Consider the following 54,511-nt stretch of genomic DNA (forward strand, 5'->3'; position numbering starts at 1 on the left):
CATACATCCAGGATGTGAATGTATTCACGTCCTACAGAAGGGAACCAAGATGGGCGGACTTGCTTCAGCCTAGCTCGGATGGCTAGGTTGGATCCAACCCAAAAAAAAAAAAAGGTTGTTCTGCCGCCAGTCAGCCCCGCTCGATTGAGTCAGGTTAGACCTATTTCAACCTAGCCCGGATGGTTAGGCCGGGTCCAGCCCATTTTATATTTAACAATATAATAATATTAAAAGAAATAAAACTTCAAATTTTTCAAAGAGCATTTTAAACATATTTGTTATATTATTGCATATTTTTCTATTGTGTTTAAGTTTTGTTTGATTTGCTCCCGAGTGAGAATAACCAGTTAGGTTACTAAACTAATCATTATGGAATTGTAATCAATATCATATCAATACTCTTGAATTGGTGGTGCGAGGGATACCAGATCAACACTAGGTTAGCTCATAAGCCTGTAAAATATGGTTATAAAAGACTCGTTCCTTGCTCATGTAGGTATGATCAAATGGTGGATTGGGAAAGATCAAGCTAGTCCTGGGGACTGAATGTAGACAAGGTTAAACGAGGATAAATAATTGTATTTGATTTCTTTATCTCTATACTTTTTACTTGTTGTGTTGTTTTTTAATTTTATTCTTATAAATTATTTAGCTTTACTTTTGCTTAACTAGTGGTTCTCAATTTTATTTTATTTGTATGAACATTTGTTTTACTTTTTTAAAAAGGCCTATTCAACTCCATCAAGTATAGTTTTAAGATTCGGCCCGGGTTCCAGGTTTTGATAGGATCACCGGGTCGGCCTGGTCAATTCTTTTATTTTTAATCAAAACAATCGTTTTAGTAAAAAAACAAAAAAAAAGTCAACGGGTTTGCAACCAGGTCTTGTCAGGTCGTCGGGTCAACCCGCTGGGTTAGCCAGGTTACACCAGTTTTTTCTTCCCCTGTTTTTTCTTCAACCCGGGTCGACCTGTCGGGTCAAGCCGGGTCGCAGGTCGACCTGCCGGGCCAGGCCGGGTCTTGGGTCGACTTGCCGGGCCAGGCCGGATTTCAAAACTATGCCATCAAGGCTTGACTCTTGGTCCCACATGCAGGCTCGTTTTAGGATTGAAAGGTTTGAGGTGTTTATAGACAAAAATTAGGGCAACCCTTCATTAGAATATTTGGTTAGGAATTTTAGGTATTCTAGGATAGATTTAGAATAGGGCAGTGTGGGGTAAGGATATACTAGACCTCCTTCTCTTAATTTTTCTTTTTCAATAAATTTTTTTGTTTTGATTTTTCTTTATAATTTTTTTTAGCTCCATCATTTTTCTCGCTCGCTCTTCCCCCCCCCCCCCCCCCCCCCCCCCACCTCCCTTTTCTTTCTCTATTTTGTTTTCTCACTACCTGCCTTAAAATAAAGGAAATATGTGAATGTATTAAAAAAAATCACAAAATTGCAAAGTATTTCAAGAAAAAATAAAGAATTTCCATATATAAAAGCCTTTTTAGTAAATTAAATTAGTAAGAGGATGAATATTATATAGACAAAGAAAGTCGTGTATGGGTGTTGCCGAGGCGGTTATTTGTGTGAAAAAGATAGGATTGTCCCGGAACGCCATACTCGGCCCCATGCATCCATAAACAGTTGTTTTGTTATCTTTCAGATTTCTCCTTTCGTCCACACGATAAAAGCTTCTAAAATTTAAGATGCTGGCTTCGTTGTGTCGCCATTGTCGCAGCTTGCGCCAGCATTTTTCAGATAAAGGAAATAAAAATTGACTACACTTACTCTGGATAGTCAAGAGGACAAGCATGAACCTCCTCTTGATTTGGAGAAGAAACCAAAAGAACTTTTTGCAACAGCACCCTCGTCTTGATATTGAGAATTCAAGACAATGGTAAGATGTTCACCAGCAATGGCCGGCCATATCTTCCCATTTCATGATCTTCACATGCTTTGATTGTAACAACTCATTCTTTAGAGCATCGGCTGTGGGTATTCCGGCCTATATTGTCGGCATTTAGCTCTCTTGCATGATATGATTAATAATATTTTAAATGAGTCGAGCTGTTCGTGAGCCATTACAAACAAGCTTTCTTTAAGAAAATGATTCAAGTTTAAGCTAAGCTAGGCTCAACTCTTTAAGATTCATGAACGGGTTTTATTAGACTCTTAACAAGCTCATTTTAAAAAGAACGCAAATAACTTAATTTGTAAGCATGTAAAAAGATTTAAGGAAAAAAAATACACATAATTAGATTTCATTAAAAAAAAAACACATTGATAGGTATTTAATGACATTTTTACGATGAAATAAAATCTAACAATAAATTCACTAATTATATTACTAAAAGATGCATGTTTAGTGGAGCTTCATCATATCTTCTTCTTTTTCTTTTTCTTTTCCATTTCTTTCCTTTTTATCCTTTTGATTTCATCCATTTTTTTTAATTTTATCCTTAAATGTTTTTTAAAAAGTCATTTGATTTGTCTTTGAACTGACTAAATTGATTAATCACATCGGAACAACCCCCACATTGTTTAATTTTAAACACGATTAGATAAAGAGTTGGATCTCTTGATATTTTCTTGTCGGTAGATCAGATTGTCTTTGAATCTATCAATTCGAGTGCGTCAAGTCAAAACAACTCTCACATGGTTTAATTTTAAATTCAAGTTAGACAAAGAGATGGATAGAGGGATCTCAAAATTGATCCATCAAATAGGGTTTAATAAATATGCTAAATAATTCTTTATAGCCAAGATAGTTTTTGTTACTGTGAAAAAAAATAATTGACCCTTCAATCTGTCCCTTTCTCTATCGTGATCTCAGCCACTCCTCCTTATCTGCCACGTCCTCAACCACTACAATCTCAACATCATCGTGACCAACCACTACAATCCTTCAAAACTAGTAATTGAAGCCTCTACCCCCATGGTGATGAAGATGATAGCTCCTTCTTCTTCTATGCTTCCACTTTTATAAGCAGCAACAACTTTAGCAGCAAACCCGTGCGTCACTAAAAGGACCACCAGCCAGCAACACCCTCAACCCAGGTAACCTTCTTCATCTCTTCCCTCCTACGCTTGTTCTTCTTTCTTTCTCATACATGTAGAACGTGAATTAATTCATTTCCTGCAGAAGGTGACCAAGAAGGGTTGAACCCGTTTCAACCCAGCCCGGATTACAGGACCAAGTCCAGCATAAAAAAAAGAGAGAGAGAAAGGATGTTGGGCCACCAATCAGCCCAACCCAACTAAGTTGGGTTGAACCCGTTTCAACCCAGCTCGGATGGCTGGGCCAGGTCTAGCCCAATTTATTTGTAATAATATAATAATATTAAAAAATAACATTTTTCAAATGGCATTTTAAAAATATTTGTGGGTCCCCCACATGTTTTTCCAACAATTTTACATAATATCGAGCTGTATATTTACACTAGAAGATACAAATCCGATATTAAAAATACCTGATTTTCTCTGAAAGTTAAAAAAAATCAAAAATTTCAAAAATAAAATTACATTTCAAAAAAACAAAAAAAATGTTTTATTTTTCTAAGAAAATGATTCAAGTTTAAGCTTAGCTAGGCTCGCCTCTTTAAGATTCATGAACGGGTTTTATTAGACTCTTGAACTTAGATATGAAAACAAGCTCATTTTAAAAAGAACGCAAATAACTTAATTTGTTAGCATGTAAAAAGTTTTAAGGGAAAAAAAATACGTATAAGATTTCATTTAAAAAAAAAACTTTTTTAAGTATTTAATGACATTATTATGATGAATTAAAATCTGACAATAAATTCACCAATTATATAACCTTTTTATACTAAAAGATGCATGTTTAGTGGCGCTTCATTTTTTTTTTTTTAATTCTGTTTTTTTTTCATTTCTTCTCTTCTTTTCTTTTGATTTCATCGATTTCTTTTTTAATTTTATCCTCAAATCTTTTCTAATAATCATCTAAATTACTTTTAAACTGATTAAATTGACTAATCACATCAAAACAACCCCACATTATTTAATTTTAAACATGGTTAGGCAAATAGTTGGATTGAGAGATTTTTTTCCTATCAATTTTATTTTTTTTTCTCCTTATATTTTCTTGTTAGTTGATCAGATTGTCTTTAGACCTGTCAATTTGACTGGGTCAAGTCAAAACAACTCTTATACGGTTTAATTTTAAATTTAGGTTAAGCAAGGAGTTAAGTAGAAAGATCTCAAAACTGATCTATCAAGCAGGGTTTAATAATAATGCTAAATAATTCTTTATAGCATGAATATTTGTTATTATTGTGAAGAAAACAAAATTAATTCAACTCATAGCATATCCTGGAAATTATTATGTGTGGTATGAAGAATCATGCTAGATGTAATTATATTTTGTACAAAATTTATAAGATATACTAAGTTCATAAACCTTTTCATGATATTGGTTCTTCATTAAAAAATAATTTTTTTATTAGTGTTAGGTTTCAATGGATGGTTTTAATGTATGGCAGTTCCTTCATCTGCTCAGAGGTTGAATATCAAACTTATAGGTTTTCGTATAAATTTTAATTATAATTTCAAATTTATACATATTTTAGTTTATGAAATTTAGAAGAAAAATGATTCTAGAATATAATTATATGAGATAGCATAGGTGACCTCCATTTTCACAAAATATTTTCTTATGAACTCTCCTGCAAGAGTGGAGTCTGATTCAAAATTGAGTTTTTTGAATCCTAGAGACTACGCACGCGAGCTCTAGAACCACCACAGTTCAGCTGAGTTAAGATATGTTCAAGTTCAGCTTTCCCAAGTGCTATTAACACAGGATATTGCACTTAACTAGGAAAGCTGAACTTGAACATATCTTAACTCAGCTAAACTCAACTCACTCGCCATCCTAATAATTACTACTAACTTTCTTTCTTTTCTTTTCTTTTCTTTTCTTTTTCTTCCTTTTGACAAGTCTCAGAGAGTTGATAAAACAGATGATGGCGAACAAGAGAAACCTCATAATATTAGGCAAAAGGAGGTTCCTAAGACCAGGAGGAGGAGAGTGCCGAACTTGAACATGAATGCCATGGGAAGATCCCAACTGAGCTAAAACGAAATACTGATTAACGAGAACTCGAACCTAATTGCTACTATAGTTGATAGAGTAGAGCTAGAGAATGTTTTTGTCAATAGAGCTCCTGCAGGAACAATGGTCAGAAATCAGGATGGTTTTTGCTTTCTTTCCATGCATCCCATCCTTTAAGTGGGTTAATGGATTCGAATCCTCACGGCTTCTCCATGCTAATTACTACTACTTTCTTTGAAGAGATGAAAGATTCTTGGGAATTGACGGGAATCATGAACTGAACAGACATGATCCTGTATGGCATAGTAGAAGAGATGGAGTGATGGTGACAGTACTGTTTTAACAGGCTCTTCGATTGTAAAGGATGGATTGTAGTTGGCTCTCTTTGGTTAAAAATAATCAGGTACGTATACCATAAGAAAGAGTTTTACTTTATTCTCTTTCTCACGTGAAGGAGAAGATTTTCCATTGACTGAGTTAACTTCATGAATTTATCATGATGTTTTTAGCTTTAAATCACTCATAATATATCACTTTAACAATTATAAAATTTTTGTTTTTTAATAGAAATACTGAATCTTAATTAATAAGATTAACAAAATATATATATTGATAAGAAAATTTATCAAAAATCATTTTAAAAAAACTGAATTTTCAAGTTAAATAACAATGTCAAACAATTTTCTAAAACCTAGATTTTATTTTTTTACATTTCAAAAAAAACATTTAGCCCCATAGCACAACATGAGTACACAAACTAGTCCAATTCTATTCAATGTGGTTTCTAGTCATAAATTAATGGAATATAATATAGGTCAAGGTAATTGAACTTGAATGGGAGTTAAAAAAAATCAAAACAAATTAAAAACGAAAACCAAAATTGATGTTTTATGATATCTTAATTAATGGTTGCTATAGGACAAGACTAGGAGTTCATGATATCTTTTGGGGGGGGGGGGGGGGGGGGATGAAGACCAGACGTTTCTCCAAACTCCAAGCTCGAGGAAAAATCAGCAAATTCGGCCGACCTGTTGTTGCTCAATTGGAATAACTTTGTTTTTTTTAAGAAATTATTTAGGCAAAATCAGCTAGGACGAGCAATTTGGATAGTGATGTAAGAAATTAAACATATATTTATTAACTATATTTTATAAAATAAAAATTATTTCCACTTGATCATTTAAAATTATAAAAAAAACTCGAAATACAAAATAAAAATGGTTTAAAATCTCACTTATCAAATATACATAAAATATAAAATATAAAAAGCAAGATATTTTTTGAATATTTTAAAAAATCACATTTATAATTGTAAACTGCGTTGGTTTCTCGGAAAGTAGTTTTCGGAAAATTACTTTCCAAACTTTCTTGTGTTTGTTCAACGAAAAACACTTTTCAGTCAAAGAAAAATTTGGCTTGATTTTCACGAAAATATTTTCCTTTTATTTTGGACGAAAAACACTTTTCGAAAGTTGTGAAAAATTTAGAAATGTCATATTATTTGCTGATTATATTAAATTTGATCCTCAAACTTTTAATTGCTATATATATTTTGTTTTGAATATTTGTTTTTCAATTTCATCTCTTAAACTTTAATTTTTATATTAATTTTGGTCCTCATTTTTATAATTGTTATTTGCTTTTTCTTTATCATTTTTAATTAAAATTTTTTATCTATCAAATTTGATCCTCATTCTTTTGACTGTTACTTATTTTATTTGAAATAATTTATGAAATGGTAATTATTATTATTTTAATTTCTTCATCTTTCATTTTTTTTATTTTTTACATTTGATCTCTATTATTTTGATTATTATTTATTTTATTTGAGATAATTTATGAAATTATATTTTTTTTCAATTTCATTCTTATTCAACTTTTTAATTTGTAAGATTTGTTCTTTATTATTTTAATAAACTTGAAAAAAATAAACATTAATAAGTTATTTTCCAGCTTATTTTTCATGACAAAACCAAATACTGGAAAGTGTTTTCCAACTTATTTTTCATTACATTACCAAATATCGAAAAATAATTCACTTTCTTGAAATTCACTTTTCAAAAAGAAACTATTTTCCAGCAAATAAACGTAACTTAATCAACAACTTTTTAACCAAGAAATGCATCTTACCAAGACACAAAATCAGAGAGTGAAGCCCTACCATCCTCAACAAGTCTCACAAAGTAACTTTTCCACTCCACAAAGAGTTACTTTGAGCTTGATTGATGGCACAACCTGGTATTATTATCTCTTAATTTCATCAAAAAAAAAAAAAACTGGTATTATCTGTTTTTCCTTAAAATGAATATCAGCCGGTTTAATCAGTGGATTGACTTAAGCTTTTTGAACTGAATCTCTTACCAATTCTCCTCCATTTTCATCAAGAAACAACACATAAAAGTTTTCTTGTCTAATTCAGTCCCTTCTTTTTGTTCAATTTGGATCCAATGGGGTGGGGATATCACACTCGTGGGCTTGTAGCAAACGCAAGAGTGAGATTTTCGTCGTAGCTTCTGCATTATTTTTTGCTTGCTAAAGCCTATAGCCTCACGCTGTTAATTCCTTGCAATCATGGCTGAAATAATTGTGGGAGCGTGCTAGGCATTCTTTTTACATAACAATAGCATACGAGATTCTTAAGGTTTAGGGTAGGCTTTCCTAGGACATGACCTGACAGAAAGAAAATTTTCGCATATGGTTCGATCAATATGCTGTTATCTGTCCAATTGGCCAAGGCTTTCTGATCAGCCCCACATGACCCACGTATTTGTCCAAGTGTCTGACGTTTTAGATGATCTTTCAATTCCCATAACGATAGTACGATCAAGAAGAAACAAGAAACAAGATTGGAACGCTGGGATGGTCACTTTCCAGAGTTGGCGAGGTTGTGGCTGCAGGAACCTAAACCACTAGATGAATACGTCCAAGCTGCTCACATGGTTTTTCTAGTATACAAACAACAAACAATCAACAAGCCACTCTTCACCAGTAGAAAACAAAATGCAACAGTTGCCTTCTTCCAATGTCCAGCCCTTACCATATTTATATCCCCTCCTGATCACGAACTCATTCACCAATTCTCTTGAGCACTACAGAACCAAGTATAGTAGCTATTTCATCATGCGCTCCCATTCTGTTCTTCGTCCGTAAAGTGAAGGTCTACATAGCACCGATACTTGCTCTCTGTCTCTCTCGCTTCAAAAATGGTAGCTGCTTGCGTGAACATCTTCACTCCTGTGTGATACCGGATATTTCATAGTTATTAATTTAGCTTATTTCTCTTTTCACCTCAACTGTAACAGGTTTTAGCAGCAGGCCTGGGCGGGGAAGATGGCGCACATAATGATCTTGCAGTAGACTTTCGAGGAATTCCTGTGGACAAGTCCAGAACTGGAGGATGGCTTGCTGCGGGGCTCATTCTGGGTGCTTCTCATTAACAAGAGTCAATGCCTTATCTAGGTATATGTGCTGAAGCACTTGGCTAATCTCCACTCCAATTTGTTTTGCAGTAACCGAACTTTCGGAGAGAATATGTGTCATGGGCATATCAATGAATTTAGTGACATACCTCGTCGGAGTATTGCATATTTCATCGGCAAAATCTGCAAACATGGTCACCAACTTCATGGGTACTCTCAACCTTCTTGGCCTCTTTGGAGGTTTCTTGGCAGATGCTAAGCTCGGTCGGTACTTGACAGTTGCGATCTTCGCAATAATAACTGCTTTGGTAAGTTTCGAAATAATATATTGCATGCCAACGTGTCACTAACTTAAAGAAGATAAAATACCACGTTATCTCTGATAATTAATCATGCTTTAGTATCAACGTGAGGGCTGGAAACCTGTTCTTGCATCATTCTGAGATACCCTTCCAAGTCCCAGCTGAGAAAAACCAGTAGAATGTTAGGTAATCACGAGGCCAAACATTGATGAAGGTTCTATGTAGACCTAAAATCTGAAGGTACTCTAGGCCTGCCAAAATCTGCGCACAATTATCTCTTTTTTCAGGCCATGCTGCTGATTCCTTTCCATATGCATCAGGGGGTTAGTCTACTAACAGCAGCCACAACCATTCCAAGCATGAGACCCCCACCATGCGATGACTACAGGAAACAGAATCATCAGTGCATTGAGGTGAAAGGAAATCAACTGGTTCTGCTATATGCAGCGCTTTATACTGTAGCCCTTGGTGGTGGTGGAATTAAGTCCAATGTCTCAGGTTTTGGATCTGATCAGTTCGATCAAACAGATCCCAAGGAGGAGAAGACAATGATTTTCTTCTTCAATCGGTTTTATTTTTGCATTAGCATGGGGTCATTGTTTGCAGTTATAGTGCTAGTATATGTACAAGATAACGTCGGAAGAGGGTGGGGGTATGGAATTTCAGCAGGGACAATGGTGATCGCAGTAGCAGTGTTGATCTGTGGGACTCCACGGTACCGTTTCAAGAAGCCTCGAGGTAGCCCATTAACTATCATATGGAGGGTATCGTTATTGGCATGGAAGAAAAGGAGACATCCTTATCCTTCACATCCCAGCCTTCTGAATGGGTATGATAGTGCCACAGTTCCCTACTCAGAGAAACTCAAGTAAGTTGAACAATTACTTCAGAAACAACAATTTACTGGATTATTCTCATTTCGTTTCAAGGAAAATGTCCTTTTTTATATCCATCCATGATTACTGTTACCACTCTTATAAGTATTCTCGCAGAAATTTACCAGATTCCATTTCCTCTCATGTGTTATTCATCAGGTGTCTTGACAAGGCTGCAATCATGGATGATCCCACCTCCATCGGTGCACAAAAAAATGACCCTTGGATAGTATCTACTGTTATGGAAGTTGGGGAGGTGAAGATGGTACTAAAGCTCATCCCAATTTGGTCTACATGTATCCTCTTTTGGACAGTTTACTCTCAAATGACTACTTTTACCATTGAGCAAGCAACCTTCATGGATCGAAAAGTCGGCTCTTTGGTTATTCCTTCAGGTTCATACTCCACCTTTCTCTTCATCACCATTCTCCTCTTTACATCCCTAAATGAAAGGCTCTTCGTTCCCCTGGCTCGAAAGCTCACCCACAATGCACAGGGGCTGACAAGCCTCCAAAGGATTGGAGCTGGACTCTTTCTTTCAATACTAGCCATGGTGGCTGCTGCTAGCATTGAGAAAGAAAGAAGGGAAACTGCTATTCAACAATCTACAAAGATAAGCGCCTTCTGGCTAGTCCCTCAATACTTCCTAGTGGGTGCTGGGGAGGCTTTCGTCTATGTTGGACAACTTGAGTTTTTCATCAGAGAGGCACCAGCAAGGATGAAATCAATGAGCACTGGGCTTTTCCTCAGCACCATCTCAATGGGTTTCTTTGTTAGCAGTTTGCTGGTGTCTTTAGTTGACAAAGCTACCAAGAAAATCTGGCTGAGGAGCAACTTGAACAAGGGGAGGTTGAATAACTTCTATTGGTTACTAGCAGTGCTAGGAGGGTTGAACTTCTTCGTTTTCCTAGCATTTGCGAGGGGACATCAGTACAAAGTCCAGCACTATATCAAACCCAAAAACTGTAGCGAGAAAGGGTTTAAACCTGTAGGTGATTTGACTGCTTTAGAGATGGTGAAGGAGGAGGGAATGATTTAACTGTCATGAACATGCTCAAGGAAAGGGACATCAATAAATAGGAAGCACCCTAGTGAGAAAGGGTTTAAACCTGCAGATGATTTGACTGCTTTAAAGATGGTGAAGGAGGAAGGAATGATTTAACTGCCATAAACATGCTCAAGGAAAAGGACATCAATAAATAGGAAGGACCCTAGTCTACAGCTCTCCAAGGCCTTCCTAATGTTCTAAGATTTCTTTACACATACAATTAGAGGATGGTAGTTTATACTCAATTTTCAGACGTACTGAAAGTTGAGCTACTTAAGACGCCATGTTGTGTGCCCATTCTGTGTATGGTAATGCACAATTTTCAGGTTCTTATTTTAGAACCAAGTATTTATTACACAAGCACCAGTTAAACTACAAAGCTTTTAGATGCAAATGATGTTGCTAATTTAGAATTCTGATATTTATGTCAATACCCAAGAAAAGAGATATATAATCCACTGACTCCAGCATGTCGACTAGGTAAAAGTGCAATTCCAGTTAACTGAATCAACCATCCTTCTATAAATACGGCACTGAAAGAAAAAACAGTTATCTTGACAAACAGATTGCCCATTTAAGAAACAGAAAGCTGACCTCCGAAGAATTACATAGAGCAAAAGCTCACTCTAAGAACTGCTTGCAGAGGCAGGTAAGTGGTTTATGACCAATGGCGGGCGTACAGCTCGGTGGTTTACTTCATTTTGTTTGCGGGCCTTGTACATCTCTTCTGTCTCAATCACAACTAACCTCTTCACCTGAAGGGAAAAAGAATTACATTCAAAACAATGACCTAAGAGTCCAAGCAATTATGATTTACAATTTAAGTCCTTATATTTCTGATAAATTGCAACAAAAGACTTAATCTGAGTTTATATTAAAACCTGCTGGAGCATTCCCCTGACTGTAGGAGTATTCCATCGCATGACAGTCCGGTTGCACTTACGAAGACGCAATGCCTCTAAGGTACGCCTATGAAGTCTCCTAGTTCCCGGAATGCCCCTCACCAAAGTTATATACAGGTGCGGACTCCATGCAATTGGAACTTGGGCTTTGAAGGCTTTGAATGCATTCATGTTTTCTCTTTTGCACCTGAATTGTCCAAAATACATCTTAGAATGGTACTTTGCACGTAAAATGAAATTCTACAGTGACAGATACTTAAAGAAGAGAAGACTCCAAGTAAAGGAATGAAAATACAGAAAACGCATTCAAACACGTAAAGAAAACAATACCTTGTCTGTTATATTATATGAAAAGCACAAAAAAAGGCACATCAATGTCAACTGACTGTTATTGAGTAATGAAGGCCGAAGAAACCTATTCTCTCATAAAATCTCTAGAGATCACAAATATACCCACATCCTGTCCTACTTTATCAGTAAATATCAAGACATTGAATTAGTAAGACTATTTACAAATCTAGGTATTTAAGGATGTCCCAACTGTTACTCCATTCCATTATGAAAAATCAGGGCAAAACCCCAAAAATTGATAAAACTTCCAGCCAATATACAAATTGTCAGCTTATAGTAACTTCCCAACATTTGTTTCCCCCTCGCTAAATATCTGATTCAGATAAACAAAGTATGCTCTATTCAAGATAGACAGAAAGAATCCAACGATTCATCGAAAAGTTGGCGTGCAAAATTTATGAATGGATTACAGTATTAGCAGAAAAGGAATTAAATGGGCCCAAACTAGCTACAAAGTTAATACCAAGATAACGAAACAGGGACAAACAGAGAGTAGAAGAAATACTATACAAAGACAGACCACGACGACATAGCAAAGCTCAAACCAAAGTACAAAAATTAACAGAGTACACCTTAACCAAAGAAGTGTCGCGCGCGCACACACACACACTGTGGCATTGCATCGAACAGATAGCGTGCATACTTAGAACCAACTAAAACAAAAGAACTCTGCTTTTGTTTGTTTAAAATTCACCAATCCCACTTTTCAAACTTTCCGTTGCAAGTTTAATTGGACGCAAATCTAATGAAAATGACTAGGATATATCTAATTAAACAAATAGCAAGGTACCTGATATACAAAGCTCGTCTACTCAGAGAAAAAACTTGTGACTCCGTCTCGCAGCAGAGGCTGCTCGTTCTCTTGTGAAATGGCTGCGAAAGTTACTGATGGACGCTCATTTTCTTGTGTAGCTCCTAGGCTATGATTTCCCAAGCCCAGCATAAATGCAGGCAATGAAGTAGGCCCATCTCACAAATATTTGATTTTAGATTTTCCTATTATCCATTCTTATTAAATCTCCAAGCTAGCCCATTACTCAGTGATGGTATTAATTGCATGGTTGAAGCTTATATTTTGTTTCAAGATTTTTTTATAAAAAAATAAAATAATATCATTCTACAAAATATATTTTTAAAAAATTAAACTTAATCTCACTCTGATTTTAAATAATTAATCATGTCGTAGGTTCACCCATCAAATTAATTAAGTTTAACCGAATGAATTGTTACTAATTCAACAAGAAACTATGTTCAAGTTGGATTCCAAATTGATAGGTTACTTGGTTGAACTAGTAGTCCGAGTTTAATAACATTGTTATTATCCAAGATAAATTAAAAAAATAATTATCATAATAATCCTATAATTTAATAGTTTTTACATTATCCTTTGTGTTTTGAAAAATTACAATTTACATCTTTAATTGATAAAAAATATATTAAATTATAGGATAGTTTATGATGTAAATTATTACGCGCACATTAAAATTTAGAGTGTAAATAATAATTTTTAAAAACACGGAAAGTAAGTGTAAAAACAAACTATAGGACTATCAAGATAATTTTCCTAAATTAAACTATATGATTGTCTATAGTTTTATGAAAATAATTGATTGCCCGAAGATTATATATTCAAAGCTTGCACTTTTAAATCAATTTATAACATAGTCTCTCCTTTAATTATAGAGTTTTTTTATATTAGTCTTGTCTTGAAAACTCAACTATCATTTAACAACATGACTCGAATAGAAAGATATTATCCCCTTATCTAAGTCAAAAACAAAGAAAAAAATGAACAAAAAAACTATAAATAATGAATTTATAAGCAAAATTCACCCCATTTAATTTTATTTTATTTTTACCTAGTCAAATTGATAATCGAACACTTAACGAAAGTATTAGCAACTAATTAAGAGATTCTAACAAAACACTTGATTGATTAATTATTAAAAGGTAAGACACTTCAATAGAAACAAATGAAAGCACGAGCACTTAAAATTCAACAAATGAAAGCACAGAACTTAAAATTCAAACACTAAATTAAAGATAAAAAAAAAATCATACAAATTTGATAGATATGTCATCATGGCACGCATGAATTTAATGATCATGTCAATATTATATTATATAATATATTAAAACATTTAGGAAACGTATTTTTAATACTTTTCATCTATAGAACTTGTGGTTTTTTGGGTCAACAAGTTACATTAGATGAAGAAAATTCAATGATAATAAATTTTTCTATAAACATGCTTGAAAAATTAGGTTGGATTCTATTTAGATTTTTTATTAAATTGAATTTTTTTTTCAGTGAATTTGGAGTGTTTTAGGGTTAATAAGTAGTTTATGGAAGTTTTTTATGGTATTTTTAAGGTATTTTAAGGTGAAAATAACTTAAATTCAGGTTTTTATGGTCCAAAAACTTGGACCTTGAGTTTTAGATTACATTTAGTTAAAAAAAAACATAATAATAAGTAACAAGTTACTTACTTAAAAAAAAAAAGAAAGTGGACGGTTAAGGAAAAAACATGCATATAACTCGGCTTTTTATTAAGGTTAGGCGCAAGGGTTTAGCACATCAGCGCTTGACATTTATCTTTTATTGTTTTTTTATTTTTTTCATTAATTTGTTTCTATTGAATTATTATTTTTTAATAGTAAATAATTTTTTTACACTTTTGTAGTTTCCTTAAAGCAATTAGTTTGATTTGTCTTGAATTCTTTCCTCATATATTTTATGTAAATTCATTGTATTTAAATAAAACTTTTATAAAAATAAAAATCATTTGTAATTAGTAATAACAATTAGTTGCTAAGATAAAATGAATGAAAACATTAAAAATAAAAGAAAAGGGTCAATGTAAAACATTTGCATGTTGATTTATATTTTATTTCTACTATGAATATTAATTTTTCAATTTAATATTTAATTGGAGTTAACAATTCTTTTTGAATTATCACTTCATATACTTTTTATTTTTTTTTATAAACCATAAATAGCATTTTTTTTTCATTTCTCAATTAAAGTTTTTTTTTGTTAAGAATTGAATTTCATAATTTATTTCAATTTATTTTATGTAAAGTTATTGTAAACTTGTAGTCCTAAACAAATATCTCAGTATTGAGTTGATATTATGCATCTAACTTTTATATCTATTACAAAGATTAACTTTTCAATTTAATATTTAATTGGTGTTAACAATTCCTTTTGAATTATCACTTCATATAATGTTTTAATTTATTTTATAAAGCATAAATATATATCTTTTTTCTCATTTCTCAATTAAAAAAAATGTATTAAGAATTGGATTTCATGATTTATTTTGATTTGTTTTTTATAATGTTATCATTATCTCAAACAAATATTTCAGTATTGGGTTGATGTTTAATTTTTTGAATATTTATTTGTTATTATATAATTATATAATAAATAATTTCACAAAAAATACAAAGTTATTAAACCTTGTGGAGCCTATGAACCGGGTCGTGAGTTTGATTAGTTAATCCGAGTTGACTTATGTCAAACCAATATATCATTGTTTTAATATTTTTTTTAAAAAAAAGTCACTTTGAGATTTTTTTAAAAAAATCAAATCATATTTTTAAAGATGTTTGATTATTTTTGGATCCATTAAATTGACGAGTCAGACTGAATAATTTTCAAATAGTTTAATCTGGGCAAAAAATCAAGTGGAGAGGTTTGAAAGTTGATATATTGGGTTATGTTTAATAACACTGTAAATTTTTTTTCCCAATCTAATATGACAAAAAACAAAAAAACCTAACATATATATTTTATTAAAAAAATACAAATAAAATAGAGGAATAAAAATAAAGAGATTCAAATAGAAACCATTGAAAAGTTTATGCACCAGAAATATTACTAACTAAAAAAAACCATCAAATTTGATAGCGGTTGGTGATGGTCATGGAATTATTTAAATTATTTTTGATAATATAGGGATTAATTGATTAGTTTTTAATGAACTACTAGAACCAATTTATAAGTACTCCCAAAAAATTGTATATAAACCCAGAGAGAATGAAGAAACCGAACAAAAAATGAATAGAAAAGCTTTAACGAAAGGTTACAATCCAAATTCTCTCACTATCACTGACAAACTATTTTTTGCAGGTCTCTCTCTCTCTCTCTCTCTCTCTCTCTCTCTCTCTCTCTCTCGCCCATGTTTTAATTGTTCTAGACTATCTTGTCTCTACATATACGATGATATTTGTCCCCTTGCGTACGTAGATTTTTGTGTGTTTTCGAGGTTTGTCATGGTCAGTTGACGAGAATCATTAAAAGATGCTTTCTCTTCCTTTGGAGATGTCCCACTGAAGGAACTACTACTTTGGCAAACCTGGTAATAATCCCAAAACACTATTACCTCGATTAGTGCCTGCTTGGGCTCTCAAATTGTTATGTGAACCACTTGTTCGATGAATTGTCTCACTGAATATTTCAATCAATCCCTTTTGTTCAATCTAATCTGACAGGCGGTGATCTCTAATTCATTGGGATGGTTGTGGTTTAGTGAGGATATTGTATGATAAAGACAGTGGCAGATCGGTTTAATTTTTCTTTATTTATTTTCTTGGGGAAAACCTCTTTTTTTTTTTTTTTTTAATGAATGGAGTTTCAATCTCTCAATTTATCGATTTTATCTCAAATATATATATTCATATTTTTATTTCAGACACAATTATCTTTCCATCCATCACCGATCACCAATTCTGAGATGGTTAATATATCCACTAGTTGTTTCCTTCCATTTGGTTGCAAAATAATAATAAAAAAGAGAAGTTTAGATAAATGTAATTTTAGTATCAAATGAATAAAATTATAGTGCACAAAAACGAGGGTAGTTTTTACTATTCAGTTTTTTTGGGGGTTGTTTTTATATTTTGAATCGTTTTGATGTATTGATATAAAAAATAAATTTTAAAAAAATAAAAATATATTATTTTAATTATTTTCAAGCAAAAAACCACTTTAAAAAATAACCGTTAACACTATACCAAACAACCCTGTTAATATGAATTTTCACCCTCCAAAAATAGCGTTTTTGTACTGGTGAGTTTGGCAAAACTATCATTGTTTTTAAAAATTACTATTTTGGTCCTCTAATTTTTTAAAAAATCTAATTTAGTCCTTTAAAAAGTTCCCCCTTAAATAAAGAAGGGATCATTGTTTTTTGGACAAAAGTATCTTGAGTCCATTTAATTAATACTAGATTTTTTTTACTTGTTGTGGGAGATCAGTTTTTTTTCTAACATAAAAAAGATATTTGAATGATGATAATTGGAGTGAACCCGTGTTAATTTGACTAACTTGTAATCCAGGATAACCTCAAAGGAAGAAAGAAAAAAAAACCAGAAAGATCAAAGCCTAATAGCCTGATGTCAAAGGATAAAAAAAAACCAAAGTTAAATCAAGTTAATCTTCAAAACCAGCAACTCTAGTCATGAGATCAAGATGACCATACAGAAAACCAAAGAAAAATCTTGAACAAAATTCATAACCATCAAAAAATTAAAAAGAAAACAAATAGTAATCAAAACAATGAGAACCAAATCTAGTATAAAAACTAATTGAATAAAATAATGAGGGACTTAATTGAAAAATAGAATAAAAAAAGAAAAAGCATAAAAAAACAATTAAAAGAATGAAAACCAAAATTGAATAAAAAACAATGAGATAAAATGATGAGGGAAAAGATTGAAAGATAAAACAAATTAAGAAAAGGATAAAAAAGAGCAATTAAAAAAAAGAACTAAATCTTGAAAAAAAACAAAAAAATAAAATATTGAGGGGAAAAATTAAAAGAAAAACACAAAAAAATGATAGAAAAAGAAGCAACAATCAAAAGAACGAGTACCATAATTAATATAAAAATAAAACAAAATCAAATGGAAAGGGATGAAACTAAAAAAAATCTAAAAAAGAATCCAAAACAAAGAAAGACCAATAAAAAAAGTGGATCATAATTTAGTTTTTTTCTCCATTATTTTTTTTAACAAAATAATATCATTTTTACTTTTTAGCTAAATAAAAAATCAAGCTACTAGCTAGGGAAAAATCAAGTCAACACCCGTTGATTTTATTTATTTATTTATTGTTTTTTTTTGTCAAAATAATGTCATTTGTATTTCCTGCATAATAAAAAAAATCCAATTAACCCCAACAACCCTGGTCATTCAACCTAACCCATGACCCGAGACATGATGGGGGTCGACTCCCAGGCCGGGTTTTAAAACCATGATAAAAAAATATAAGCATCAGATATGATATGAAAATTTAATGAAATTAAACAATAAGAGATGAAATTGCAAAAAAAAAAACAATTAATCAAGAAGAGAACTCAAAATAAAAGGAATTGCAATCATAAAAACGAGGTTCAAATTCAATAAAAAAAAATAGAATTAAAATCAAATGATTAGGGGTTAAATCAAAAAAATAAAATCCAATCAAAAAAAGATTAAAAGCAAAATAAATAGGAATCAAAATAATAATGATCAAATTTGGTAAAAAAAACACAAAAAATCAAATGTCAATGGATGAAATTGAAAAAAATATAAATCACATTCAATACAATTAAATGAATGAGGACCACTTTACAATTTTTCAAGGCCAACACACATTTTGAGGTGAAGGAGAGAAAAAAGATGGGGGAGGAGAAATATTATTGTCAGAGCTCTTCTGTGACATGGAGGCCAACACGCGTCGACCCACCGTGTAGAGAATGGCGTGATGTTCTGGAATCCACCATGAAAGGCTACCAACAACCACTAGGAGGAGCCGCATGTGCCGTGCAAAAGGTGCAGAATGTCTTCCACTTACTAGCGCGCGCTTTGTATAAACCAACCATTTTTTTTATTATAAAAAAACTAAAACACCCTTGACCCTACTGGATAATTTCAAAAAAACTGAGGTTAAAAAACCTAATTAGGCAAAAACAAATTGATCCTAAGGGTTATACGTTAATTACACTGTAAAAAAAATGAAAATCTAAAAACACCCTCAGACATCAGCTGTGTTTTTCTTTTTAAAGGTATGGGAGTAATTACATTGTGTTCTGGAGCCTGTCCTCACATCCTTTTTTCAGGCTGAATTGTTGCTTACATTTGAACAAAAATCACAAGCTGATTGGGCGGGCCATCACCAGAGATAATTTTTAGTGTTTGCTTGAGCAAGCTAGCGATGCAGACCATGTTAATCTTCAGGAAGTCCAGTTCCTCTTGGAAATGGGCATCACATTGAATATTTTCTTCATCTTCTATGTTTCTTTGTCGAAGTCAGGTGTTGTAAACTCTATGGATTTGAGCTTTTTTTAGGATTTATGTTTCAACTTGTATATACACTCACGACATTTAAGACCCCAAAGCATGAATGCTTATAGATGCAAGTGTATATACACGTACATTGAATAAGGATTAACCTGTTCAAAGAACTAATCCATAACTTTTTCGTTGAATATGAGCAAAAATCTGTAGTTTGATGAATCTGAAAAGATCTTTTCCAAGTCTTCATCTTGGTTAAATCTCATACACATTGGAGAGTACAAAACAAAAAGGTGGGTCTCAGCCCTTTCCATTCAAAAAAGACAAAAGGGTTTTTATGTGGGATAGTTTACCGGCCTTATCCTTTGGGCAATTCGCCCCAACTAGTTATAACATCTCATATTCTTGCCTGTATTAAAAAAAATTATGGTTTTAAATCTTACAAATTTTAGGATTATTGATCAGGTCTGCCTTAATACAAAATGAATTATTAGGGAGTTCATATCCTAAGGGTAGGTTCCAAGCCATTATACAAAAGGAAAGCTCATTACCTAGTCTCAAAAGGGTTTATGATCTACCTAGTAACCACTTTTCAGGAAGACAATATATGAGTTTATGAATAATATGATCATCATTACAAATGGTCGGGGAATAATATGATCATCATTACAAAGTAAACACTCAGCTCATAATAGGATGATTTATGAATCTAAACCTTGACAGAAAGTCATGAGGCAAACCGTTACTCCCTTTCTAACCTAGAATTAGGTTTATTCTAAAAATTAAAATGCATGAAGGTATTAATCCATACTTGATGTACTTGTGCATGAGTAGTATGTAAAAAAAAATACAAGCTAAAATTAAATGATAAAGACCAATAAAAATAACAAAAGCAAACAATCAAATAAAAAAGCTCATTCCAACTAGACAAGTCCTCAGTGGAGTCTTCATCTTGTCGTGACATGCATAACATCGAATGACAGAGTTGTCTCTTGGATTAAAGGGTGTTTGGGTTTAATCATAAAATTATGATTTGAGAGAGTTGTCACTTAGTATCATGGTCACTAAGAAACTTATGGTCTACAAGAGCCTGGGTAAAAGGACTGGTTATGCAAAGGAAAGACGCATCACCCCCAGTGCACCCGACCTAAAGTAAGATGCATTATTGATTGATTGTTATTCTAAGTCATATTTCAATCTGTTGGTATTGTCTAAGGTTCAAGGCATATCTCCCTTTGTGAGGAAGTTTTCACCTTATCGGGTTAAATCTTAATTATATTGAGGTCCTAATTTTAGCATCACACTTATTTCTTAGATACAACTAATTTCTAGGGGTGAGCAAATCCGGTTCGGTTCGGTTTTTATCTAAAAAACTAACCAAAATCAAATTTTAAAAAACTTAAAAATTCAAACCGGAACCGAACCGGAAACGGTTCAAACCGACCGGTTTCGGTCCGGTCCGGTCCGGTTTTTTAACAAAAAAAACCGGAAAAACCTATATTTATTGTTTGGGCTTTTTTTAAGGCTTTCTAATGGGTTTTCTAATGGGCTTTTTGATGGGCTTATAATTGATGTAATATTATCTAATTTTATTAGAAAATTCTATAATATATTTAATTTTTTTATCACTCAATATTCATTATATTAAATTATTAGTGCTAATATTTTGTTCAAGTCTTTTTAATATTTGTGTTTTGGACTTATCCTGCATCAAAGTTTAAATAATCCACACACACCAAGTTAAAATCTAAATTACAAAACATTGCCTTCAAAAGAGCTTAAAAAAAAAAACAATAAAACACCTTGCATAAAAAATAAAACATTTAATGCAAAAAAATATAAATCCTCATTGTGCACATCATCCAATCAAAAAGCTCACGAAGATGACAAGATAATTGCACTTTTGATTCCTTGATACCATTGACATCAAAACCTGAAATTCAAGATCAAAATTGAAGAAAAAATTGATTAGATGACACTGACGAAAAAATTGAACAAGAACAAAACTTCAAAGCTAGCAAAACCAGGACGGCAGGACCATTAAAAAGACAAAAATGAAAAACAAGCATAAAGGATTCAAAGACTGCAAAAAAAGAGAGTAAAGAATAAACCAATCAAGTCAGCAACTGACATAATGCATTCTCAAATCAGTAAAGAATAAATTCTAGGGTATCAAACGGCTAAAAAAATTGATGAACAAGAGCAGTATTAATTAGAGACTAATAAGAGACCTATGCAATATAAAACAAGATCACAATCACGATATGCAGGTCAACTAAACTAGGTTACAGACTCGATAGTTTCTTCCTCCTCAATCGAAATGAAAAACCCATTAAAGAATCATAAAGGATTCAAGGACCGCAAAAAAAGAGAGTAAAGAATAAACCAATCAAGTCAGCAACTAACATAATGCATTCTCAAACAAACCCAGTAAAACAACATGATTAAATGTTATTTAAGCAAAGTTCAGATCTTGATCACAAAATCACTGCTTTTAGCCAAACCCCACAATAGATCCAAGCCAACAGCGGAAACCCAAATGAAAAAAAGAGCAAAAACAATAAATGAAAAACCCATTAAAGAAAATGAGAGATGAGCAGTGGAAGAAAGTACTTAGCTTGAAAGATCAGGAAAGCTGAAAGAAGATTTGAACTTTAGCAACAAAAACACTGTAGACAGAGAGCTCCTTGTAATGAAATACTGGGGAAGCTTGGCAGCCTCAGAATCTGAGCATGGATTTCACAGAACATTAATATAATGCAAATGCAAATTTGCTTTTAATAATTCCCGAGAAAATAACCAGTAGCAGTGGGTGCATATATTCTTACTGTTGGAACTTCTTCAGGCTTCTTATCCAACAAAACAGCACGAACATGAAGATTGAAGATGAAGAAATCATACCTGGTGTCCCTGGGTTGTTAGATTTGAAGATGAATATTGAAACCTTGTTGAAGTTTTGTTAGACGACTAAAAGTCTAGATCTGGCCATGAAGTTTTATAAAGTGATGGAGAATTTAATTTTTATCAAGCCGAGAGTGTGAGAGATTGAGATTTGAGAGGTTGTGGCTTGTGAGGGCTTTGGGGAAGGGGGGGCGGCTGCGTGGATGCAGAAGGATGAGGAATGCTACTGCTAGGGTTAAAAAAAGAGGGCTTTTATAGTATTTTTTTTTAAACTGAACCGGTTCGGTTCGGTTCAGTTCGGTTTATTCGGTTTTTTGCTTATAAAACCGAAACCGAACCGAACCGGCCGGTTTTTTTAAAATTTTAATCGGTTTAATCGGTTTTTTTTTTCGGTTCGGTTTTTTCGGTTATTTTTTTTCCGGTTTTCTCGGTTTAATCGGTTTTTCGGTTTTTTTGCTCACCCCTACTAATTTCTAATGTTTGTTGCTATTAATTCATTTAATTTAATACTATAAGTATACATTATGTTGTAAAATTCATACCTTGAATATTAATTAAACAAATTAATTTTTGTGGTATTTTTAAGATTTTAGCCAAATTTTAATGGATAATTATAAAATGATTATGATATGTATTTTGTATTTTTAAAACATAATAAAAATACATTTTTTTTTTTTAGAAAATATGCATGAAAAAATTTTAAAATTTAGCCGTATGCAATTAAAACATTTGGTTAATTATTATTTTTTAAATCTTTTTTCCTTTTTTACATATATTTAACACAAGATAAAAAAATGATGAAAATAAAATGCAACATGCTCACACATTCTCTGTTTTATTATATTTTTTACTCACGCACCCCACAATTACGTGTTTACAAACCACCAAAGTTCAAAATTTAACAATAATTTCAACATACACAATAGACATTTAAGATTTGAGAAATCGATCATTTAAAGGTTGAAATAATTTGGAAAAGTTGCTGGAAATTCATAAACCAAGCTAAAAAGCTTCTGAAAGTGGTTAAACAACCATGACGCGTTAACCCTCGTGCTGCCACCATTGGCAGCATATGAGCCCATGGGTTGTCGTCAGTGAAGGAAAAAAAAAGTGGATCTAGAGCATCTTTTTCTTCTTTTTCTTCCTATGCTGGTGATGAGAGTCATTTGTCACTTGTAAAAACATTAAACCACATAACAAAGCTTTGGTTTCATTTCCTCCTCTCTCTCTCTCTACAAATCTATTTTCTTTCCTATTACTAGTCATTGATTTTGTTGTTAATGATTGGATCATTATGGTTTTCATTACGAAACTCAACATTAGTAGTGGACAAACAAAGATGAAAAGTCTATGTTTATGGGTTGCTATCATTAGTAGATGAGTTGGGGTACATTGTAGTGGATGTCAATGATATAGGTTGTTGATTTTAGGTGAAATGGATGAAAGAGGGAGGATGATGCTGGTGGTAGAAAGTTGGTTTAGTTGCAACTGGGTTAATGAGATTCCTTCATGGTGCTGGTGGAGGTTACGTTGTTGTTGTGGTGGCTGAGAAGGTCACAACGTTGTGAAGGAAGGTAATAGACACAGGGCTAAGATAGGGGAACAATCAAGTTCGTCAATGAGAAAAGGAGAACCAGGTTGGCTAGTGGTGGTTCTGTTGTCAACGTGGTGGGTGGTGAAAAGACAGTGAAAAAGGTCAGGAAAGTGGTATTAAGGTTGGACTAGTGCTGGTTTTGGTTAGGGTCTTTCACAGTGAAGATGGAGGCAAGAAAATGCCAACTTATAGTGGTGAGGATGGGTGGTAAATTGTCAATGGGGGGTTGGTTGTCGTAGTTAGAAAGGAAAGGGATGGTTTTATAGAAAAGAAATTGGGGATTATTCATGCTTGAGAAGAAGACTGGAAAAATCTTGGATAATGAAATCTTTGGGTAGTTAGAGTAGAAAAGATGAAGCGACAGGAGAGAGAGAAGGTTCTTTTTTATATGGTAGTGATGACTGGTGTTGTAAAGATGGGGGCTGGGGTTTTTGTGTGGGAGAGAATGTCTCTCTTTTTTTCTAGTTTTTTTTAGTGGTTTTCCCAGGTTAAGTTTTTGTTTTTTTCCCCTCTTCTATGCGAGATTCCTTCACCATTTTATAGGCAAATGTTTTTGTCTCTTTTCTCTAAATTGCTTGGTGACTTAACAAATCAAATTCAATTTAGTTCGTCATTTTTTTTCTTTGCACTTTTGATCCCCTTGTCCATATATTTTTTATTTTTTCTTATTTTTTACATTTTGATTTTTTAAAAAAAGGCAACATCAACATTGACTCAATGAGAATAATTAATCAATGATTTTGAAATGTAGCCTTTAATAGCTGAACGTGTTGAATTTTTTTTTAAATTCTTTTGAAAAGATGTTAAAAATAACCCAAATACATCGTAAACATATTTTTCTAATATTCCTTATATCTTGAGAATATTTAGGAAAATATATGGTCAACAATTGGGTTATTATAAGACCCATCTTGGCACCACTTATAGTTGGTGTGAAATCATTCCTTCTAGAAATAATAATGAAGTTATTGGTCCAATAAGCACTTTCCGAAGGTAGTTAGACCCAAATTCTCTAGATATATCATGTATTCCGTATACATGCCTTGAATACATAACTTGACATCTTCTTTCTTATAAAAACCCTCTAACATGTTCAGGATATGATCTCAAAATTGTTTAATTTACTACAACAAAATTTCTTTAGAGTTTTCTTATCCTAGTTCAAACATTGTCCCTCTTTCATGGCGGATAAAAACATTTTAGTAAATAATTTGCAAGTACTTGCCAATGTCCATACAAAATAATGAGCTATATTCGCATACTAGGTGTATGCTTTCTCAATCAAAGACTTGGAAAATTCCGTCAACTTTCAAGCATCATCTAGGCTATAAACACCAGGGTCTTCATAAACTTTATAATATGCTTACCAACATTCCTTTACTTGCCATTGAAAACCTTAAAATTAGGATTGACATAGTCTTTTAGTTAAGGTCCCATGAAAATAAAGGTTGTATAAAGAAGTTTACAATCAAACTTGCTTGTAGATTTTGCCATTTTTTACTTAAATTTTTCTTTTAAATCCTCTTTTGTAAGATAGTGTTGTTGATCATTAAAAACCAATATTGTGGGTTGTTTAATGGTTATAAATGGATGCACAATGAATTTTTAGTGAGGGGATGTCCTCCCTATCATTCAACTAATCATGTTTGGTAGGGTAGTCATAGGAATCAACTAGATGATGCTATTAAATGCTTGTTTAAATGTCATGTTTTTATCTCGAGAAACCTTAAAGACTTGTTGTTGTTCACCTTATAGCTTTGCGTAGGTGTTTTAAAAAATCTTTAGGTTATCAACCATGGCTTTAAGACCTAGTTAAAAGGCAAACACAATAAAGACCTGAGAAGTGGATCGAGGTAGGCCATCTTTTGAAAGTGTTGGAAGTTTGCACTACTAATTTAAAAAGTATAAAGTTTATCACTATATTTAACATTGAAAAAGGTGGTGTGATCACCATTGCTGTTAGAGCTGAGTAAGGTTTTGTTATCATTATGCACAAATATGTTGCTTATAGGTTTAATAGTCTTTTTTATCATCTTGGAATGGGCTATTTTTATTTTATAATCACTAACTCTTTAGTGGAATCACCAAAATATATATCAGGATTATTAAGTGCAAATCAAACAATTCATCAACTAGGCAATCTAAATACCGATAACTAATGTTGTTTGTTGTAAAAGCATTAGTTCGTTAATAAAAAAAGAACAAATACAAGAAGAAAGAAATGTGAGAGGAAGAGTAAGAAATACTAGCATGGCACAAGTTTGAGTGGCAAACATATGATTGACAAGTAGTTTGAGTGAAAGACAATTGAGTCGTAAGTAGTTTGGGTGGCTTGTAATTGAATGGCAAGTAGTTTGAGTTTTATCAGTTAAGAAGTTTCTTTTTACCTTTTATTAATAGTGTAGGATTAGTACATATAGTGAGAAAAAAAAAGATCTTTTAATCCTAGTATTGCACCATATCACCCTTGATTAGATGATTATATTTAAGTTAGAATGAAAATGGACCTTTTTTTTTAGCTAGACTCCTTCAACTTGCTAGCAAAAGCTAACAAAAAGTAATAATTAGGTCTTTCTTTAGAAGAAACGAAATTTTATAAAGATAGGTTTAATCAAATAATGAAAGCCATGATCTTTTTTAATAAGATTGTTGAGGTCTTTCTTTTGAACAAGGATTGTACATACTTGAGAAGAGAGAGAAAATGAATTTAGATGAAGAAGAGATGGAAAATGGTGACCACAAAGTACAAACTAAAAGGGACGAGGGATGAGAAAACAAGTGTTAGTATGTAAAGCTAAAACCAAGTAGTTTTAGTTTAGATAATTTTTTTAAAGTTATTTTACATGTAAAACCTAGTTGGTTAGTTCAAACGGGTTTTATGGATTTTTTTTTAAAAAAACTTTGCTAATTCATCTAGATCATACCAAGTTATGTTCTTAATTGATTTTTTAAAAAAAAAATTGATCGAATAAATATCCAATATATCTATTCTCTTATCAAATTAACTTATCTGATCTGATGTTAATAACATAGCTAGAAATAATAACAAGTTACTAATAAAAGGATTAAAACCCTTGTTTGGTTACCCCCACACACTAATTTTCTAAATTGTGCTACATTACGAGTTGGATCATAAATCTCTTGAATGTAAAATATATTCAGGTTGAAAGGAACTCTTTGACATTGCTATTAAATTCAGTCTAACAAGTCAACCTTGAAATCTCCCAATTTGATTTCTTTCCTAGATCAGGTTTTAAATTAAACGTTTGGGGATTACTTTGACATGACCTAATCAAATTGGTGGGTCCCAATGCAACCTGGATGACTCGTGAAGACATGATATGATTTAAAAAAATTCAAGAAGATATTTTTTAAAATATTGAGATGACGTATATGGATCAACTCAGGCTTTGTGACTTAATCTACCAAACCGGTGACCCTAATCATGGACTCCATTAAGCTTAATAACTTTATTTCGGTTTGCTTTATATGAGGTTATCACAATCTTACAAAAATTCATAATATTTGGCTAGTACTCAATATTGCAAGAATCTATTTTAAAATCAACTAAATATTAAATGATAAAATTGAAAAAAAACAATTACAAAATATAAAAGAAAAGAAAAAACAAGAACTTGTTTGCACTCTTAATTTGAATAGTATTGTAACGTCTTAAACTTTTAGTGCTATTTTCATCGGATATATATATATATATATATATATATATATATATATATATATATATATATATAGAGAGAGAGAGAGAGAGAGAGAGGACATTATATAATGCACCTTCTAATATTTTTATCCACAAGTATATTGATATACAATTTTTACTCGCACATTAGTGTAGTTACAATACTTTATAAATTACATATATAAAATTGTTTGCAATACAATTGTTAGATAATACAAGGACTTATCCAATAGGAAGGGTCAGGTAGCTCGATAACCCTTTCTATGATAACTAAGAAACACATAAGATCACACAAATTACCATAAGTGTAATAGCTTGCAATTCTAAAAGCTTTTGAGCCTTGAAATCATTTGAAAAAGAAGGTAATTTTTTTCCGTCTAGATTAATTCAATAATCCTTAAATTTCTTTTCAATGTCATGTTTAGGATCAATTTAGGTCATCATTAATTCTACCAAAACCTTGACAAAGTTTCCCCTTAAAAGTAACATTTCCAAAAATTCAACCCGCAGAAGAACTCATCTCAATTTAACATATATGATTTAGTCCAACCATCCTAGACCATCAACCCACACAATACAAGTATATACTCAAGGCTACTCCCATAACACAAATTATCATCTTTCCTTCAATAAATCATATCATTTTCAGACATTACATTTAACTCATACCCATATGGATACAATATTTAAACATAAAATTCTCATAATATAATTAAAAATTATCGATTAAGTATATTATACTGAATCGAATTACACGAAAATATACTATCATTTTGATTACATGACATAATAGGTAATTTCAATTTACACTTACATATTCATTACCTACAGTTAAAGACTAAAATAAACAAGCAGAACTATTACTCCCGCTAAGTTTGTGAAGATCCTGAAATGAACATCCATCATTGTAAATACACATCATAATTACAAATATTAAAGATTAAATAATACTTTCAAAATTCTATCCTTAAACTTCATTCTAAATAGAATCCAATCTTCCTTATAACAATTAACTTATTCAGGCCCTGACATTTATAAGAATGACATGCAAACTTGGTTAACTACAAGTTATTAATCAATCTCTGCCATCTATACAAAGATAATATAATCTTCATGACACTTTTACTTGTATTTTCATATCTTTATATATATCATAACTAATGAGTTCATCATAAGAATCCTATTTCAATTCATATATTTAGATTAATTAAAGAAAATTCACATCGTTATGCACATTATAAGAAGTTCAAATCTTGTACCTATTCAAAACATGTTCATCTATTTATATGAAATATATAACCTTAAGTTAAACACATAAACCAACAAACAACCCTTAACCTTTTCACATCTAGAACCTCTCTACATTGTACAATCTTTCACTTTTAGCCATCACCGCCTAGTTTTCCTTCTCGTGTAAGACCATCAAAATGCACATTCTGACTTTTAGTTATTTTTTTTTAACACTTTCTCCCAAAAAACATGTAGAGAGAAATATATGCAAACCAATCCTTGAGAGTGTTAAAGGGTTTTGAGTGAAGATTTAACAGACAAAAAAAAAACAAAACAAATTGAAGGGATAGTAGAATAGGAAACTTGCGGCAGAAGAAGGAAGATGATGAGAGACCAAAAGGTTTGAGGGAGAAAAAGCTTTTCGAAGTAAAAACACAACTAGGAACAAACCTAACACCTTCATAGATCGGTTTCTAACACTTCTAGATAAGTTTTATACAAAGATATAAGTTTTTAAATCAGGGTTCATGAGGGGATTTTTGAGGTAAATGGAAATTAATGATAGGCTGTGTAATTGAAGTGAAGGAGACATGATGGTGTTTAAAGAAACAAATTGAAGAAAAAGATGAGTACTAAGGCCTTGAAACCTTTAGCCAAACATGAAAATGAAAGGTGAAAACCTTTTTAATTTTGATTTTATGTGTGCATGGTAAAAGAAATGGTGTTCAAAATCATGTAAGAAATTGTTGTATGCTAGAATTTAAACTTCTAAATAAATTCATGTGGTACATGCTCTTATGAAATTTAATTATGAGTGTCTAAAATACCATGAATGATTATTGCAGTGGAAATGACATGTTTTGTATGCAATGATAATAAAAGGAGTGAAAGATATACATGCAAATGATTGGTTGTGTACTAGACCTATAAACTGTAAATTTGGACAATGTTACTAGCTAAACTGTGGCCAAGAATTGGACTATATAATAACAAAATTTGCTATTTTTTCCTTCATGAAAGTTGTAGATAAGAGTGTTAACTTTTTAATGGGACTGGATTTGCCCAAATCGAAGATATAGAAATCTATATATGGATAAAAACCTGAAGACAGGTCAGGTTAGAAACTATTAGATAAAATTTACATCAGACGTTAAACTGAAATTTGAGATTAGCAAATGAGAAAATTTGAGGTCGATGTCTTCAAATTTGATTTTTGATCAAATTGAAATTTTTTTAAAAAATAATAAATTTGTTTGGGAATTTATTTATCATATGCTATGGAACTCATGTATTATAAATACAGATCCCAATGCATAAAAAAAGGGGGTAAATACAAGAAAACCTAAAAGAGAAAATACACAAAAAAAAGCCTAGCCCCGATTGCACCAACAGAGTCGACAGCCTCTCCCCTTCCAACCCAAAATCAACAACCTTCTTATTATCACAGAATGTGACAAGGCTTCCACAAGTAACAACTACAGCTTCACCACCTACCAGCAGCCCAGCCGTAGACCAACAGTTCTCCCACCCTTACATATAATCTTTCCCCTCTTTGTCGTGAACCAACAGATGACTACCAGCAAATACAAAGAGCATTCACTGAAACCAACATCTTATTTCACCAAACACAGAAACCCTCCCATAAAAAGAAAAACCCTAGCAACAAACCAAACCACTTAGCTCCAGTAACAACTCTTCCTTCTACACCAACAACATCCAACAAACAACATTGTGCACCTCTTTCTTAACTCTAACAATAGTACATCAACAAATACGTTTCCTCTCCCTTGCACCAAGCACCGTGAGTACAATGTCAACGGTGACACCTCCAACCTCTAGCAGCGCAGCAACACCATGACAACCACCACCGAGAGCCACATCCTTAGCAACAGCACCAGACAGTAAAGGAACAATGAACTCTAGTATCTGATAGCAGGGATCTTCTTTATACTACATCGTGAGCAAGCAATAGTAAGATCAACAACTTTCTCTTTAGTCATAATCTTCAGTAGCCATCCACCATTCAAAGTAGCTTCCTTCTTCGTGCCAGCGATACATGATTGAAACTAGTAAAGAGAGAGGACGAAGAGAGTCAGAGAGGAAAAGGGTGAAAACAGAGACCAAAAACTAAGTGGCGACTACTTAAACTAGACTTTTTTCTCTCTAAAAACAAGATGTCAAATATCTATTCTTTTGCCCACGAAAAATCTTTTAAAGTCACCGCAATGTTGGGTGCGACATAAAGCATGATTACTTATATATTTCAAACACATACTTAATTCTAATACAAAACTACCACACCTATTTATACAATTTAATCCAAATCAATCTTTTCCAGAAAAGTTGTTAAATTAATATTCATATATCATAATTCCTAAAAAATCTAATTTCTATCATCTTCACCACAACATCACAAATTATTTATTACGTTTACACCTATAATTCTATCTTTTAACATCCAAATTTCCAAGCTTCATTTCTTATGCTTTCCAACCATTTTAGGTTCAATATCTTTCCAATTTGTATAAACAATTTCTTATTATTTCCAACTTTAAACTATCTTTCATTTATCAAATCTTACTTTCATATAAGATATTTAAACCATTTAAGTCATCTAGCATTTTGACCATTTTCTAAATTTCACCAACTTACATATTTACTATTAGATTAATATGAAACAATACTAACAAATTTCAAGCTTTGTTAATACATACTCCAACATCATATTATAACAAAATAACAATACATACCTACACATAATTCTCTAACATTCACTCATATCCCTTTTATTATATCTTGTATCATACCAATATGTATTCAACGATAAGATTACTTGATCTATTAATTTTAAAGTTTTTCCATTTACTTGGATACATATAACATCACAAAAGGGTTTAACTTAAAGTCCACATCCTTGCCAAACCCACATTTATACACATAACATATGTATATCAATACAAAGCTTTTTTGATAAAATATAATTATTCAGGTCAATATATTAATAAATATATGATCTCATACAATTCAATTAATTTCCAAAATGAAACCTGTAGTCAACTTAACAACATCTTGTAATTTTAGTAAAATATTTACAATTTGATTATACTCTCTTTCTTACCATACTACGTACCATAACAACCCAAATTACAATTATTCATACAATTTCAACATTTTTACCTCACTTTCATATTATAAAATTCATGTTCCTCAACAAATTCATAGGTACATACACATATACTTAACTAACTATTTACTACATAACCTAATTCGCATACAATTTACATCAAATTAACATATAAATACATAATTTCATTCAATTCTTCCATCTCCCCCATTCTTTATCATGGTCAGCCCTAGGGTTAGAAAATTTCTATGGTTTTTCCATGGTTGTTAAAAATGCGTTTTGACTCTTAAAATCGTTCGATTTTACGAGTCAAAACACATAAAACATGTAAAATCGAGGTTAAAACTCGAAAACCAGTAAATCAAACTCGTATAAAATCGGGTCAACATGTAAAAAAGGTTCAAAACGTAATGTTTTCACGATTTCACGTGAAATTTAAACAAATGCTCAGCTGTGCATGTGCTGATTCGGTGTTCCCTTTTCCCAGTCCCCACCCCATCCGTGACCGACACTCCACTCTAATGACTCCACCCGTCATCTCTAACTCCCTTCCCCTTTCCCCAGCAGGCAGCAAATTAAGAAATCACTTTCCCCAGATCCGGAGCGTTCTTGGCGAGACGAAGGTAAGAATTTATTCCCAATCCTAAGCTTTGTTTTTTCTGTCTAATGGTGGTGATTAGAGATAAAAAAATAAAATTATCTAAGTATTCTGTGTTTATCTTCTACTATTAATTGGTTTGCTTCTGTTCTGTTAAATCCATAACGCAAAGAACAACATAATAGATTTTTTGATGTTTCTTGTAATTTCTAATTTTCTCAAAGGGGGAGTGGTGCTGCTAGTCCTTTTATGTTTCTTGTAATTTCTAATTAACCATCGATTGAAGTTGTCTAAAGATGTTGTACTTCTGTATGTTGTGAACTTAAGTTTCCATTTACTTGTTTGTTACCTTTCAATTTCCAATTTAGGAAATTTACATCACTGAAATGTATCTGAATCCTCAACTGTATGTTCTATTTGATCTTGCTTGCTAGTTTTGGTGTTGCAGAGTCTGCATAGACAACGAAGCATACCAAGATTGCACTTTTGTCAATGTCACTTTCCATTATCTTTAACTAAGGTTCTTACTTATATGAATTTCATGTTATTTAGATTACCCATGTTTAATTTTATTTAGCCATTTTTTTTCTTGTTGGTGTAAAGTTGATAGTTTCTAGTTGATCATAACTAAGCTTTTTAATGTAAGGAATAAGCAATTGAAATTGATGTTGTGAAGTAATATTTTTCATTACTGTGGTTGAAAGAACTTAGGCATTTAGTTTAGGTTCTTAATGTTTTAAGATTTTTTATATTTTGCATGTAATTTTGAGAGAAAACTGAATGTGAAGGGAATTTAGGTAGGTATGGCAATTCTAATGTTCTAATATTGTTTGATAACTTATAGAGAAATAGAATCTACGATGTGCAATCTTGAAATTGCTTGTGTGGTAAGTTGAGAATTTGACTGCTAGGATTTCAGCTCACTATTAGGGATAATTGATCGTAAATTCTTACAAAAAACTTCAGTCATGTTTCGTTTACTGCTAGGATTCACTGCTTGGGTGAAAATATACTTTTCTTTTGTTAAGTTCATTGTTATTTTGGCAACAAGAACTCTTAGGATTGAGTTTTTAGAGAAATATTATCTTTTCTATTATTAAGCTCATTGTGGTTCTGGTGCAAGAAATTCAGCAGTTGACTTCACTGAACCCAAAAAAATTATGTTAGACATAATCCCTCTGACACTCTAGTTAATGAAGTTCATGTAGTTTTTTCTTTACACTGCCTTTTCTTAACTACCATAAAGAGGCTTGGATTTTGTGATTTGTCTCACTAGAATAGTTTCCCATAAAAAAATTTCTCCCATACATACAACATGCATGCTTTCCATTTATTGAACTACAGGATACAACATGCATATTTGTAATTATTTATGCATATATTGATTCTTGAACTGCAAGATACATGGCATCTAAAAACACTACTAGTGGCAATAAACTTGACGTGGGATGGCAATATGGTATAGATGTTGATAAGAATTCAAGAAGAGTGCAGTGCACTTATTGTTATAAAATTATCAGTGGAGGCATTTACCGTTTCAAGCATCATTTGGCTTGCACTCGAAAGGATGTTGAGTCATGCCAACAAGTACCAGAAGATGTAAAGAAGATGATTTTGAATGTTTTGGTGAAAACTCAAAAAGCAACTAAGAAGAAGAAAGGGTTTCCAATATATTGGAAAAGATGAAGATAATGATGAAGGGAATGAAATTACCTCAATGGACAAAGGAAAGAAAGTAGCAAGTGGGAGTGGAAGTACACAAACCACCATCAATCAGCTGTTAAAAAAGGATCTTAGAGAACAAGTATGTTGATCAATTGCAAGATTTTTCTACACCAATGCAATTCCATTTAATTGTGTGAAAAACCCTGAATTTGTTAAGGCATTTGAATTGGTTGCAAAGCATGGGCTAGGTTTTAAGCCTCCATCTTACCATGATATTAGAGAGAAGTATTTGAAGTAAGAAGTAGATCACACGATGAACTTGCTTGAGGAGTACAAGTTAGAATGGAAAAAAACAGGTTGCTCAATAATGTCTGATGGATGAACTGATAAGAAAAGGTGTTCTATTTACAACTTTTTAGTTAATAGTCCTAAAGGGACAATTTTTTTTTATCATCGGTAGATATCTCTAATATATCCAAGACTGCTGATAAGGTATTTGAGATGTTGGATGCTATTATGGAGAGGATTGGAGAGGAAAATATGGTGTAAGTAGTCACTTACAATGCTACAAATTATAAGACAGCAGGACAATTGTTGATGGGAAAAAGAAAAGGATTGTTTTGGACACCATATACTGCCTATTGTATTGACATGCTATTGGAAGATTTTGAGAAGAAACTAAAGGTCCATCAAGTAACTATTGCTAATAGGAGGAGAATCACCTCATACATATATTAAAAAACTATTCTCATTTCCATGCTCAGACACTTTATAAAAGAAAAGAATTTGATTAGGCTTGCTACCACTAGATTTGCTATTGCATACTTAACTCTTAGATTTTTGAGTGATTGTAAGATACAGTTGATGACATTGTTTACTTCCATCCAGTGGAGGTCATGTAGGTTTTCAAAAACAGAAGGAAGGAAGCGAATTCAAAGTTGTGTTTTAGATAACAAGTTTTGGCATGATGTTACTATATGTATTAAGACAGCATATCCTCTGATAAAAGTTCTTCGATTAGTTGATTCAGATGAGAAACCAGCTATGGGTCTTATATATAAAGCAATGGATCAAGCAAAAGAGAAGATACAAGTGAATTTTGGTTTTGTGAAAAAAAGGTACTGGTTATACATCTTGCTAATTATTTATTTATTACTATCAGTTGATACATAATGTTTATTTCACTTTTATATTATTTAATTTAATGTTGATGATAATATTCTTATTTTTATTTTGTAGTTATATACTTATATGGAATATCATTGATGCAATATGAGAACTTCAACTTCACAGACCTTTACATGCAACAACTTATTATTTGAATCCTCATTATCATTATAATTCTAATTTTAAAGTTAATGCCAACATTAAAATTGGATTATATCAATGCTTAGAAAGGATGGTGCCCGATGCAAGTGAAAGGTGTAAAATTAACTTACAACTTGATTCATTCAAGGATACAAATGGGTTGTTTGGTATTGAAGCTGCCAAGATAACAAGGGATAAAAGACTCCAGCTAAATGGTGGGATTCTTATGGGGATGAATGTCCAGCGCTATAAAAATTTGCAATTCGAGTTCTAAGCTTGACTTATAGTTTATCTAGATGCGAGCGAAACTGGAGTGCATTTGAGATGGTAAGTTTTTTTCTTCTTAATTTTAATGTTTTTATATTTGATAAGAATCTTATATGTTATCAATTTGAATTGCTTACATAGGTTCATACAAAACAAAGAAATCATTTGCACTAGAAAAAAATAAATGACTTGTATTTGTAATGTGCAATATGAAATTAAATGATAACAAAGTCAAAAGGTAAGTTAATAATTTTGGTGAAGTTTTTTTTAATCTCTAATCTGATGATGATTAGATAACCGAGGGAGAGAAACATGATAGTTCATCAAACTATGATTTGTTTGGTGTCATTGATAATGTAACATGAAGGAAAAATAGTATAGAAGATGAAAGTGACGATGAAGAAAATATTAATGATGCTGGAATGGAGTGTCATAGAACTGAAGATGATTTAGAGATTCATAATGATGTCAATCCAGATAATTCAAGGAGCTTAGAGTTAAATATTGTTGACAATATTGGTGTTGGTGTTAGTGTTGGTGTTGGTACTAATAGTAGCACTAATGTTCATAATATCGGTGCTGGTACTAGTAGCAACAGTAATAATCATTTAGATGGTAATGATTTTGATGAATGTTTTAAAAATAATGAGGAAGAGAAAGGCAATGAGGGTGTGTTTAGTTTACATGATACACCAACAGATTGTTTGTTTTAGGTTTGTTAACTTTTAGTTAATGAGATTTTATGGACATGTATGAATTTTTATTTGAATTATGTATTTTAAGGTGTTTGGACATTTGTATTGTTTATTTCACTTTTATTTTAATTGTGTTATATTATTATTTACTGCTTGACTGGATCTTGCAATTTAGTTAAAATATTTTACTTGCAATTTTATGATTTTAGTTAAAATATTTTACTTGCGATTTTATGATTTTAAGTTAAAAATTTTACTTGTGATTTTATAATTTTACGATTCGAGTTTATATTGTATGTTCCGTGTCGTGTCAAAAAAGTGTTTTTGAAAACCTTGGGTTTTCTTTCAATTTACATCAAAATTCCACTCCATCTAATATTTATCTCATGCCAAATTAGTCAATTTACATCAAAACACCTACACCCATTTCCCCATTCTTTTTCTTAAGACCCTAGAATTGCAAATTTAGGGATTTGTTCTCCAATCATAAAAGACATGTTAAAAATATAAATAAATGGAAGCTTAGTCCTTTACCTTAGACATTTTAACTCAATTTATGAGTTCTTGCTAGTTATCCACAAATTTCTTCTTTCTTCTTCAAGAATCCAAGCTTTCTCTCTCTCTCTTTTCCACTCTCAAATTCATTTTCCCCCCTTAATTCCCTCTTTAATCTTGTTTTCTCCATCAATGATCATTCATATAACACTTTAATTCATATACTTGAAAGATCAATCCATTTATTTGGAAAGAAAAGAAGAAAAACATCTCCTCTTTTTTATAGTTGTTGCCAACCATTTAAAGGAGAAAGGGAAGGAATTTTTTTTACTTAATTATGGAAATGTGACACGATCAAAGAGTTGATATCTTATCCCAAGTGCAGGAGTGTCAAAGTAATAAATAACCCAGCAAGATCGGGGTCGAACCACATGGAGGTGAATTATATAAATTACAAACAATAAAATGATGTTGATGTTGAAGAGAACTTTGAGATGTAATAATGATGAAAAGATTAAACAAGGATAAAATAATTGTCAAGGTTAGAGGATCCATTAATGGTATTTCAAATAAATATAATATAAACTCTTTTTATTACTCAATTGGAAACCACACACAAAGGAGGTTCCAATTGGATGATTTATCGTTATTAGCTCATTATAAATTATTAACATGATCATATTAATCATCTTATCTAAGTAACACCATACTTATAAATATCATCAGACATTCATGTTGCTACCTTATGTTTACAACAAATCAAGTTCCTATCATAATAACGATGTCGGCCGAAGACTATGAAGGATCAAGCATTTGATGTACCAAGTGTTATACAACACAAATCTAGATTAACCATTTAACAAGCAAGGTATTAAGAATTAGTAAGATAAAAAGATAAAACATGTTAATAACAATCTTTCTTGGATATAAACATTAAAGTCCATGTTGAGTTTATATTATACTTATTCTAACACCACTAGTGAAACCTTTACACCTTGACATAATTAACTTAGCTTAACATAATGAAGAAGAAAAACATAAATAAACAATATAAGAACATAAATATGATATAAGTTAACTAAGTATAGGAAAGAAAATGAAAAAACATAAACAAGAGATTAATATAGCATGGAAGAAAACTTGAATATTACAAAGATATAAAGAAAGAAAGCAAGAAGATGATTTTGATCTGAAAAATAATATGACTAAATACATGACAAATGCCTCCTTTTATAAGCTAAAATTTAAAACTATTGATTGGTTAACAAACTATTTAATTGGTGGCCAACCATTGATTTGGTGGCTGGTTTTTGACATTGTTGGTTGCTAGTTGTTGATATTGTTCGCTAGCCAAAACATCATTGCTAACATCAGAATTAGAGCCCATTGTACTTATGAAAGTTGTGGGCAATTGTCTCAGCTTTCCAACAAAAAAAAAAAAACCAGAGCTCATTTGGACATCTAGAACTCAAGATATGAGCTGAACACCGAATAGTGTCTGAGCTGCATGATAGATTTCAACTTCTCCGTTGTTGCTAAGATTTGAACTTGAAAACGACAGAATTGATTCTTGGACTCCTATGAAAGTTTTAGGTCTATGTCTTAGCTTTCCATCCATATAAAGCGGACCTAAATCCAAGGTCTACAACTCCAGTTATGATCTAATAATCGAATGGTGTTCCAGTTTGAACCAACATCTCTTATCTTAGCCCTTTCTTTGTCTTTTTAATTTCAATAGTTAATCACATCAATCAATTCTTTGAATTGTGAGATATACCTGCATTCAAAACAAGCATTTACCATAAATTAAAGATATATTATATTATCAGAATTGTTATTATAAAATATGCTTTAGTTAGGGAATTTAATGATACTTTAGTGCAATATGATGATATAAAGCCTTAATGAGAATGCACTTTTAAGTACTAATCAAAATGCCATTAATAAGTCCATGTATTATTTTTTATATTTTTGTTTGATCATCGACACTCTCATAAGGCCTTCCTAAACTTCGATTGATCTGCAATTTTAACCTAACGTATAACAATATGTCTAAGGACTCCTTGTAAATTCTTAGCTTGACATAACAATCGGACTAAGAGTTCTGATTGATATCGTAAAACTATATAGTTGATAATTTTACGTAAAAATCTGAATTTATGTACTATTTTATTTACTTAAATCGTCAAGATTTTTAAATTGATTCATTAGAGACTTATATATATATATATATATCCCCTCATGTTTCCTCCCATTTCAATTAAAAACTATGTGATTGTATGAGGGGCTTATACCAATAATTAGTGTTATTTGCATGTAAAATCATATATTAATTTATTTGGAATTCTCTTATATTTTTCTAAATATCTTAACCCTAATTTTATAAAAATTCTTTCTTTAAAATAATTATTTTACCCGATGAAGATGTAATTAGTAAAAACAGGTCCTATATTTAAAGTGTGTTTGATATTGTGATAGTTTTTACGGTTGTAGTTTGAAAAAAATTGTTTTATAAAAAAAATTTAGTTGAAGTTAGTTTGATAAAAATATATGTTTGGTTAAAACTATGGTTGGAATTAAGGTTGAACAAAAAGTAGTTTAATGTGTTTAGTTAAGAATGCTTTTTAAATTGAGGTTATGAAATAACTAAAAAAGACGTATATTAATATTGATAGTTTTTAATTGAAATATTATAGATTTAACTACTGTTATTATATCATGAAATAAACAATACTTTATATAAAATATTTTTTATCGTTCCATTAAACTATTTGCAAGTCCATCACGTACGAAATTCATCCAATAAGGATTTCAGTTTCCATGGCTTATTGAGTGTAAAACAACATCATGTAAAATATCATCAGGAACAAAATTGGAATTGTGATTAGATTCTGTAAATGCTTCGTCATCATGCGATTTCTTTCTAATGTAATTATGTAGTGCCATTGATGTCACTACAATTTCAACTAGCATTTTGTATGGATAAGCAAACATGTTTTGTAAAATCCTCCACCTCTATTTCCATACTCGAGAACCAAGCCACTGAGAGATCTCTACATATAGTAGGAAAAAAAACGCTCTATCACATTATGTAGCGATGAGTGTGCATGATTAAAAACTTTTTAGAATTTTTCCGTATGCATGAAAACAAAATATTTTTTTATTTTTGAAAAAAAAATTAATTTAAAATTTTTGAGATTTTATTTTTATTTTTTAATTTTACTGGGTCGAACCCGGTCCAATATATTTTGGTTTGGGTCGGATCCGATCTAACTATGAATAGTGGAGACACTCTCTATTGTTCACGTGAACAGTATAAAGTGAATTATTTAGTCTCCACTACTTATTGTTCATATGCAAGGTGAACAATAGAAAGTGAATTAATTCATTGTTCACTGTTCACTTTGTAGAACAATGGAGAAAGCTTCCATGCAGCAAAAGAAGGAGGCTACCTTGTGCGGTAGTTCTGAGAAGTTTTTTAAATGAGGCAAAATGATAATGACCAGCTAGTGCACTATCAGTGAAGGAGATAGGAGAACACGTCATTGAAAAGCAAATCCAAATTGCTTTTTAAGATAGTGTTTGGCTCTGCGTTAGCTTCTGCTTTTTTTTGTCAAACGCAGTAGCATGATGTTTGGTTATTTTCAGCAGCTGTGTTTTGGCCATAAGACCCACGAAAATTTGATGTTTCACCTGCAGTTTTGTGCAAGCAATTCTTTCCTGCTTTTCTTGCAGTGTTCATGTTAATTGCATTGTTCAATGAACAGTGCAATTAACATGAACAGTGCAAGAAAATTGCACTGTTCACTTAAAAAACAGTGAACAGTGCAATTCTCTCGTATTGTTCACTTGCATTGCGTGAACTTAACTTTTTTTTGGTAGTGTGTTAATTTTTTTAATATTTTTTTAAATTAGTTTAGAGTGAATTTTATACCTGATAATATTTTATCTAATTTTATTATACGCTAAAATAATTATGGAAACTGTAATTCTTATCGGATGTATTTCGTACGTAATGGAATTGTAGATGCTTTCATGGAATAATAAAAAATATTTTATATTAAGTATGATTTATTTCATGATGTAATAGTAATAGTTAAATCCATAATATTTAAATTAAAAAGCATCAATATTAATATATATTTTTTAAAATTATTTTATAACCTCAATTTTAAAAGTATTTTTAACCAAATACATTAAACTACTTTTTCTTCAACCTTAATTTCAACCACAGTTTTAATCAAACACCTATTTTTTCAAACCAACCTCAACTAAAAGTACTTTTTATAAAACAATTTTTTTTAAATCATAACCACAACAGCTAGCGCAATACCAAACACACTCTAAAAAATTAAGTTCCAGCCTCACTTTCAGATGAGACCTATAATAATAAAAATATGATTAATATATAACTCAACACTTATCAACTATACTTTATAATAAACACAGCCGCAACGCTAAACATAAAAAAATATAAAAACAAAAATAAAAACAAAAAAAACAGAAAGAGGGGGAGGGGTTTGATTTGAAATTAGTAAATGGGCAAAGAATAGGGATATTTTTATTTCAGAGGGCTATCTCTTTTTTCAAAGGCTCGTGGATGTGAGGCACCGTTGTCTTCCCCATGGACATTTCTTGCTCAAGAGGAAAGGTAGAGACTAGATAGTGTCGGCGAGTCACTGTTTAGTCTCAATACCCATTCGCTAATCCCAAAAAACACATAGAAAGTCCCGTAATCGTAAATCCATGGAAGACAACACAAGAGCAGCAGCAGCACCACCACCTCAGCCACCAAATTTCGATCTGAACGACACCAACAACACCGCCTTGGTCGATGCTTTCTGCGAGATCACCTCTTCTTCCAAACAAGAAGCCCTCTTTTTCTTAGAAAGTCACCAATGGGATCTAGACTCCGCTGTCTCTACCTTCCTCGACAACGACTCAGCCCCTCCCCTCGTAACTGCAATCCCTCCTCTTCCTTCTCACCCCGTTAACTCTGCCTCTCCCTCTCCTTCCCCGTCCCCTCCGCAGTCTCACTCCCCCAATTACTCTCCCTCCCAGTCTCCATCTCGGTCTCGCTCTCCTTCTCCCATCCCGTCTCGAGCTCCCTACCGTCTAAGATCGAGGGGTAAGAAGCCCAGCGCCAATCGGACACGTGGCGGAGTCCGAACGCTTGCTGATCTTAATCGGACCCCTAATGCTGGGTCCGATAGTGATGACGATGACGATGACGAGCCGCAGCAGTATTATACTGGTGGTGAAAAGAGGTGACTTCAATTTATTTATTTTTAAATTTTGATTTTGGAAGCCAATTATAATTAATTAAGCTGAATTGTTGAATTAGGGTTAGGGTTAGGGTTAGGGTTAGTTCAGTTATTGTGTTAATCAACCATGATTTATTATTATTGTTGTTGTTGAAAAAAATGTTAACTGGTTATAATTATTTTGGTTTTCAGTGGAATGCTGGTTCAAGACCCTAGCAAACGTTATGATGTGGATGGAATTTTTGATCAAGCTCGACATTCAGGTGCTGTGGAAAGACCTGCTGATTACCATCAGCCGTCTTCGAGCTCGAGAAGCTTCCCTGGAACGGGGAGGTTGCTTTCAGGGGATACAATGGTATCATCTGCTCCTCAACCACCTGCAGCTGTCAATCATGCTGTTACTCTATGGAGGAACGGGTTCACGGTGGATGATGGTCCTTTAAGGAGGTTTGATGATCCCGCTAATGCCTCCTTTTTGGAGGTGCTTTTTTTAACCATGCTAACTTTCTTTTATATCATTGAAGTATGCATGAAATGAATGATTCTAGATGGTGTCAAGCTGATACTGATACATGAGGTTTGGAGGAATGCTAGTAAATTTAACAAGGTAAAATGTCATTGCAATTGGTGCTGAAGCACAGTAATATATTATTGGAGTGGTAGTTGGATTTGCAAGCTATGTCAGATGAGCAAAATTATACATTTTTTTTTATTATATAAAGCAGTAGATCAAATTATTTGGTTTAAATTTCTCTACCTGCAAGTATTTTTCTTACTCCTGGGGTGATGGTAGTGCTTTATGGTCAAATGCACTTGTGTTGGTTCAGCGATATTTTTTCTGGTTAACAGTAGAATTTAAGTTAGTAGTAAATTCTGCTTTATCTAACTTCCATTGGATGATGCGTGAAGTTTATGCTCCCATAATGGAAGGACTTGCAATTCATTTAGTGTTAAACCTCTAATGGAAAACTGCGTTTATTAAATGTATCTTGTGCAGAGCATCAAGCGGTCTGAGTGTCCAAAAGAGCTTGAACCATTGGATAGGAGGACTCAAGTGCATCTTGATCTCATGCGGCGAGAGGAAAACTACTCCGTGAGTTCTTCTTTTTCCACTTTATTTTTCCTAATAAAAATTTATTTTCTGCATTTATCTTTTCATCATTGTACCCTCCTATTTTTATGCAGGAACCAGAGAAGCCTCTAGTTTCATTCCAAGGTGTGGGAAGAGCTTTAGGTAGCAGCAGTGACACCACTGTCCCTGCTGCCTCTGAGCCAACCGTTGCTTCTCTCAAGGCTGCTCCAGTCCCAACCCCAGGTCTAGTACTCGATTCTTCATCACCAACAACCTCAATTCAGCTCAGGTTAGCTGATGGCACGCGCATGGTTTCTCGCTTCAACTTAAACCATACTATCAGAGACATACGTGCCTTCATTGAGGCATCAAGGCCAGGTGGGGCAACCAATTATCAACTGCAGACAATGGGATTCCCTCCAAAACAGCTCACTGATCCGGATCAGACGATTGAGGAGGCTGGCATAGCTAGCTCTGTTGTCATCCAGAAATTCTAACTGGATTGCTGGTGGACTTTTCTTCCTCTTGATTGGATTCATGACACTTGTTAAATGCGTTTATTTACAAATGTTATGGAATTTGTTTATACGGTAGAAGTTTAATTTGTTTTCAGGCTAATTTGTTTTCAGGCCTATTCGCATAAGAATTAGGGTTGGGTCCTTCTGTTGTTATTCCTAGGCTGCTTTTGCATGGACCTTACAGTGATTGATGATCTTTTATTCACCAGGGCAGTGGATTGCACATGCCGCATAAGAGATGCAAATTGATAAAAACTAAAGAGGTGGTGTTTCATAGCATTCATACCATCATTAATTATGTGATCTGATCTGTGCACTTAGTCAAATATTTTTATTTTTCATAAAAAATATTTATGCAGGTTTTTTAATGTATTTCGGTAGTTTAAAAAATATAACAAATCAAAAGGTTTATATATATGTATGTATATGTATATATATATATGTATGTATGTATGTATGTAATTAAATAAATTAAAAATTATGTGTGTTGTAAATTAATAAAAAATTATTAATGACATCTAAAAACAATTTTAAAAATCGAGCGATAAATATAAATCAAAATATTAAATTTTAAATTGATTAAAAAAAAGAAAAAGAAATAACATGTAAAGTTATATATACTAAAAATATCATCTAAAAATAATTTTTTTTATTTTTAAAAATATAATTTATTTATATAAAAGTAAAAATAAAATCATAGATAAACCAGAAAAATCACTTTAAAAATTAAGCACATAATAAAAAAAAATTAATATTTTTAAAAGAGGTCCCTGAACAAAATAAAAGAGAAGGTTTTGCTTATTTTTTTTATTGTTAGTTTTTTAACTGGTCACTTTATTTATTTTCAATTGTATTCTTTAAAGCTATATTTTCATAGCAACTATAGTTATCAAACCCGGTCTGAGGGTTAACCCGATCAAGGGCCGGGTTACATGGGTTGATTCGGGTCAACCCAGAAAATTTTAAAAAAAAAATTTAAGATTTTAATATTTTATATGAAAAAATTAAGAAACAATCCATGTAGATATAGACTATATATATTGTAAATAATTAAGTTTAAAATATTATTTCAAAAGATTTTTTTATCCTATATTGGAAAGATATTATCATATTTTTTTAAGTTGAAGTATTTAAACCAAAAATGTTTTTTATCCCACATTGAAAAAACATAATTTTTTTTCTTATGAACATAGAGTATATACACTAAAGGGCTTCAAATCCTACATTGAAAAAATAAAATATTATTCTAGAATGTATATAGTGAACTTTCAAATGGGTTAGTAACCAACTGAAAAATATGAAAAAAATAGGTCTTTAGGTAGGAGAAAAAACACATTTGAAAAAAAAAGGTCTACCAAGTTTTACTAGGTCACCCGAGTTTCGGGTTGACCCGACAGGTCTACTAGTTTACTCTACGCCAATTGCAAGCCCGAATTTTGAATGAAATATACTTGACTAAGGCCTCGGGTCACCCAGGTCCTAGGTTGACCCACCGGGCTGGACCGAGCGGGGCCAGACAATTATGATAGCATCCATGCCAGACTCATGATATTGGGTCTTGTATGCCTTGGCTCCGGCTTGCCTGCCAGACCCATGATATTAGGTGTGACAGTCATGCCAGACGCAAGACACTTGGGTCTCGCACCCAAGCCAGACTCAATAGCGTTGGGTTTGACGGCCAAGCCAGAGCCAAGAGTGTTGGGTGTGACGGCCAAGCCAGAGTCAAGAACGTTAGGTCTAACGGCCATACCAGACCCAACAGCCTTGAGTTTGGCCTTGGCCGGTTCTTGGGTTACACGAGTTGACTCGGGTCAACCCGGAAAAATTTAAAAAAATATTTAAGGTTTTAATATTTTATATGAAAAAATTAAGAAACAATCCATGTTGATATATGCTATATATGTTGTAAATAATTAAGTTTAAAATATTATTTCAAAAGGTTTTTTATCCCACATTGAAAAAGATATTATCTTATTCTTCTAAGCTGAAGTATTTAAATAAAAAAGGTTTCTTATCCCACATTGAAAAAATATAACTTTTTTCTTGTGAACATAGAATATATATACTAAAGGGTTTTAAATCTCACATTGAAAAAATAAAACATTCCTTTTGTATTTATATAGTGAATTTTCAAATGAGTTAGTAATCAACTAAATAATATGAAAAAAAGGGTCTCTAGGTAGGAGAAAAAACATATTTGAAAAAAAAACGAGTTTTGTCGGGTCACCCGAGTTCCAGGTTAAGTCAACCGGTTTACTTTGGGCCAATTATAGGACCAAATTTTGAATGAAACAGACTCAGCTAGGCCCCCGGGTCACCCAGGTTTTGGGTTGACCAGTCGAGTCGGCCGGGTCTGATAATTATTGTTGTTACTCATTTTTGAACCCCACGGGCTGAAGATGGTGTGTACCCCTTTTGAACGAAGTGTAGGAGTGTAGCTCATGTTTGATGGAAAATTGACAAAAGTAGAGGAGAAAGAAATTTTTTTTTTTCGAACCTTGTTTGAGTTGTTTTCTACTTTTTTTTATCCTCCCCTTTACTGCCAAAAGCGTTAGGTTTCTTAGGCTGATAAGGAGTCTTCATATAAATCCCTTAAAATTTGCATTTTAAAAAAAAATTGATTCTACTACTGTCACAATTTTTTGTTCCAACTTAGGCTCTGATTCTAACTTGGTTTCATACGATATCTGACCATCGTAGCTATATTTTGTCACTCATGACATGTTGAAAAGTTGACCTACACCTTTATTGGGTCCTAGGGATCACTGTTCTTATGACAGACTCTAAGTTAGATTTGGATGCTCGGCATTGTCAGATCAAGAACTTTTTTGACCAACCAAATTCCTGCCAGATTTTGTTATCTAAAAAGATTTTATCTCACTTTGAATCCTTCATCAAAGTTGTAGCCCGGGACACGTAGATGAATTTGGGCTTTTGAATTGCTTGATTTCGATATCAAAAGCTTAAGATATTCCTGTTTGAAATCTAGTGTGAAAACATAGAATCCTGCCACGAGAAGATTTCAAGCCGAGTTTGGTTGCAATTCTATTATTCAAAACGAATTTATTTCATTTTTTATCCTTCATGAAAGTTGTAGCTCTACAAGTGTAGATGAATTTGGGACTTTTGAATCGCTTGATTTCGATATCAAAAGCTCATAATATTCCTGTTTGAATATCTAACATGAAAGCAGATAATTCTACTACCATGAAAATGATCCTGATCCGAGTTTTGCACTAAAAAAAAACTCTATTTCCGTCTCAAATTTTGTTGATTTGTTCTTAGGTCATACTCTCAGTCATATCGGGATGCTCGACATTGTCAGTTTCTGAATTAGATCAGGAGACCCTTTTTAACCAACCAGATTACTGCCAGATTCTGTTCTCTAAAACAATTATATCTCACTTTGAATCCTTCATCAAAGTTGTAGTCCTGGACGCGTAAATACATTTGGGCTTTTGAATCTATTGATTTCGATATCAGAAGCTCAAGATATTCCCGTTTGAATATCTAGTGTGAAAGCAGGGATTCCTGCCACAAGAAGGATTTTTTACCCGAGTTTGCAGGGACACAATTGCAAGATGCTTAAAGTTTGAAGACCAATTGCAGGCCAATTTAAAGCCCTTTTTTGGACCAAGGACCAAATGAAAAAGGTGCTAAAATAAGGAAGTTGATTGAAGATAAAATTAGAAGGAATTTTGCTGGAGGAAGAAATTGAAGAAACCACGTTTTTATTTGCATAGCTAGCCCGATTTTTTTCTTTCCTTTTTATCTGCAATTTCCTGTTTGGTTTCCATGTTTCTCTCGCTTGAATGGAGAGCTGCAGACCAAGTTTTTATTGCCTCATTTCAAAGGGAGCAGCTGGTGCTTCATGGTCACAGCTATGGAAGGAAAGAAAGGAGTTGTACCACCCTTTGATCAATGGAAACTAATTGCTGAAATCAGAATAGGAATTAGAATATTTCAGTTTTCTTTTGTGTTTTTTTATTGCAAATCAGCAGGGATTTGCATCCTAGAATTAATGCATTGAATCTTTCCTAAATAGAGATATATTAGACTATATATAAGCCCCTCTAATGACCTAGTGGGGAGGGGGGAGAAAAAGAAAGAAAGAGCAGAGAAAACAGAAAAAGAAAGACAAGAAAAAACACAAGAGAGACAGGAAAACCAGATAGAGCAAGAGAACATAGAAGGAAGAACGTCCAATTCACTGGTACATCACAGCTTCAACGTCTCTATTTCATCCGTCATTTACCAATAGCTAAGGAGGCACGCGTGAGCTGTTCTTTCGATCTTTGGTTTTATTTTCTGCAAACAGGAGCTATAGGTATAAGCCCCAATCTCTCCTCCTTTGTTATTTTTATACTAGGCATTCATTGGTCATTCAGTTGTAGATTTGTTTCTTCCCTCTGAATAATTGGTTTCTGTTTAGACAAAGCCAACGCTTGCCCATTATTCTTTCATGATGTTTGAGTTTAGCGGCATTCCATATAAAAGTGGTTGTCTTCATGTTTAGGAACGTTTACATTTAGGGACTTCATTGTGTGTATTCTTCACGCCGTTGGAGGAGAGATTAGCCGGCCATGACTTTGTTTTTCTTATATACATGAATAGAGCATGCTTCCAGATTTTTTCCTTGTTATCTACATGAGATGAGTAAAATGGATTTTAGTTTTATAAAAAAAAAAAGGGTTTATAGGTATGAACGCTGTCACTAGAATGAGTTTATGGGGGATGAACACTGTCACTAAATTCTGGTTTCATAATCTTGGCTCCCTCGTGCACATGTTTTATTTCTCTCCAGTTGTGATTTTTTTTTTTTTGCTTTAAGCTTCTTATAAATTTTAGAATGTATGCGATGATTGGTTAACTTTTATTGTGATTTTTGTATTTAATTGCGATGCTTATGGTTTTTTTTTTAAAAATTTTTTTCTTGTGTGTTGCATACGGCCAATACCCTAACATGTTTTGAATGTTTTTTTTATATAAAAAAAATATTGGAAGTTTTGAAAATGTGTTTTCGCATGGATTTCTTAAACATTAACAAAAATTATTTTTTTGCATTCTGGATTTTACAACATGTTTGTAAAACTCCAAAGGGTATTGGCCAATATTCCAAAAAAAATATAAAATCTTATTTTGGGGGGAATTCATCTATTATTTACCGTTAATGTTTGGATAAAGAAATCCCAAAGGGATGAATATCCAAAATATTATTGGGAATAACTTGTTATTATTCACTATTAATATTTGGATAAAGAAACCCTAAGTGGTAAATATCAAAACTAATTTTTTAGGAATAATAAGTCATCACACATATTTGAAAGAAGTTTTGATTATAATCAAGGACATTTCAATTTTTTTTACTCCACGGTTTACGAGCCGTGAGAGTATGAAACACTAAGGTAAAAATAAGCTTTTAAAGCGCCATGAATTTCCTTAGATTTCTAAATTTTTATCCCTCCTCCTAGCAATTTACGAGTCGCAAACTCTTCAAATACTAAGGGAAAAATGAGCTTTTGAAGCACATGGAATCTCCTTGGATTTCTATCTTAATAAATTTAGTTTGAATCAAACCTAGGAAAACTGATGGGATTAGAAAACACCAACACCATAGCAATTATAAGGCAAACCAAACACCAAGTAGCTTACCTTAGGTAGGGCGTACTAGGGGTGCTAATACCTTCCCTTTACGCAACCAGTCTCTTGCCTTAGAATTTCTGAAAAACCAGTTACGGTTTCTAGTGACCAAAATAGATAGCGACTCCCTTTTACACAATAAACAAAAACCTCAAAATCAATCGAGGGTCGCCGCGACGTCGCGCTCCACCGTGAGGGTGCGACAATTATTATGGCAATCATGCCTGCTAGACCCATGGTATTGGGTCCGGCATGGCAGCCAGACCCAATAGCTTTGGGTCCGGCGGCTATTCCAGACCTAAGAAGCCTTGGGATTGACGACTCTTGAGTTTGACATTGACGCTTAACCCAAGAGCCTTGGTTCTGGCGGCCATGTCAAACTCATTAGACTTAAGTCAAGTAGTCATGCCTTGACCTAACACATCCCAATAGCTTTTGGAATAAAAATAGAAAAGACAACGCCTTCATACTCCTCTGAACATCTATAGTGTGGTCCACAGTGCAAACACTCTATGTCTACAGTGTGATTCATAGTGCAAACACTCTATATATACAATACTAGCATAATATTTTCTCACACGTTTTAAAGTATAGTATAATATGTTTGCAATTCTTCGTCATTTTTTTAATTAAATAACTAACTTGGAATATTAAACAATCAATATTTATAGATTAACGGCTACAAATTGCTCCACAAAAAAATGAAAAGTCTATGTACATCGAATAAAAAAAAACTAGGTTAATTTTTGCCACAGATTAATTTTTAAAATGGCACTATTTTTAAGGATGGCAATGTAACGGATTGTATATCTTTCCATTCCACTTTTTTTTATTTCAAGATTGGATTCAAGATGGTTCGAGTTGGTACTTGCAATATAATATTTAAGGGTTAACATGTAAGTTCATATAAATATTAAATTTATATTTTTTTCTTTTTTCTACTCATTTTTCTTTAAATATAAATAATTGGAAGTCAATCAAACCAAAAACTTATTTTAAAACATAAGTTATTTATAAAATATAATTAAATGTAAGTATATATAAGTATATTTAGGTTTCTTGGTAGCATATTTCTCCATCCACTTTCTTTTATGAATAAAAAGAAAGGCTCTCCATATTTGGTTTCACCCGATCGGATTTTAGTATGCATCTATCATGATGGATGATTTTGACTTCAATGTTGTTTCTTCATTTCAATCCTTCATGGTATATTTAATTTATGTCTCCATTCTTACATGTAGGAAAATAAAAATTCTCAAAATGTAAGGCAAAACTTTTTTTATCTTATGAGTTGAGTAATGCTCTCAATGTAGGGGCAACTATATATTTGATGATAGTGATGGTGATTGTGATAGAGAAAAAAAAATTAAAAATGAGACACTTGAACTAGGCCTAAAATGGCTTAACATCGTATTTTTCTAGGCTAAGCCCAAACGACTGAAGACTCTAAAAAAAACAATTAAAAAGTATACATGCAAGAGCTGATTTGGACACATAAATGTATTTTCCCTCTTAAGAATGTATAATATAGCATAATCAAATCATAAAAGTAATTAGATCTAACAACTTAGAAAAAAAATAGGAAGATCAAATGGTGGAAGAAAAAAGATGAGAAATAGGCAGTCATGAACTTCGAAGCGCGAGAGAGAGGAAAAAAAGAACAAGAAAGACATAAAGAAAAGACAATGGAGACATTTTGGAGCTTCAATAATGAGACCCCTGGTACCATAAAAAAAATCTCGATGATACGAATTTATAAACATAAAAAAGGCCATTGATAGAGCCGTAGTGGGCCACATGCGTTGTTTAAAGGTAATGGGTGACTCACTCGCCTAGTGCATATAATAAACATGTTAGCCAAATAGGCCAACCTAAATGGCCATATCCCTCTCTCTCACATATTTTTCTTCTTACATTTTCTCTCTCATGCACTTACTCTTTTAGATACACACCTTAAATGTATCTAGTTTCATAGAGCCAAAATGCACCACCTATTGTGCCCATCACAACACTTTTTCCACCAATGGTCTCCCCTCAACCTGACTACTACGCTAACTCTCATGGCTTACCACCTTATCTAGCTAATAACTATCTCTCTCAAATTATCTCAGACCAATAACTCCACCAATAAAACAAGACACCATAATAATGATGAGCACCAACTTTTCCACCAATGGCACACAATCTTTCTTCACACGGTATGTCAACATGACCAGGTCTATAAATACCTTTTAGGTCACAAATAAATTAAAAAAGAGATAAATACTAGACTAGACTCTATACATTGACTTATCTAGACACAAGATCATGTTCACATAATCTCTTTTCACACACATCACCCTTCTCCTACATTTACTGACCTAAGTATTAGAGAATCCCCTATTCTGATAGGGGATTTATTTTGCGGTGAAAAAAAGACCAATTACTAAGCTACAATGTAGCCATGGAAAGTCAACACTCAATCTACAGTTTTCACAAATTCATCATTTAGTATAACATAGAATTAGTATATAAATTCATAAGTAATACTATAAAATGAGTTAGAATTACATGGCAATCAAATTGTCTTCACTACTTTAGCCTATAAAAAATGTTTTCTTCATGTCCCCATTACATGTTTTTATATATTTTGTCATTATTGTAGCAATATTACTTGATAAATCATCAATGTTTTGAGTTTTAGGATGGAAAAAACTTAAAGTTGATAAGAAGCTTCAAAAGGTAATTGGCATTGGAAAAATCAAGTAGCATAACTAGGTTCAAGGAAGAAGAAGAGGAGAAAGAGGAAAGAAAAAGAAAAAGAAAGAATAAGAGCTTAAGAAGGCTTAATCGAATAGACTTAACTCAACTAGAGATGAAGAGAAAAGAAGATGAAAAAGAAAAGAAAAAAAAAGAGAAAACAAAGGGAAAAGCCCAATTAGAGAATAGAAGAGGAAGAGAAAGAAAAATAAGAAAAGAAAAACAGAAAAGGAACGGAAAGGCCTATTTGGCCACTAGTCAAGCTAATGGCTCAATCAGTTAGTAGTTCTGCTAATAACCCAATAGAGAAACAAAAGAAAAGGAGAAAGCAAAAAAAAACCAAGGTGAACAACTTGTTAGGTCAAATGGCCTAACTAAACAAGAAAGGGGAAAAAAAGGAAAGCAAGTGTGGATAAAAGGAGAAAAGAAAAAAAAAGAAGAAAAACAAATCATGGGAACTACATCGATGACTTTTCATTGACGAGCATCGATTTAGAAAATTGCCCACGCTGTAATAAAACAAATTGGAAAAAAAAGATACTAATCAAACAATGGAAAAAGGCTCGGGCATTGTTTGAAGACGACGAGGTTAAGTATTCACTAACATATGTATTATATAATTTTATTTATTTATTTTGATTTAATCCTTGATTTCTTCACCAATCCCCGATTCAATCCCTAAAGGTAACCTAACCAAGCCTAATAAAGGCCCAACCAAAAAAAATAAGAAAAGAAAAATAAAATTGTTAAACTAGAGCCAACAACCCCGACCCAATTAAACCCGCCCAAAAAAGTAAGGGAGAAGAAGAAAAGAAAAAGGAGAAAGAGAGGGACAAGGTGGCCAACCCAAACCTAATAGTATTGGGTCCGGCATAGCAGCCAGACCCAACAGCTTTGGGTCTGGCAACTATTCCAGACCTAAGAAGCCTTGGGATTGACGACTCTTGAGTCTGACATTGATGCTTAACCCAAGAGCCTTGGTTCTGGCGGCCATGTCAAACCTATTAGACTTGAGTCAAGTAGTCATGCCTTGACCTAACACATCCCAGCAACTTTTGGAATAAAAATAGAAAAGACAACGCCTTTATACTCCTCTGAACATTTATAGTGTGATCCACAGTGTAAACACTCTATGTCTACAGTGTGGTCTATAGTGCAAACACTCTATATATACAATACTAGCATAATATTTTTTTCACACGTTTTAAAGTATAGTATAATATGTTTGCAATTCTTCGTCATTTTTTTAATTTAATAAATAACTTGGAATATTAAACAATCAATATTTATAGATTAACGGCTACAAATTACTCCATAAAAAATGAAAAGTCTATGTACATCGAATAAAAAAAAAACTAGGTTAATTTTTGCCACAGATTAATTTAAAAAATGGTACTAATTTTAGGGATGGCAATGTAACAGATTGTATATCTTTCCATTCCACTTTTTTCGATTTCAAGATTGGATTCAAGATGGTTCGAGGTGGTACTTGCAATATAATATTTAAGGGTTAACATGTAAGTTCATATAAATATTAAATTTATATTTTTTTCTTTTTTATTCTCATTTTTCTTTAAATATAAATAATTGGAAGTCAATCAAACTAAAAACTTATTTTAAAACATAAGTTATTTATAAAATATAATTAAATGTAAGTATATATAAGTATATTTAGGTTTCTTGGTAGCATATTTCTCCATCCACTTTCTTTTATGAATAAAAAGAAAGGCTCTCCATATTTGGTTTCACCCGATCGGATTTTAGTATGCATCTATCGTGATGGATGATTTTGACTTCAATGTTGTTTCTTCATTTCAATCCTTCATGGTATATTTAATTTATGTCTCCATTCTTACATGTAGGAAAATAAAAATTCTCAAAATGTAAGGCAAAACGTTTTTTATCTTATGAGTTGAGTAATGCTCTCAATGTAGGGGCAACTATATATTTGATGATAGTGATGGTGATTGTGATAGAGAAAAAAAAATTAAAAATGAGACACTTGAACTAGGCCTAAAACGGCTTAACATCGTATTTTTCTAGGCTAAGCCCAAACGACTAAAGACTCTAAAAAAAACAATTAAAAAGTATACATGCAAGAGCTGATTTGGACACATAAATGTATTTTCCCTCCTAAGAATGCATAATATAGCATAATCAAATCGCAAAAGTAATTAGATCTAACAACTTAGAAAAAAGATAGGAAGATCAAATGGTGGAAGAAAAAAGATGAGAAATAGGTAGTCATGAAATTCTAAGTGCAAGAGAGAGAGAGAGAGAAAAAAGAACGAGAAAGACATAAAGAAAAGACAATGGAGACATTTTGGAGCTTCAATAATGAGACCCCAGGTACCATAAAAAAAATCTCCATGATACGAATTTATAAACATAAAAAAAGCCATTGATAGAGCCGTAGGAAGCCACATGCGTTGTTTAAAGGTAATGGGTGACCCGCTCGCCTAGTGCATACAATA

The 54,511-nt window shown here is 32.4% G+C and overlaps 3 protein-coding genes across 3 annotated transcripts; 2 read left to right on the top strand and 1 right to left on the bottom strand.

Moving 5' to 3' along the window:
* The first annotated feature begins 7,940 nt into the window (after positions 1 to 7,940).
* LOC133692851 (protein NRT1/ PTR FAMILY 6.4-like) lies at positions 7,941 to 11,075 on the top strand. Its single transcript, XM_062114010.1, has 5 exons — positions 7,941 to 8,258; positions 8,355 to 8,475; positions 8,562 to 8,779; positions 9,094 to 9,641; positions 9,808 to 11,075. The coding sequence occupies exons 1-5, from the start codon at positions 8,256 to 8,258 to the stop codon at positions 10,685 to 10,687; spliced, it is 1,770 nt and encodes a 589-aa protein (XP_061969994.1). The 5' UTR covers positions 7,941 to 8,255; the 3' UTR covers positions 10,688 to 11,075.
* Positions 11,076 to 11,095: 20 nt separating this feature from the next.
* LOC133692852 (uncharacterized) lies at positions 11,096 to 12,892 on the bottom strand. The gene is made up of 3 exons (XM_062114011.1): positions 12,740 to 12,892; positions 11,578 to 11,785; positions 11,096 to 11,451 (listed from the first exon to the last, which is right to left on the bottom strand). Exons 2-3 carry the CDS (start codon positions 11,767 to 11,769, stop codon positions 11,323 to 11,325), a joined length of 321 nt encoding a protein of 106 aa, XP_061969995.1. The 5' UTR covers positions 11,770 to 11,785; positions 12,740 to 12,892; the 3' UTR covers positions 11,096 to 11,322.
* Positions 12,893 to 41,357: 28,465 nt separating this feature from the next.
* On the top strand, positions 41,358 to 43,918 carry LOC133692497 (plant UBX domain-containing protein 4-like). Its single transcript, XM_062113497.1, has 4 exons — positions 41,358 to 42,071; positions 42,261 to 42,549; positions 43,066 to 43,161; positions 43,254 to 43,918. The coding sequence occupies exons 1-4, from the start codon at positions 41,551 to 41,553 to the stop codon at positions 43,635 to 43,637; spliced, it is 1,290 nt and encodes a 429-aa protein (XP_061969481.1). The 5' UTR covers positions 41,358 to 41,550; the 3' UTR covers positions 43,638 to 43,918.
* Positions 43,919 to 54,511: the final 10,593 nt, after the last annotated feature.

This window comes from Populus nigra, chromosome 4 (assembly GCF_951802175.1).
Source record: "Populus nigra chromosome 4, ddPopNigr1.1, whole genome shotgun sequence".
Taxonomy (NCBI): Eukaryota; Viridiplantae; Streptophyta; class Magnoliopsida; order Malpighiales; family Salicaceae; genus Populus; species Populus nigra.

Bases quoted from the DNA above. Each gene is read 5' to 3' on its own strand.
- LOC133692851 (XM_062114010.1), top strand. The intron at 8,476-8,561 runs GTGCTTCTCATT...TTTGTTTTGCAG, and splicing joins TGCTGCGGGGCTCATTCTGG to TAACCGAACTTTCGGAGAGA. The intron at 9,642-9,807 runs GTAAGTTGAACA...GTTATTCATCAG, and splicing joins CCCTACTCAGAGAAACTCAA to GTGTCTTGACAAGGCTGCAA.
- LOC133692852 (XM_062114011.1), bottom strand. From the start codon at position 11,769: ATGAATGCATTCAAAGCCTTCAAAGCCCAAGTTCCAATTGCATGGAGT. The intron at 11,452-11,577 runs GTTTTAATATAA...TTTTCCCTTCAG, and splicing joins TCAGGGGAATGCTCCAGCAG to GTGAAGAGGTTAGTTGTGAT.
- LOC133692497 (XM_062113497.1), top strand. From the start codon at position 41,551: ATGGAAGACAACACAAGAGCAGCAGCAGCACCACCACCTCAGCCACCA. The intron at 42,072-42,260 runs GTGACTTCAATT...TTTGGTTTTCAG, and splicing joins TATACTGGTGGTGAAAAGAG to TGGAATGCTGGTTCAAGACC. The intron at 43,162-43,253 runs GTGAGTTCTTCT...ATTTTTATGCAG, and splicing joins GGCGAGAGGAAAACTACTCC to GAACCAGAGAAGCCTCTAGT.